This window comes from Lethenteron reissneri, chromosome 21 (genome assembly GCF_015708825.2).
Source record: "Lethenteron reissneri isolate LAM-NWPU_2019-01 chromosome 21, ASM1570882v1, whole genome shotgun sequence".
In the NCBI taxonomy this organism is placed as follows: Eukaryota; Metazoa; Chordata; class Hyperoartia; order Petromyzontiformes; family Petromyzontidae; genus Lethenteron; species Lethenteron reissneri.
Window position 1 is genome coordinate 7,795,787 of NC_083799.1, and position 60,948 is coordinate 7,856,734.

Here is a 60,948-nt window from a genome sequence, read left to right on the forward strand (position 1 = left end):
TCCCCTCGCTCATCCTCGTCTCCGCGGCAACCTGAGGTGAGTCGCAGCACCATATACACACGGCCCCTACCTTCACCTCATACATCACGTTGCGCCGGCTCGCGCGATCGTTGTGCGTCAGGTGTAGGGGGGGCCGGAATGCATTCAATCTGCATGGCCGCTCCGACCGGGTCAATGGTCGGAGCTGGCTCATAGGGTTGTTGCCACGACCGCGGGATCCTCGGACGTTATTGGTTCTATCGAGGGGCTCGCTTTCCAGATGCTGGTCGATACGGGAGCGTCGGCGACCATCATTTCGGAACTAATTTATAACATCCTGCCCAAGAAATGTTGCTCCCTATACCCCGTTGAGGTGCCATGCTTCGCTGCTAACGGAGATTCATTGGGCATTGTTGGCCAATTACTTCCCAATTTTGTATTGGTGATATTAAATTAACGGGCCTGATTCTCGTTTCCTCATCCCTTGCCGTTCCGTGCCTACTGGGGACCGATTTCTTGGGTAAGATGCCTATCAAGATTTTGATCAATCAGGCATGCATTGAATTGCCATCCGGCCGCCGGTTGGCATTCCTGCCCTCCCTCACTCGGTTGCGTACGGCCTGCGCCACCGTGCAGGCACTGACGTCCCGGACGGTGCGCATTCCCCCTGGAGTGCAAATGCTTGTTCCCCTTTGCTTACGCAAACCATTTGATTCCGTAGCGACGGGGGGGGGGGGGGGGTATCCTCTTGGGTCCGTCGAACACGGCTGTCTGGGGGTTGGAGCTGGTCGGGACACAAACCATAGTGTCCAATGACAGGAAGCCCTTCATCCAGGTCTTAAATGCCGGGTTGCGGACTTCCGTCATACCACAGGGCACCGTGCTTGCTCACGCAACACCGGCGCCCCAAGGTGTTTCGGTTGTGGGACATGTTGGGGCCATGCCTCGGCCACAGCTGCACGTGGATCTGGATGAACGATGGTTTAATTCACTTTGCTTAGAGGCTGGCAACCTTTTGGAATCTCAGAAGGAAAAATTTCGGGTGCTCTTGCAGGAATTTACCGACGTTTTTAGAAAGGGTAAATTTGATATTGGCCGCACTAACCTATTAAGCCATCATATTGACATGGGTGACGCCGCTCCAATCCGGCAGAACCCCTATCGGTTGATTCCGGCAGAAAAGGAGCATGTCCGATTGGCTGTCAATGACATGCTGGCTGCGGACATCATTTCGCCATCCCACAGCTCATGGGGGGGCCCCGATCGTCCTAGTAAAAAAGACATGATGGCAACTTGCGATTTTGAGTGGATTTTCGCAAACTGAATCAAATTTCGGTAGTGGACGCTTATCCCCTTCCTCACATGGACGAATCCCTGGATGCCCTGATGGGTGCACGTTATTTTTCCACACTGGACCTTCTATCCGGTGTTTGGAAATTGCCTCTGGACGAGGCCTCCAAGCCCAAAACGGCCTTCCATACACCACAGGGCATTTTTTAATTCAATTGGCTCCTGATTTGTCTCCACTCTGCTCCAGCGACATTTCAGTGTCTGATGGAGCTGGTCCTCACTGGGCTTCAGTGGGACTCATGTCTGATATATTTGGACGACGTCATCATTTTTAATCACATGTTTGAGGAACACCTAGAGCGCTTGAGGGCTGTCTTTCTTAAAATGCGAGCGGCCAATCTCAAATTCAAGCCCCATAAATTCCACCTTTTGCGGGAATCCGTGTGGTACCTCGGCCACGTCAGCCAATCGGGCATTGCCACTGACCCGGAAAAGACGGCCTGCGTCTGGACGTGGCCGACTCCCATGTCGGTGGGAGAGGTGTGGAGCTTTATCGCGTTTGCATCTTATTATCGTCGGTTTGTGGCGGGGTTTGCTTCCATTGCTAAGCCCCTCCACGTGCTGACGGTCAAGGGCCAAACATTTCATTAGGGGAAGGAGGAGGTCGCGTTTGTCGCACTTCGTGAGGCATTGGTTAATGCCCCTCCCCTATGCTACCCCAACTTTGCCGCACCGTTCATCCTCGACACGGATGCCAGCAACACCGGCATTGGTGGGGTTTTGTCACAGGTCGTGGACGGGGTAGAATGCGTCATTGCATATGGCAGCAGAGTACTGTCCCCGGCAGAGCAACGCTACTGCGTTACGCGCCGAGAGCTGTTAGCCATCGTTTTTTTTGTGCAGCAATACCGGCCGTATCTATACGGCAGACGGGTTACGGTGTGGTCTGATCACGCAGCACTGCAACACGCGTTGTGAGTTGACCAACCATCCGGTGAACTTTTTCGCTGGCTCGAAGTCCTACAGGACTATTCGTTCACCGTCACCTACCGGAAGGGCACCCAGCACTTGAACGCCGACGCTTTGTCGCGGTTACCACTGAACGACGCGTGCTTCTTGGGCTCGGGGGGATGTAAGCATCCAGTTGACATCCCGCCCCCACCCCTCGTGGCGTCGGCCGAAATGCCGTCCTCAGGAGTGAGTTCCTCCACGGCACCTGACGCGTCTGTCGCTGATTGGGGACGACTCCAAATGGAGGACGTTTCCCTTCTAAGGTTGCGCCACCACGCTATGCGGCCCGATGGGGATAAGCGCGATGGCCTCTTGATGAAACGAGATGGCAGCATGCATCGATACCAGATCGTCGTGCCTACCGCCCTGCGGGGTAAGGCTGTTTGGGCGGTCCATGAGCGCCTTTTGCACTTGGGGGTACACAAGACCCTTGCCACACTTCAGCTTCACTTCTTTTGGCCGGGCATGGCAAAAGGATGTGGCTGATTTGCTGCAGGGCTGCGTACAGTGTGCACAACGGAAACTACCAGCCAAGCCATCCTGTCCACCCTTGCAATCGATCCAGGAGTCCTGCATTAATGTGCTCGTCGCTCTGGACATCCTGGGTCCTTTTCCCGCCACCCCCCGGGTAATAAGTACTTGCTGGTTGGGGTGGAATATTTCTCATGCTGGCCTATGGCCTGGCCGCTCCCCAACCAGACGGCAACGGCCATCACCGACGCCTTTCTCCACAGATATGTCTTCGACATGGGTGCTCCTGAGGGTCTATTTACCGACTAAGGAAAACATTTTTCTTCTACTTTGCTGCAGGACGTATGCAACCTCTTGGGTACAAAGAAAATCTGTACATCGCCATACCACCCCCAGACGGACGGTATGGTGGAGCATCTGCATAAGACGCTAACCTCTATGCTGTGCCATCAGGTCAGCGTGTCACAATTTGATTGGGATTTGCAAATTCCTGGTGTTCTAGCCGCGTATCGGATGGCCCCTCACATGCATGGCGGAACGTCGACCCCCCCGTTGAAGTGCAGCTGCGGATCGCATCGAGCAAATCCAAATCTAAAATCTCGGACCACGTGCACTTCAAAAGCTGACGGCAGCGCGGAAGGCAGTAAGGGAAAATTCTAAATCGCGGCAATTGGCCAATGAACGGCTGCGGGGCCTACGTGCATCCGGACATGTGTGGACTGCTGGTGACAGGGCCTAGCTCTACTGCCCCCAGATTCCATTGGCCACATCGCCCAAATTGCTAAGACCCTGGAGGGGTCCTGTCAACGTCGTTCGGGTCGTCCGCCCGCAGTGCGTTAAGATTCGGTGGGGTCAGAGGTGCTGGTTCGTTCACCCATCCTGCCTCAAACCCTTCATTGCGCCGCGCGTTTTCACTCCATCTCCACAACGCAGGGGCTGTGTATGTGATGTGTCCAACGTCCCAGGTTGCGTGCCTGCTGAGACTAATCCTCAGCGGAATTCTGTGATTGCACCCTCAGATGCCGCATGAGTGATGCCCCCACAACCGTCCCTGCTGGCTGCTGTTGAATACTTGTGTAGTGCCATAAGAGGGGAGGGGCTGCTGGGGGCTCTGGGACCCTAGACAGATAAGCCTCGGCGCCAGGCGCTAGGATCCCAGGCAACCCAGACGCTTAAGCCCCTTGGCGTCACCAACGGGGGAGGCTGTGTGTACTCTGTGGGATACCTGGGGGCGCACACAACCCCATCCCTGGTTGGGGACGAGGCATAAAAGGGCAGCTCCCTGGCCGATCGAGGCCAGTCGCAGCTCAAGACCCAAGACCCAAGACCAGCCAGCTTAGGGACCCTGGACTCCCTCGTCCCGCTTGTCCTTGTAAGGGCTGGGATGCTGTGAGGGCCAGTGGTGGGACTCTGAGACTCCCGGCTCTACGTCCTTGTAAGGGCGAGTTCCGAGGAAGCCAGAGTCCAGACCCGCACCTTGGCTGGGTCGGGTCAGATTAGCCTCCCCTAGGGTAATTGTAGCCGGAGGACCCCAGAGCGTAGCCAGAGCAGTGTATCTAGACTGTGTACCTAGGCTGTGTACCTAGGCTGTAACAGAGTATCAGGACTGTTGGAGTGTTGTATTGTAATAAAGAAGTTACCTCTACAAGTGTCTCCGGAACCCATTACACTTGAATACCCGAAGCCGCCACCTGAAAACCCGAAGCCGCCACCCTGAAGAGGAGCCGGAAGACAGGACCTGGACCCCAGCCAGGGTCGGGTCGACGTCAGCCTCCCCAGTGCTCGGCGCGCGTTAGCCCGGAGGATATACCTCCTTAGAGTATCGGGTGGAAGGGACCGTTACCCCTTCGTGTTAAGGTTACGTTGTTATAATAAATGTGTTGCCTCTAAAGAAGTCACACTCTCCGATCTACCCACTACACTTGTAAGTTTACGAGTATAATAGTGTGTATGTTCATGCATTATGTACACACTTATCACCTGCACTATAATCAACGGCAGTGTTTTGAGCTATTGTTGGATTTTTGCTGGGTTAATGGAAATAATACGGTCTTCACGCACCTCTTATGCGAACATATGCAATGGTGTAAAGAGGTTTAAGTTTTTGTATGGATGAGGGCAAGCCTCTGGCTTAAAGGCATTACTAATGCATAACAAAAATGACTACACTCATTAATCTACATGTCAACACATATAAGCCACCATATGCAGACGTTCTTAAGGCAGTGTTTTTGTTTGTTTTTCACAGCATATAGCAGAGACCCATATCCATCATCACTGGGTAGTTAAAATACATTTCCATGATACGTGGAAAAATATATATGTTTGCATCCTGCTTGTGCTGTATGTAGTACAGTAGTTGGACATTGGGAATGGAAACTTAAGTACACAGAATATGAAAAAACATCATTGTAGACGTGCCTAAATTTGTTATATATTTCAATGACAATACTGTATGGTGAATTTATATTTTGGCCAATTTGACCGTTTCCGTTTTGTGTTTTTCGAGAACAATGACAATAATTGACATATAACTAGAGATTGGTATAAATTCAGCAAGCAAAAGGGTGAAGAGGTTCCCATAGCAATGAGCCACTCCCCCCAATAGGGAACGGAGGATAAGGCAATAGTGTGGAGTCAAGCACATTAATCAATCTACCAATGTGGCATTGTTGTTGCATTTTTGAATATACGTTCCTAAGTGTAATTATATTTCTACGCCATTGCACACCCACTGAAATGATTACCTTGAGCCCCGGTTGTTTTGCTGAGTTAATTCAGTCGATAGTAAGATCAATATGTACTTTCCTAGTAGAATTATGTCAATCAATCGTAATACAGTACGATACTCTTTTTATACATTTTCCAAAAGCATAGTATCATTCTCACAATGAAGCACACTATAATGTCTCGTAGAATCCTACTTTTTTTTTAACAACAAGCACTGGCACCAATCACACACTGACTCACGTAACACTGCTCGGAGTGGAGGGTGACCGGACAGGTGACGCCAGCACGTGCGCTCAATGCTGTGTGATGAGGACGGCGTCATCGCGTAGGGGATTGCGGTGACCTTACCACCGCCATGCAAGGAAGCCAAGCAACCTGCTTCTCATACAGTGAGGGAAAAAAGTATTTGATCCCCTGCTGATTTTGTACGTTTGCCCACTGACAAAGAAATTATCAGTCTATAATTTTAATGGTAGCTTTATTTGAACAGCGAGAGACAGAATAACAACAACAAATCCATAAAAACGCATGTCAAAAATGTTATAAATTGATTTGCATTTTAATGAGGGAAATAAGTATTTGACCCCCTCTCAATCAGAAATATTTCTGGCTCCCAGGTGTCTTTTATACAGGTAACGAGCTGAGATTAGGAGCACACTCTTAAAGGGAGTGCTCCTAATCTCAGCTTGTTACCTGTATAAAAGACACCTGTTCACAGAAGCAATCAATCAATCAGATTCCAAACTCTCCACCATGGCCAAGACCAAAGAGCTCTCCAAGGATGTCAGGGACAAGATTGTAGACCTACACAAGGCTGGAATGGGCTACAAGACCATCGCCAAGCAGCTTGGTGAGAAGGTGACAACAGTTGGTGCGATTATTCGCAAATGGAAGAAACACAAAAGAACTGTCAATCTCTCTCGGCCTGGGGCTCCATGCAAGATCTCACCTCGTGGAGTTGCAATCATCATGAGAACGGTGAGGAATCAGCCCAGAACTACACGGGAGGATCTTGTCAATGATCTCAAGGCAGCTGGGACCATAGTCACCAAGAAAACAGTTGGTAACACACTACGCCGTGAAGGACTGAAATCCTGCAGCGCCCGCAAGGTCTCCCTGCTCAAGAAAGCACATATACATGCCCGTCTGAAGTTTGCCAATGAACATCTGAATGATTCAGAGGACAACTGGGTGAAAGTGTTGTGGTCAGATGAGACCAAAATGGAGCTCTTTGGCATCAACTCAACTCGCCGTGTTTGGAGGAGGAGGAATGCTGCCTATGACCCCAAGAACACCATCCCCACCGTCAAACATGGAGGTGGAAACATTATGCTTAGGTGGTGTTTTTCTGCTAAAGGGACAGGACAACTTCACCGCATCAAAGGGACGATGGACGGGGCCATGTACCGTCAAATCTTGGGTGAGAACCTCCTTCCCTCAGCCAGGGCATTGAAAATGGGTTGCGGATGGGTATTCCAGCATGACAATGACCCAAAACACACGGCCAAGGCAACAAAGGAGTGGCTCAAGAAGAAGCACGTTAAGGTCCTGGAGTGGCCTCGCCAGTCTCCAGACCTTAATCCCATAGAAAATGTGTGGAGGGAGCTGAAGGTTCGAGTTGCCAAACGTCAGCCTCGAAACCTTAATGACTTGGAGAAGATCTGCAAAGAGTGGGACAAAATCCCTCCTGAAATGTGTGAAAACCTGGTGGCCAACTACAAGAGACGTCTGACCTCTGTGATTGCCAACAAGGGTTTTGCCACCAATTACTAAGTCATTTTTTGCAGAGGGGTCAAATACTTATTTCCCTCATTAAAATGCAAATCAATTTATTAAAAAATTGACATGCGTTTATCTGGATGTTTTTGTTGTTATTCTGTCTCTCACTGTTCAAATAAACCTACCATTAAAATTATAGACTGATCATTTCTTTGTCAGTGGGCAAACGTACAAAATCAGCAGGGAATAAAATACTTTTTTCCCTCACTGTATGGTGTATGATTAATCCATTTGCTTTATTTTATAGTTGGAAAGGCGATAACGTAGATTTGTTTTAACCAGCCGGTCAGATGAAACACACCTGTTTGGTTTGACACCTCTGTTTTTATGAAGAGGATTTTGATAAAGTACATAAAGGTTTATAGATTTCATTCCTTGAACAGTTAACACATTTTAAAGACACTGTGCATCACTAGCAACATTTGGATACATGGTATTTGAACTGCTCGGACTTACAAGTTTGCGTATCTTTCAATTATACAAATAATGCTCAGTACTTTATTTGTACTCTTTGCTTCTTTTGGTAAAATCTTGATTTTAAGCTTTCGTGACTGCAGGAATCCACACTCTTTGGTTATTTCAGTAAAGTCACGTAGGTATAAAATAAAATAAATCACGACGTTTCGGGCGCAACACATGAAGACACACAGACAGACACAGAAGCAGAGAGAGACTCACACAGAGACAAACAGTCTCTATGTCTCTCTGTTTGTCTCTCTGTCTCTGTGTGAGTCTCCCTCTGCTTGCGTGTCTGTCTGTGTGTCTCCGTGTCTATGTTTTGTTTCTCTCTCAAATTTAGCAATCTTTGGAAAAACGTAATCAATCAGGTGGGGTGTTAACTGTTGTGTTGGCCGACTCTCTGTGTTGTATTGCATTATATTTCCAAATTGACTATGTTTGTTTTCTCATTCATTTATACCTGATGATGGTTGCTTGTGTTGCAATCGAAACGTCGTATTCTATTATTATTTAATTTATTTCTACGTGACTTTACCGAAAGAACCAAAGAGTAATTCCTGCAGTCACAAAAGCTTCGAATCTACTTTATTTATAATTTAAAAACAATGCCATAATAAAAAAACAAATTGTATAACTTTTTACATGGAAGTATAAGTATCACATTTTAACAAAGGAAGCCATAAACAATTGTCAATAAGCAATTACACTATCCAGTCATGATTCAAATTGATTGACGATTGCAATTATGAAAACTAGCCAAATGCCTAGTGAATTTTTTTCCAAGATGAAAAACAGCAATACAACTCTACACGTGTATTATATTCATATGAAGTGGAAATCTCACGAATCCAATTAATGTCCAATCGTGCCATTTCAGGAATAGTATGAGCAAAATATATCTCTGGATAGTTCTTCAACTTGAATATTGGAAAGGTCAAGGCCACAAAATGCCCTACACATGTGTCACTCCCACACATATCTCCATATCCTCAGCATCTCTCCAACCATTTCACCAATCTCGATGAATTTATGAAATATGGTCCATGATTGTATTATTTCACCTAAGATTACATTTTAGGTTCAACACTGAAAGGTGAGCCTATGCTTTTGGATGTGGTTAATATAAGGTCATCATCACCACGATCCATGAGATAGCCTGTAGGTGTCCACTGCCACAACTTTCTGGCACCAATCTCTTAGGTAAACACATACCTGATGATTGAAACTCCACGATATTCTAGTACTACAGAAATTACATTTATGAAATAAAATGTGTGTACATTGTCAAGTGATTCTGGTACCTTACTTCGAAAAAATAAATGCCTAGTTGTTGGTTAGTTAGGACCGAGGTTTAAACAAATACTGTACACAAGTTTTGTTACTTTATGAAAACTAGCCAAATGCCTAGTGAAAAAAAATGTGTGTAACACATGTGTAACTAGACTGTATAATTGACAAAGATGGCTATCGCCTGATGAAGCTAGTGGTAATTACTGGCGAAACGTCGTACTCAGATTCTAAATGTTGTGGCTTGGCTCTCCAACACACCGGCGTGCTGTACTAGTGACGAATTGGCACGTTCTGTTTACGTGATAACCATTACGAGTTGGCTGTGTCGGGTGGTGGCGGGTTTAACGACACATATTTACGCGATCTAACCACAAAAAACCTCTAATATATGTGTGTACTTTTTAATATTGTACCTGTATACATGCACTTTGTTGTAACATTCACAATATATTACAACATTTCAACATTATTAGTTTATATTGGCTAAGCGCTATGCAGTAACATATACAATCCAGTTACCATATCTAACAACCATTATGCAGTTACGGGCTGTATACAATCTTTTGACTGTTTATGTAGTGTGTTCTGGTTGTCTAGACGGCAATACACAATTGTTTAACAAGCGTTTATACAACGCTGTTTAATTGAAAGCTAGAGGCATGCTTTAGCTCTGAGCATTAGTATGTTGACTAATTCTTTCTAAACAATATTAGAACAGCAGTCAGCAGCTGTAAATGGATCTTGTGATGAATGCAAGGTACATGCTTGACTAAGATGCATTACAGCTGCTCAGAACACCAACATCCAAGAGTAGACACCAACATCCAAGAGTAGATGGAACGTCTCTGTTTTATTTTCACTGCACAGTATTTGAAAAACAGAGAACAGCTTATACCTGACCAGAGGTTCTCGGACAATTAATTAATTTAGTAAATTAAACAAAAGTTATATACGACTTTTTGTAGCCGATTATTCGAGCCCCTTTAAAAAAAACGGCAGTCATCTCCTGCCTTCTAAAAACAGCAACCCAACCAATGTTTCACTCCATAACAGGAGCTGCCACATTTATCTTTACAACTACCCATCTCCCCTCCCTGCTGTCACGTGGTTAGGGTAAAATGTCAGCCCCATTGCTGGCTCAAATCACTGCTGGCAGACTAGTGGGAGCTTCCAACCGTACGCCAACCTGGTGATAAGACTGTGGTGCCTTTTGCGTGATAGGCAGCTAAAAACCTATTGGCTAGACATACACGCACTTGTATTTTTCTGAGCGTTATAAATAGAACACATTTTATACACAACACGATCAAGTATAGATGCCCCACTGATTTCTGATGCCACACTTCTGAAAAGGTGATTGAATAGTGAAAGCTACAGCCCCAGATGTTACAGAGGACCAAAGACGGTGGTAGCAAGGAGATTCACAGCAACATGTAGACGCTTTGAATTCAAATGTTTTCTCTATAATTTCTTGATTCTTAAATTTCGATTTAAAGCTTTCATGACTGCAGGGATTCATCTTCTTGGTTCTTTCGTTAAAGTTACGTAGAAGGTGGTGTTTATTCAGACGCTGTATTTCCGACAGCCCTGTTCTTCACCTGAGGACGGCTGCTTGCGTTGTGGCCGAAACGTCGTGAGAATTGTATTGTATTATTTCATTATTTTCCTTCTACGTGACTTTACCGAAAGAACCAAGAAGATCTTGTGGGGTGCCTTTACATTAGTCACTAATTGTATGGTAACAAAAAAAGTACTCAAAAGCAAAATAATACTTTAGCCAGCTTATAAATACAACTCTATACATCTGATGCCTATGTTACACCATAATCATCCATGATCAATCTACTGCTGAATGAAGGTATTTCCAAGCTGTTGCCATCTCTCACGGTCCTGCAATGCAACGTTTCATACTGGACTTGCACACGAGATGATCTCGTTGCTCCATCTCCGCGGTGGATGTAGTTTGGACATGTCCTCTCCTTTGGCTGCCACTGCGTTGTTATTCTCGACCACTTGTCATAATCCCTTGTTGTAAATACATTTCCTGCCTCTCCGGGACCTCCTCCCCTTTCACATGGGGATTGGGAGTCGACGTGGGTTATTGGCACAGCAGAGACGATCCATCTCCCCCGAGGTGGATATTCGTCTGGCACCAACTGGACTGCGCCACGTGTTCACATGGGGCAAATGTCGAATTAAACCGGCTGTCCACGTGAATTTGACTTAATGGCCACGGTGTGATACGTGTTGAAGCGCTTTTGGAAAGCTGATCTTAATGCAAAACATGTAAATGTAATATGGAAGTGACGAAGAAAACGGAACGAAAGCTCCAAAATGTAGAACGCGTGGAGAGACACATGCCTGGGATTTTACCGACACAAACACAGGGATGGATGAGAGCAGGGGTCCCCAACCCCCGGGCCACGGACCGGTACCAGTTAGGAACCGGGCTGCACAGCAGGATGTGAGAGTGGTGAATCCACGCGTGGCTGCCCATTATACTATTGAAGTACCGGTGAGGACGCTTGACACCGAGGTTGAGGCACACGTGTCTTTATTTTACAAGTCGTCACGACAGGACAGCACTAGAGGGGGTATCGGCCCCCTCACCCGTATAACTGGGGATACACCGCTAGCTATTCCTGACCTACCCCCGAGTCCTCCACTAACGGGCTAGGGGAGGCTGTCTGGCCCGACACTGGTGAGTCGGGCTACGGTACCCGGAGTCCCAGAGTGCTGACTCTGGTTCACGGGACCACGCCGCTGGCTCGGTCCTGCGCGGCCCTGACAAGGGCGGCGTCTCAGGGGAGTCCAGGGCTCTAGCTACCCGGGTCTTCAATCTTCCCTCCTTCGGTCTAATACTGAGCCCCGAGCTCTCTCTGTCATCCCCTTTTATACCCCCTCCAGGATCACAACCCCGGGCAGCCCCCAGGCTGCCCGATGCGGACGTCGTTGCGGGCACCCCCCCGTTTACTCCCGGAGCTCCGCCCACAGTGTTTGTTCGCCGTTTGATCCTATGTACAAACAGCCCCTCCATAACAGCCCTACATCACCCCCCCCCTGCACAGCTCGCAGCCGTCCCGGCTGCAACAATTTCAATAAAGGTACCTTTACCCCTTGACCCTCGTGTGTGCCTCATTTTTTTTTCAACAGAACGCGAATTGAACAACAACAATAACCATACCCCTGAAGGGAGTATAAACCGACGCGCCCCCCCCCCCCCCCCGAATAAATACGAAATCCGTAAAAGCAAAGTATATACATTCGCTAGGAACCCCCAGCGCACACACAACACACACACAACACACACACAACACACACACAACACACACACACACAACAACGTGCCAGGAGCACCCCCCCAACGCAGCGCACAGTAACCATAACACGTGAAAATTTAAAAAAAAAATTTTTTTTTTTCTTTCTGTGCATTACAAGAGTCTGCGCATTCTTGCGCGCGTCCTTGCCGCAGGCCCGTCACATGGGCCAACCCCAGATGGCGGACCATCCGGTGACAGCTGTCCCTTTCGAGGTGAGTCCGCGATTGAAGTGGCGAGATCCTCGGCATCCCCCGTGTGGGTTGTTGGGCGCGAGCCCGTCATTCCTGATGTACCTGGGGGCGGAACAGCCGGCAAGACGTCAGGCGAGAGCAACAGAGACGGACCCCCCGAGTCGGTCGACCCCCCACATGTTTGGCCCTGCGTGTGTGGAGTGGGGCCTCGCACCGCAACGAAGGGTTTCAGCCTAGAGGGGTGAACGAACCACCGGCGCTTCCCCCACTTGATACGAACGCACTGAGGTCGCAAAACCTCGACCACCTCGACGGGGCCCCGCCACGGCCGCACTAGCTTCGAGGAGGTCGCGAGTGGTACCTGGGGACAGTGCAGCCATGCCCTGTCCCCTGGCTTCCACTGCAGCACGTGCGCGCGTGCCAGTCTGAGGCGCTCATTCGCCTTTTGACGCCTGTCGGAATTTAGCATGGCAGCATCCCGTGCTTCCGTCAGTTTTTCAAGGTTAAATTTAACGTGTTCGTCCAATTTTGTCTTACCCAGCGGCGCGGGGATCTGCAGCTGTGCCCGAACAGGTGGGTCATGTTCGCAGCCATACATGAGAAAGAAGGGTGAAAATCCCGTCGCAGCATGGAGGGCCAATCTATATGCTGCCAGGACCCCTTGAATTTACAAGTCCCAATTGGTCTGTGACTCCGAAACCTGGTGTGACAACATAGACGTGATGGTGCGATGCAGACGCTCGACCATCCCGTCAGTTTGCGGGTGATAAGGAGAGGTACGAATTTTCTTCGTTCCCAGGAGATCACAGACCTGTTTGAGGAGTTTCCCGGAAAATTTTTTACCCTGGTCGGTCAGCAGCCGCTCCGGAGCACCTTTGTCCATGACGTAGCCTTGGACAAAGGCGTCCACGATGGCTGCTGCCGACTGATTGGCCAGGGGCCAGGCCATAGGCCAGCGCGTAAAGTACTCAACCCCTGTTAACAAATATCTATTGCCCCTAGGGGTGGCGGGAAATGGGCCCAGGATATCCAGCGCTACAAGTTCGTTCATCCTGGAGACTGTGATGGACTGCAACGGCGGGTTCGACTCCCGTGCTGGTGGTTTGCGCTGCGCACACCGGGGGCATGCTGCCAACAGATCCGTGACATCCCGTGTCATGCCCGGCCAAAAAAAATCAAGCTGGAGCAAGGCGAGGGTCTTTTGGGTACCCAGGTGGAGGAGGCGCTCATGAGCAGCCCACACCACCTTACCCCGTAACCCAGAAGGGACCACCAGCCGGTGACGGTGGGATTTCCCGTCCCAGTGCATAAGCAACCCCGCGTGCATTTCCCATGCGTCGGCATCACCTGTCCCACGCCCCCTCTCCCCGGCGCGACGACGCAACGCGAGGAGGGAGGTATCCTCCATCTGGAGGCGCCCCCATTCATTAACGGGCAACCCAAGCAGGGAATCTCTTCCCTGTTCCACGATATCATCGGGGAGCAATTATTCATCATCGGCGGCGGCCGCCAGGACTGGAACCGGCATGTCCCCTGCTGGCCTGCAACGCCCCGACCCCAGGAGGCATGCACATTCGGAGGCGGTTGGCATGCGCGACAGAGCGTCCGCGTTGGTGTGGCGAACGCCCTTACGGTAGGTGGTTTCGAAATCGAAATCCTGGAGGACCTCCAACCATCGGGACAATTGTCCCGACGGCTGTTGAACCTTCAGGGCGTACTGCAGTGCCGCATGATCTGTACGGACGGTGAAATGCTGACCGTACAGATATGGGCGATACTGTTGGATGAAATAGACAATTGCCAACAGTTCCCTACGGGTGACACAATATCTTTGCTCCGCTGGAGACAACACCCGACTGCCGTACGCAACCACCCGTTCCACGCCGTCAACCACCTGGGAAAGCACACCTCCAATACCCGTGTTGCTCGCGTCGGTGTCGAGCAAAAACGGCCTCGAAAAATCTGGGTAAATCAAGGGAGGAGCTTTCACCAGGGCGTCCCGAAGGGAGCAGAAAGCAGCTTCCTCATCCCGACCCCAGTGGAACCGAACCCCTTTAGATGTTAAAGCGTGTAGGGGTTTGGCAATCGTCGCAAAATTAGCGACGAAGCGTCGGTAATACGACGCGAAGCCAATAAAACTCCTCACCTCTCCCACCGAGGTGGGAGTCGGCCAGGAGCTGACACACTGCGTTTTGGCGGGATCGGTAGCAATACCCGAGCGCCCCACGATGTGCCCCAAATAAAGCACCGACTCGCGTAACAAATGGCATTTTTGGGGCTTAAATTTCAAATTAGCAGCCCGCATCTTTTGGAAAACCGCCCGCAACCTCTGGAGATGTTCGTCAAAAGTTTTTCCAAAGACAATAACGTCATCCAAATAAATCAGGCACGACTCCCATTGTAATCCAGCCAAAACCAATTCCATCAACCACTGGAAAGTTGCCGGCGCTGAGTGTAAGCCCATCGGCAACCGGTTGAATTGGAACAGGCCGTGCGGTGTACGGAAAGCAGTTTTAGGCTTTGAATCATCGTCCAGAGGAAGCTGCCAGAATCCCGAAAGTAAATCTAGTGTGGAGAAGAATCGCGCTCCCGCCAAGGCGTCCAGCGATTCGTCCATCCGTGGGAGCGGGTATGCATCGGCAACCGAAATTTTATTAAGGCACCGAAAATCCACGCAAAACCGCAACGAGCCGTCCTGCTTTTTAACCAGGACAATCGGCGCTCCCCAAGGGCTGGTGGAGGGAGAAATGATGTCGGCGGCTAACATGTCATCGACAGCCGATTTGACATGGTCCTTTTCGGCGGGACTCAACCGAAACGGATTTTGGCGAATTGGCGCGCTGTCACCCGTGTCAATATGGTGACGCAGCAGGTGAGTACAACCCAAATCGTATTTATTCCGACTGAAAACGTCGGAAAATTCCCGCAGTAGCGATCTAAGCTGTTGGCGCTCTGAATTGGACAGGTCCGTCGATCCCGCACAAAGCGCGTCGAGCCACCCTTCATCGCTGTCCGAATGCGGGTGCGTCTGGGAAGCAGTGCCAACGTGGTTCGCGACAGGTTCCTCGCAGGGCACCGGCGTCGCGTGAGCGAGCACCGTCCCTTGAGGAACCACTACTGTCTGCGACCCCACATTGAGGACTGCGATGAAAGGGTCCCCGTCCCCTCTTACGACGGTCTGGGCCGGAATCAAATGAGGTCCATTAACCCCGGCCCTAGACGGTCCCAGCATAACACCCTGATCCCCAACGCCCTTAGCGAAGGGCCTACGAAGTTTCAGAGACACTAACATTTGAGCTCCCGGCGGCACACGAACTGTTTTAACGACGAACGCCGGTACTGTTGTGAACGCCGTCCGAGCCGCAGCAGGGGAAGGCAGGAACGCCATGCGTCGCCCCGACGGAAGCTCAATGCATCCTTGGTCGATCAAAATTCGAATCGGCATTTTGCCTAAGAAGTCCGTCCCCAGCAGGCACGGAACCGCCAGCGAGGAGGAAACAAAAATCGGCCCCGACAATTTGATGTCCCCGATAGAAATTTGCGCTCGAATCTGTCCCATGATGCCGAGAGAGCCCCCGTTAGCGGCATAGAATGGGACGTTAACCGGCAGTAAAGGACGGCTCCGTACAGGTAGAATATTGTAAATTAGCTCCGAAATGATTGTCGCCGATACCCCTGTATCGACTAGGATGCGTACCTCTACCCCGTCAATGTGTCCGACCACAGCCGACGACCCCGACGACGCGGCCACCACGCGATGGGCTAACACGGACCACTGCCCGGGCTCGATTTGAGTCACCGCAGTGATCCGTGTTGGCCCGTCGCAGCGCAACATCGGCCCCCCGTTCGTTGTGGTGCGAGGGTGTGCGACAGGTGGGTGCTTTGGCCAAACATGTGTGGTGCCGCGACTCGCCGGATCATGTTGCTGGAGCTTGGGAGGAGGAGGGCCGGCGTCCCGTCGGGGCGTCGTCCCGCGCTGTCGAGGAGAGCGGCACCCCGAGGCGACGTGGCCCCGGACGCCGCAGTTGAAACAACGCGGGAGCGCCGGCAGAGATGATGGACGGTCGAAGCGGCTCGACCCGTCCCGGCCCGACCGTGCTCCTGTCGCCTGTTGCCGTCGATGGTCGACGGCGTAGAGCTCTTTCGTCGGAAGGGTGGCTGCAGCCACCGCACGCCCGGCCGATGCCCTGCTGGCTTTCCGCCGCAGTGACAGAAGGTTGGCGTGGAGGAGCCGCGCAGCCTGGAGAGAAGTCATCTCCGCGTCCTCCTGTGCGACGACAGCGATGTCGAGGTCGTCTGCCAGGAGAAGGATCTTTTCCGTGACCATCGCGTCCACGCCGTCGTCGTCCATACGAGGAAAGGCCGTCTTCGCCATCGCCAGGAGACTCGTCCGGTATGCCAGGGGCGACTCCTTTTCGCCCCGCTTGCGATCGTAAAACTGCTGTCGGCATTCAGCTGAAGGTCCATAGACCCCGGCCAGCAGCTGTAGCGCCATCGGTAGCGTAGAACGCTTCTCCCTCGGCGCCGATGTGAGGGCGGCGAGCGCGTCGCCGTCGAGGAGCGCCGGCAGCGCGCAGAGAGCCTCAGCATCCGACCAGTTAGCCATCTCCTGGTGGGCGAGGAAGCGTCGCCGAAAGCCGCCCCAGTCTCCCTCCGCGCCTGACAAATTCTTTAAGCGGGGGCAGTCTCTGGTGTAGCGCAGCAGTTGTTGTAGAACCCCGCAGGTTGTTGTCACCACGACTCGGCTGTGCTTCGGCTTGAACGGCCGATGGCATCGCCTGTCGCAGCCGCGATGACGCACCCTCCGCCGGCGATGACGCGGCAGCCCCAGCGAAGCCGATGTCGGAGCCGATGTTCAAGCTGGCCACGCCCTGAGCAGCCGCCGCGTCGATGGCAGGAAATTCAAAGTTTGAAACTTCGGAAATGGCGGGAAGGCGCTCCGGTCGTCGGCTCCCCTCGCCCCGTGGTGGACCACCAGCCCCCAACCGCGTGATGTTCTCCAGCGTGGCGGCAGCGGCGTACAGCAGCTCCGCCAGCCTTTCGTGAGCCAGCCGTAGCGCGTCTGGCTGCGGCCCCTCTTCATGCCGATGCCACGGTAAGAAGGCGTCAGGCCCCGGCTGCACCATGTCTTGTTGAGCCGTCTCGGGCTCGACGATCTCAACAGTGTCCTCCTCCTGCGGTACTTTGGCGCGAGCTGTCTGGCGCGTTTCCATGTTCGTAGTACTTCTGACACCAGATGAAGTACCGGTGAGGACGCTTGACACCGAGGTTGAGGCACACGTGTCTTTATTTTACAAGTCGTCACGACAGGACAGCACTAGAGGGGGTATCGGCCCCCTCACCCGTATAACTGGGGATACACCGCTAGCTATCCCTGACCTACCCCCGAGTCCTCCACTAACGGGCTAGGGGAGGCTGTCTGGCCCGACACTGATGAGTCGGGCTACGGTACCCGGAGTCCCAGAGTGCTGACTCTGGTTCACGGGACCACGCCGCTGGCTCGGTCCTGCTGCGGCCTTGACAAGGGCGGCGTCTCAGGGGAGTCCAGGGCTCTAGCTACCCGGGTCTTCAATCTTCCCTCCTTCGTTCTAATACTGAGCCCCGAGCTCTCTCTGTCATCCCCTTTTATACCCCCTCCAGGATCACAACCCCGGGCAGCCCCCAGGCTGCCCGATGCGGACGTCGTTGCGGGCACCCCCCCCCCGTTTACTCCCGGAGCTCCGCCCACTGTGTTTGTTCGCCGTTTGATCCTATGTATAAACAGCCCCTCCATAACAGCCCTACACTATTATTGACCACTTCCGTCCGCGCCTCTTTCCCGCACTGCGCACTTGTGTCAGTCAGTCTTGGTAAGCCCACAAGCTAACGCCGAGCCAAAATGAGTAAAAAACACAAACGTCGCTGGAGAGCTTCTTTGAAAAGGGGGAAAGATCCAATGATGACCCCCCCCCCCGTCCGTGAAAAAATTGTCCTCCACGAAACCGGTCCCTGGTGCCAAAAATGTTTAGGGACCGCTGGATTAGAGAACATACACTGCTTAATGACGTCAACTACGAAAAGTGGACTTGGGCAGCGTATATTGCTCGAAAGGATGGATGTTGGGCTGATGGGCGAGAATAACGACGGAGTGGCATCCAAAGGAGGGTGACATCCGCCGCGGAGATCAATTAAACCTTGATGAAATCAGCTCGTGTGCAAGGTGCTGTATGGATGTTTACACCGTCACAGGATTGTAAGAGATGACGACTTGGAACTTTCACGTGGCTGACAGTTGGGGGGGGGCGGCAGTCCGAGGCGGGGGGTGGTTGGAGTGGGGTGTCCAGGGGGGGTGGTTGGAGGGGGGGGTCCGGGGGGAGGTGGGGTCAGGAGGGGGGTCCAAGGGGGGGTGGTTGGAGGGGGGTGTCCGGGGGGGGGGTGGTTGGAGGGGGGGGGGGGCCTGGGGGGTGGTTGGAGGGGGGGGGAATCGGGGGGTTGGTTGGAGGGGGGGTTGGTTGGAGGGGGGTGGTTGGAGAGGGGGGGGTCCGGGGGGGTGGTTGGAGGGGGGGGGGGTCCGGGGGGGTGGTTGGAGAGGGGGGGGGTCCAGGGGGGTGGTTGGAGGGGGGGGGTGGTCGGAGGGGGGGTGGTTGGAGAGGGGGTTGGTTGGAGGGGGGGTGGTTGGAGAGGGGGGGGTCCGGGGGGGTGGTTGGAGGGGGGGTGGTTGGAGAGGGGGGGGTCCGGGGGGGTGGTTGGAGGGGGGGTGGTTGGAGAGGGGGGGGGTCCGGGGGGGTGGTTGGAGGGGGGGTGGTTGGAGGGGGGGTGGTTGGAGAGGGGGGGATCCGGGGGGGTGGTTGGAGGGGGGGTTGGTTGGAGGGGGGGGGTGGTTGGAGGGGGGGTGGTTGGAGAGGGGGGGTCCGGGGGGGGTGGTTGGAGGGGGGGTTGGTTGGAGGGGGGGTGGTTGGAGAGGGGGGGTCCGGGGGGGGTGGTTGGAGGGGGGGTGGTTGGAGGGGGGGGGGGTCCGGGGGGGTGGTTGGAGGGGGGGGGTGGTTGGAGGGGGGGTGGTTGGAGAGGGGGGGTCCGGGGGGGTGGTTGGAGGGGGGGTTGGTTGGAGGGGGGGTGGTTGGAGAGGGGGGGTCCGGGGGGGGTGGTTGGAGGGGGGGTGGTTGGAGGGGAGGTGGTTGGAGAGGGGGGGTCCGGGGGGGTGGTTGGAGGGGGGTGTCCGGGAGGGGGTGTCCGGATGTAGTCGCCATCTTACCAAGGGGCCCACCACGCGCACTCATCCGCACGTCAACACAATTCGCCGACGTAGTCACCCGTCGAATTGAACGGGCGTCGCAGTTACCCTCTAGGCACATGGCCGCTGGCTTTGTCGTGTCGCGGAATCGACGACGTGAAAGTTGGTGGGTGGTTGGGTGGGGGGTGCGGCGCGCAGAGCCTCCACGTGTTGCCGCTGCAGCAGTAACATTGTTTTCGGCTCCGGCGGCGAACCGGGACGCGGTGGGCAACCGGAAACTCAGGGCCCACTCGACAGCCAGCCGGGGGGGTATCGTTGTAATTGTGTGTGTTGTGGTGTGCGGAGGGGAACGGCGGCGATGGCGTCTGGCGGAAAGGCGCAGGCTCGGCGAAGAGGCAGCAGCCGCTCTCAAGCGGCGACCGCGGCAACGTTGACGGCGGCGGCGGCGGCGTCCGAGGAGACGAAGGCCGGGGCCAAGTCGAGTGGTACGGGGTGGGGGGGGTCACCCGTGCGGATCCCGCGGCGGGAATGGGGTAAACATTCAGGTCGGTGGGAACCCTAGGGGGATTTGTAGGTACGGTGTAAAGCAGGGGCCTTGGGGATGGGAGTCCGGGAGAAATACTGCGCGGCAGTGGGGTATGGGGTAAACTGTGGGGGGCCCGTGAGGACTGGAAGAATGGGATAAGTTAGGGGGGCTGTGGGTATGAGGTAAACTGTGGGAGGCCCGTGAGGACTGGGAGAATGTGATACGTTAGGGGGGCTGTGGGTATGAGGTAAACTGTGGGGGGCCCGTGAGGACTGGAAGAATGGGATAAGTTAGGGGGGCTGTGGGTATGAGGTAAACTGTGGGGGGCCCGTGAGGACTGGAAGAATGGGATAAGTTAGGGGGGCTGTGGGTATGAGGTAAACTGTGGGAGGCCCGTGAGGACTGGGAGAATGTGATAAGTTAGGGGGGCTGTGGGTATGAGGTAAACTGTGGGGGGCCCGTGAGGACTGGAAGAATGGGATAAGTTAGGGGGGCTGTGGGTATGAGGTAAACTGTGGGAGGCCCGTGAGGACTGGGAGAATGTGATAAGTTAGGGGGGCTGTGGGTATGAGGTAAACTGTGGGGGGCCCGTGAGGACTGGAAGAATGGGATAAGTTAGGGGGGCTGTGGGTATGAGGTAAACTGTGGGGGGCCCGTGAGGACTGGAAGAATGGGATAAGTTAGGGGGGCTGTGGGTATGAGGTAAACTGTGGGAGGCCCGTGAGGACTGGGAGAATGTGATAAGTTAGGGGGGCTGTGGGTATGAGGTAAACTGTGGGGGGCCCGTGAGGACTGGAAGAATGGGATAAGTTAGGGGGGCTGTGGGTATGAGGTAAACTGTGGGGGGCCCGTGAGGACTGGAAGAATGGGATAAGTTAGGGGGGCTGTGGGTATGAGGTAAACTGTGGGAGGCCCGTGAGGACTGGGAGAATGTGATAAGTTAGGGGGGCTGTGGGTATGAGGTAAACTGTGGGGGGCCCGTGAGGACTGGAAGAATGGGATAAGTTAGGGGGGCTGTGGGTATGAGGTAAACTGTGGGGGGCCCGTGAGGACTGGAAGAATGGGATAAGTTAGGGGGGCTGTGGGTATGAGGTAAACTGTGGGAGGCCCGTGAGGACTGGGAGAATGTGATAAGTTAGGGGGGCTGTGGGTATGAGGTAAACTGTGGGAGGCCCGTGAGGACTGGGAGAATGTGATAAGTTAGGGGGGCTGTGGGTATGGGGTAAACTGTGGGGGGCCCGTGAGGACTGGAAGAATGGGATAAGTTAGGGGGGCTGTGGGTATGGGGTAAACTGTGGAGGGGCCCTTGAGGACTGGGAGAATGGGATAAAAAGTCATGGGGGCTGCGGGTATGAGGTAAACTGTGGGGGGCCCGTGAGGACTGAGAATGGGATAAAAAGTCAGGGGGGCTGCAGGTATGAGGTAAACTGTGGGGGGCCCGTGAGGACTGGGAGAATGGGATAAAAAGTCAGGGGGGCTGTGGGTATGAGGTAAACTGTGGTGGGCCCGTGAGGACTGTGAGAATGGGATAAAAAGTCAGGGGGGCTGCAGGTATGAGGTAAACTGTGGGGGGCCCGTGAGGACTGGGAGAATGGGATAAAAAGTCAGGGGGGCTGCAGGTATGAGGTAAACTGTGGGGGGCCCGTGAGGACTGGGAGAATGGGATAAAAATTCAGGGGGGCTGCGGGTATGAGGTAAACTGGGGGGCCCGTGAGGACTGGGAGAATGGGATAAAAAGTCAGGGGGGCTGCGGGTATGAGGTAAACTGTGGGGATGGGTGTAAACGGTAAAGGGGGGTTGTGGGGACTGGGAGTATGAAATAAACAGTGGGGGGCCGTGGGAGAGTGGGGGGTGTCTGGTGGGTACTGAGAAATAGAGGGTGGACAATAAGGGGAGACTACAAATGTAAGGGGAGGGTTAGTGGAGTAAGTCGGCAGAGGGGAGTTAATTAAAGTTTATTTTGAGGAAAATGACAGACTGGGTCGAACTGGTTATGCTGGGGAGGGTGCGGCGGATATGATAAGCTGGGAGGAATGTGAGAGAGAAGGAGTTGGGGAGGGGAGATAACGGCTCAATAGATGATTAGAGGAGGAAGAAAGATGAGACTGGAGGAACATGGTGGACAAGTACAGCGAGACTCAGGTCGGAGAAAGGGAATGGTGATAATAGAATAGGAGGAGGAGGTGGGAGGGCATACGAGACAAAGGAGAGAATCACACAAATGATTAGTCGCGAGGAGCTGGTTGAGTCAGGATGGAAGAGAGGGCATTGGGTTACGTTAATTAATCACGGGACAACTAATTTTCCTCCCTAAAACTGAAGTGAAGTTCTCATTCTTGTTACCGTATGTATATATGACTATGAAGCACAGTTTTCAATGGAACTTGATCTGATTTGTAAATGTTGAAATAAATTCGTCATGAATTATGTAAACAGTTAGTGTAACTATAGTTTGATCTGCAAGTTAAGTTTCGCGTGATCCTAAAATGCTGACGACTAAAGCTCATACTGCAGATCAGTCCAGTTATACTGTTCAAGTATCATCATTGGCTTGTAAACTTCTCGGCGCTTAAAAATGTTTAAGCTGTTCGAGAAGTACTGTTCTTTTATCTCTGGATTATAAGACGCCCTGGTCGCACACGTACTGCATTATAAGACTCGTCCCCTTTGCATCATGGGACCTCCATTGCCAGTACCAAAATATGATAATAGGTTTTCCCCTTTTTTCTGGCAATAAAACAGGTGTTAAGATGTTAAAACACCAAACTGAAACCTTTTACAAGGAATCATGTCTGCATTAACCACAATGCTTGTGGTCAGAATGCAAACAAAAGACATACTCTGATAATATATACATTGTCCTTGAAACTGATTGGTCCACACGAGAGACACCTTTCTTTTGAGCCTCGTCTCAAACGGACGCCAAAAGACCTTCTGGTGTGGACCAATCAGTTTCAAGGACAATGTATATATTATCAGAGTGTTTTTTTTTGCATTCTGACCACAAGCATTGTGGTTAATGCAGATATGATTCCTTGTAAAAGGTTTCAGTTTGATATTTTAACATCTTAACACCTGTTTTGTTGTCAAAAAAAGGGGAAAACCCTATTATCATCTCTTTTGCTTTAAAATACAGGGGGAAGAGTGCGTCTTATTCTCTGGGACTGCACGGAGCATGGAATGCGCACCAAGCCACTACCTTAAATATATTGTCTCTAAATAATGAGCTCAGAATACAGAAAATTTTGGCAAAGCACCTTTAAAAATAACGTTCATTATTTATTGTTTTTCGTACACCCTGTATGGGCATGCATTTTGTAGGCTGCCCTCCAATAAGTCTAAAAACTAAGCATTGGTGTAATAAGTTCTGAAACATCAATCGTTTTACATGTTTCCCACCGATCTCAATCATCATCAGCCATAATCAAGTCACAAGCTGCGCATTTAATCCAAGCCACCCGAGTTTGATTCCAGGTCACGGCTAATGATCATAACTGAGCGTGTGATGCAGCTTCATATTCACCATCTTGCACACAGACCAGCGTGGTGAAGTATGGTTAAAGAACCCCATGTTCCAAAGGCGTGGGGGAGGTTTTTATTCAACTGTAGATTGATAAAAGACTATACAAATTCCTATTTTATTACCACCCAGTTACTTGGGTGGTGTACACGTTTGTAATGTGGTGCCGTTTTGATAAAAACAAATCTCATGGTTTATCTCGTAAAATAAATGATTTTAAATAACTGCGAAGTTGTAGCTGTGTGACGACCGTTCTAAACTGTACAGAAAAAACACAGTATAATCACACTTGGATTGCATCCTCTAATGTTGATTTGTAAGTGGAAGGTCATGTAACCCCACCCTCTCCCATGTTTCGCTCTCAGCCATTCTTGCAAGTGTTAGGCACCCCGTGTCCTTTACAAGGTAACGAGCTGTTTTGACCAAGGCCATTTTAACTCCAGGATTTAAAAGTGCAATGTGCACTTCCGTATCATCTGTAAACAGTCATTAACATAGAAACTGTACGTGTCTGCATTCTCAAATGGTAGCTATACAGTGACTCAGAATATCCCACTAAATTGATAGGGAGAAATGAGAGAGAATTTTTTTTTAACTCGAAACCTCTACACGTCTCCCACCAATCTCAATTATCAGCAGCAGCCATAATCCGCAGCTGTATTCAGACGTCCAAGAGGTCAACATCTTTTCACGATCCTGCAATCTCATTACTCAACAGTACTTGTATATCTTTTAACACTCACCCGATGCACTTTGGCATACATCGCCAGTCTGATTTGCTTACAGCATTCCGTGGTGCATAAACTGAGGTCCTTGCTATCTCAGTAATGTACTGAATATAAAAAAGGTCATCCTGTACTTTGTGATTTTTTTAGTTTTCATAAGCAGTGTGACAATTTGTTTTGCTACACTTAAACATATGGGTGTTTTTTCCACACTGATCCCATAAAATAATAGTTGCTTTCTCCAACTCTTGTATAACCCGTTTATGACGACGATAAGCTTTGAATATGCTTGACGATTCGACAAGTGTGACTGATGACATGTTCATGGCCGTAAACGTAAAAAAATACCTTGTAAAGATGAAAACATCCTTAAGTGTAATGATGTGAGTTTTTGTATAGTACGGCTACTCTCAGCATGTATTCTGATTTTTTGTTTAGCACACAAATTGGTGATGTGTTCGAAATCTACTGCTATGTACAACGTATATAACTAGCAAAATCCATTGTACTGTGCAGTACTTGTGTTCCCACATGTACACTTCCTGCCTTTGCCTGCTCGTATGTTGGAAGTACAGTATGGTGAAACAGCCTCCACAACACGAATGATGTTTAGAGTCCCTCATTCAGTAGTGGATTGACAAAAGGGCTTTACATGTGCAAAGATATATATATAGAAGGCCTCAGAATGGACACACGTGGCTAGATGGTAACCTTTGGATAGAGCAGTCGCCAAAAGGCTGCGAGTTCAAATTACGGTCAGCGTCTGCCTCTGTAAATCCTATGGCCAGGGTCGATAAATGAATACCACTTTTTGGGAAATGCAACTGGACTTCCGACAGATGATCTAGCCTTTACATGGAAGCTGTTGCCTTATGACTCACTTGAGAAGGGAACCACTTTGATTTGACTTTAAAAGCCAAGGGTGTGGTGTGTTTAATGCAAAAATACTGCCACGTTTTTAGGGGTGTTGACCTTATAAAAGCAATGAATACCCACGCCATATTTCAATGCACGTTTGTATATATCCTGTTATTAAATCATTGTATAATTATATGTATATCATACATTGTAGAAATTGTCTGACATCCAAGTATTTCTTGTTCTGTTGCAGCAGAGAAGAATCACGTTTCTTCTAAGCTTTACAAACCATTGCCAACAAAATTAGAGGTAAAGTAAAAGTTATTGAAACTTTTTATACACTTTCTACCTTGGATCCAAATACAGAATGATGAAAACACAGTTGTGGTAGAGTGATGGAGTGAGTTTGATACATTATGCTCATACTTCAAAACACATTGTTGATCAGTGCTTTGTTGCTTTTGTATATCCTTTAACAAATTCCATAATGCATGTATGTACTCGTGATAAGATATAGTACCCAAACACTATCAACAATAACATTCCATGACAAGCATATCTAATTGTTGAAATGTGAAAGTCCAGTGAGGCTACAAGTGTTTTTTTTAAGTTACTGTGGATTTGCCATAATGATAGTGCCTCATTGCAAGAGAGTTTGTATTTAAAATGTGACTTAACATGACCATTTTTACAGCAACACAAACCTACTTGAGCAGTCTTCTCAACACAACCCAAAATGGTTTCATATTGGTTTTTGGTATTTTGCTTCTCGATATACAGTATAACAATAGATAATCTAGGACAGAATATGGAATGACATAAAAAGATCAGTGTGACAGACAAAGCTAAAACTGCATAACAGGCATGTCATAATTAGAGAATAATTATATTTCGAGGTTGTGATTCAGTTCAAGAATCGATTAAAAAATAAAATGAATGTCATGGTGCATTTGGAACCAAATACAACATATATAAAACAATTGATTAATTCTCACTTGCACGATTCGATGTGCATATCGTGGGAAAAAGAACCAGGTTAATCAATTAATTATTTCACGCTTGCTATATAGTGTTACGCTAGCTTGAACACTCAACCGTTATTCCCCATCACCTTGCAGAAATCAATAAATGAATCGACAACAATGTACTAGTAACATATTTCTTTGTTGGACCACAAACATTGCTTTCATTGATTTGTTGTTGACAAGGGCACGGGTGTGTAGTTACAGCACCTGCAGCTGAGGAAGTTTTTTTTGCAGGCCCTGGGTACAGTGTGGTCTCAATATCATGTAGGACCCCAGACAAAGTCACAGGGAGACGACAACATGAGACCATGAGAAATAATTAATGACATGCAGCTTGCAGAGCGACAACAGAAATATTGAAAATGGTACAGAGAAAGAGAGACAAATGCAGACTTGGAGAGCGATATGGAGATATTCCATCACCATGGTAGTCATGCTGTTGAATGTATATTCCTTTTCCTACGATTCCATCATCAGTCTCGACCATTGGACACCATCTTACCTATAAACGTCACTTTTTGTCTGTCTGTCTCTCTGCGCAAGCCTATCTTTGTAAAGCTTTTAACTGACAAACTGTTGGGTTTATGTTTCTACAAAGTACACAGATACAACACACTGAGCGTGCGTTGTGCACGCATCTGCGCATGCTCGGAAAAACCGACTCGCGTTTGCCCCTAGCAAAGCAAACGAGCTTGCCAAGCGGTGACGGGAAGGAGGTTCTCCTTTGCATTAAAAATCCCAAAAAGAAAAAATCAAGCACAGTTACTGCTGCACAAACACACGCGGAGGTAAATCCTGAACAGTGTGATGTCCTCTTCTCCCCCCACCCCAATGCTTGCAGTTACTACTTAGAGTCAGTGAATACTACTGTAGAGTCTCTAGTTATTACTGAGAGTCAGTAGTTACTACTGTAGAATTGGTAGATGTTACTGTAGAGTCACTGGATGCCACTGTAATGTCGGTAGATACTATTGTAGAGTGGGTAGATACTACTCTTAATGTTCTTTCGGTAAAGTCACGTAGAAAGGAAATAAATTGAATAATAGCGTAGACGTTTCGATTGCAACACAAGCAACCGTCATCAGGGAGAGACACACGCCTCTGTGTGTCTATGTTGTGTCTCTCTCTGTGTGTCTGTGTTGTCTCTCTCTGCTTGTGTGGCTGTCTGTGTGTCTCCGTGTCTGTGTTTTATCTCTCTCTCAAATTTAGTTCTTCCTGATGACGGTTGCTTGTTGCAATCGAAACGTCGTACTCTATTATTTAATTTATTTTCTTTGTACGTGACTTTACCGCAAGAACATTAAGAGTAATTCCTGCAGTCATGAAGCTTCAAGTCAAGTTTGGGTAGATACTACTGCAGAGTTAGTAGATACTACTGTAGAGTCGGTAGATACTACTGTAGAGTCACTAGATAGAACTTACTTATATGGAGGGTGTGTAGGTATATATGCCTACAAAATAAAAATTGGGTGGGGGGTCGACAACTTTTAGAAACCTTTTAAATCAACTATTTGCCCCCAACTTTCTATTACTTTTTGATTCAGGCCTTCTGTAGGGCTCTTATAATACGGTTGATGGACAAACGGAACACCAGGCTTTTATAATAGCTTCGGATTTGTGTATGTATATGTTATGTTTTTAAGAGAAGACAAGTTTTTAAATATTTATTTTCCCCCGGGCAAAGCTGGGTACTTCCTGCTAGTCCCTAATAAATAGCCATGATGCTTCCTTACCAAGACCACTTACATTTCTTAACAATCAAAGAGATGTCTATAACTTATGTATGTTTTCTTATGTCTGAGTATCCTAATATGCTCATGATGCCTTCTTGGTGCTTTCTCCAGTGCTCACAACCACAGCTTACAATGTATCTGAGGACATGACTGTGTCTATTTTCATATACTCTGATATTCTTTTACAATTCTGTCCCTTATAATATTTTGTATTGCTTTAGCAAATTTAACTGTATGTTACCTTTATTCTCGTAAAACGTATCTTTCTTGACTTTTCTAATAGTTTCCTATAATTCCTTAAAAAAGCACATTTTAAATGACTAGGCCATTAGAAAATCACTGGTCTTGAACAAAAACATTGATTTGGAAACTCAGTACTGTAAAGGGGAACAGAAAGATATGCAGAGAAACAGACCCACAGAGTACAAATGTGGCCCCTGGGTACCAAGTTACAGATCTCATACAGCCCTCAGCTTCGTAATTCATAATCATCTGTGAAGGGAATTAAATAAACTGGTCAAACTTAAATAAACACGCTTAATTAGGTCAAAAGTTATCTACAAGTTTGTAACCAACACAGTTTGAAAAAAAAACTGGAAAGATGCAAATCTAATCTTCTTAGTACAGCACTGTATCGCACTTGTATATAGGCCTCGGTAAGGTAAGGTAATTTACCCTTTTTACCGGGTAAAAGGGTAAAGGTAAAGGTGTCGACATGCCAAGGGGTAAGGTAAAGGGTAGGGTAAAGGTAGCTCGGAAGAATTACCCGGTAGGGTAAAGGTAGCGTGAAGTATTACCCGGTAAATACGGTGCCTTGTTTACTGCTAAAAGCTCCGTGGCGCAGTCCGTGGCCTCCATTTAATAAGTAATATAAATTTTTTTTTAAACACACTTTTATGAAATGTACGAGTAATGGCAGAACTCCACGACTCCAGGAAGTGGCCCCGAAGCTTGCCACAACGTAAGGGGCCGTGGTGATTTACAGCCAACGTCAGTTGACCTTGGACAATAAGACCCAAGTCGAAACATAACATAAAAAAAATAATGTTAATAACGTATTTATTTTATGATAGAATATATTGTCATCAGTTTGACATAAGTATACAAAGTTTGCAGTCGATACCACAGGAAGTGGGTAAAAATTGAGTTACAAGATTTGAGGATACAACAACGACGACAACAACGACAACAACAAACGTGTAAAATTGGAATCATCGAGAGTATTCTATATAAATAAAGCGCTCTACCTAGCATTTACCGTTATAAACCTTGTTCATGTGTAGTTCCCTAGTAATTACCCTGTGATCGGGTAATTTGTATGGGGTAAGGGTAAAAGGTAGGGTAAAGGTAAGCTCGTTGCTTTTTACCTTACCTGCTGAAGGGTAAAAGGTAGGGTAGAGTGATTGTATTGTGGTAAGGTAAAAGGTAGGGTAAAGGTAGGCTCGTTGTTTTTACCTTTTAACTTTTACCTTACCTTGCCGAGGCCTACTTATATGCACACACATACTCTTTGGTTCTTTCAGTAAAGTCACGTAGGTAGAAATAAAGTAAAACTGTAGAACATCACGTCCAACTTGAGCTGTTTATGAAGTTTATGTGGACACCATTTTGTGAAAATTCACACATTTGTTGATCTCAGTTGGTCATCTCTCCAGTCACAGAATTGGTATTTGTTTTCCCATGATGGTGAACTTATGGGGCAAAAAAGAGAGCAAAGCTCCACCACAAATGGGAATACCTGATTGGAAAATGTTTATTCTTGCATAGTTTTGGCCTCATGGCTATAAAACATACTGACGCATTAGATATGATTGTAAACACGTTTATTATGTTTTGGCAGGTTAAACGTTTTCATAAATGTAGCCAGAGGTTCCAACTTGGATAGTTTCATCTTACATATCTCAAGTGTTTATTGTTTGCTAATAAACTTGCTGTTGGCCTTGCTGCGTTGGTAAATAATAATAAAAAGTCCACGGGGTGTGGGAGTTCAGTGAGTTCAAAGTACAGTGGAGTAAATTATAGTGTACTCACTACATTGTGAACCTAGCCACCTTTGTTTGATCATTGCCACAGCTAACAAGTAATGAGTTACATTTCAACTGGTTCTGGCCATTCCCTGCCCCCTCACTGCCTTTAACCCACACTGGCCAGCACGATTACAAAAGAAAAACTAAACACATGCGTCAATAACACAGCCTCAAAATATAGACATATATAATAGGCAAACAATGGGGCCCTCGTAGTATGTAGATTGCCAGAGCAATAAGGGTTGGAGATTGTGCTTAACACCATGGGTCCTCGTGAGAAATAAATTAAAACAACGTTTTCTAATGGGCTTAAAAAAAGCAATTATATTTACTTGACCAGCATTGTGAAGTATGATCAAACAGTCTCCATGACAGAAAGGCAAAACGAGAAGTGAATTCACAAAATTATTTTTGTATTAATATACATAGATAGCTATAGATAATTGTGTGGTGTTAAGTAAACGGATGAGACATTGCGAGTTACTTTAAATTGCAGCTATTACTGTACTCCTGTAAAGGATTTTTCAAACCACACATTGGTTATTACTTCAGCTGCAGTCAGCAAGGTATACACCCTGTTACATTATTTTTTGGAAATGCGTATTCATCATTATTGTGCGATGTTAAACACAAAATTAAAAATAATTACGATTTAGGCAAACCCAAAATGTCGAAAGCATTGGCTATCAAAATAGATTCAGTCTACATGAATGCTGCTAAAGTACTTGGTGCATGTTTTGCAGAAATTAAAAGAGGAAATTGTTCATCAGTTTGAGAGCAAGATTTCGGAGTTGATTGACAGTGTTATCGAAGAATCCTCCTCTACCATTGACTTGAAGTCTGCAGCTGTTTTGCAAAATGGAGGTGATGTTGAAAAAGTCAGGTAACAGACAGCATTGCTTTTACTTTGTTCCTTCAAGTATTATTGTTGCCTTTTTTTTCTTTACAAATCAGTTGGTTAACTTAATTTCGAGAAACATAAAATTAAGAGTGCCTGAATAACACGATTTTTCCAATGTGATAATTTGTAAACTTTAAATTACACTTCCGTTTGGTATTTACTTCCCTGTCAAATTGATCAAAGCAGCTCATAAAAATTTAATTTTTGGGTGATTAATATCTCGCTGTGTTAGATGGCAGCGCATTTGGTTCCAAAAAAAATACCTTGTTCTGCACATTTGAACGTGCATATAGTTTTCGTGACACGCAGCAGTCACGTGTGCAAAACTTACTAGTCCGGCTAAACGTTGAAAGGCATTTAATGCCACGTATGCATGTGCATTGTACAGAGTCACAGCTGTGCCACGAAATGAGCATTCTTGCTATTTAAAATAAGGGAACAAGCTTGGTAATGTTCATTTCATTACTGTCTGCTACTATAGCAGGTATTGAAAAGAATAACCAATAAGATTGTATGCATGTGGACTTTTTAAATATTGAAATGTACATTTTACAAATTATGCAAATTAGCATCCAAAAGCACAGAATAATCCTACAATGCACGGCCACAGTTTGAATGCAGTGGCCAAATAAACCCCATTCATTCTGGTTTAAACAAATCAGACCATAATCCTCTGACGACCAGATACTGGCAGTACTTTGGTGTTCATGCAAGTTTTATTTCCTGTGGCTTTTTAAAAGACATCTTTAAGAAATCCCCATTCATTTCTTGTGCAGGAGCCTCCGGCCGTTACCGGAAAAAGGGAAACTTTTTCTGCCCAGGCCCTCTGTTCTTGAGTAAGTGTTCATCTTGTGTCAGCTTAGCGTCAAGCACGTTGGAGGCTTTTAATACTCTTATATAAGCGCACAACTTTATCTGTGATGAACGCTGCACTTTCCGTCGTTTCATGCAGAGGGCGCTGCAAACCTACGCGCCCCCTGCATGAATGACGGAGGCGCAGGGACAGACGTTCGATTACGTTGGAATCGATGTGCAGATGGCGGTCTTCGGCCAGCTCTGTCGCTTTATCTCGATCCCGCAATCCCAAACAGGTGAAAGTCCGCATCGAACCGAACCCCCAGCAAGGCCATCTACTTAGCGACGAGAGAAAATTCACACGAAATGTCGTTGTCAATGAAGTCTTCCAGATGTAAAATGATATAAGCTTTTAATGGAGAAATAAAATTATCTAATTCAAAACATAATACAATTAAAAGATGTTTCGTCGTAAAACTTCAAAACGGACCATCGGGTGCTTGCGTGAATGCGTCGTTCGTGTGCAATTTTTTTCGTGACTTTCCTGGCCGAAGGCCGTAAATGAACAACCCCTAGTTTAGAATACTGCTTAAAAATAGGATGTCAAAGAGAATGTGTTCACCCTCAACTATACAAAGTATGTAGCATCTGACAACAGATACCATGTTTAAAATGTATGTGTGTGGTTGCTACATTTATACTTTATTATATTGAATATAACAATTTTGTTGAAGTGATGAGGTCCCAAAGTATTTTTTAAATTAATACATTTGCCGATGGTCACCTTTTCTTTTTCTCTACCCTTGTTGATATTGGCAGAAACAATTATCATACCCAAGTATGGGAGTTGTTTCATGATTCCAAAATGTGGCAAGAGATGCAATTGTGAAAAAAATATTAATAATGTGCAATCAAGCTTAGGGAAATTTGCAGTTGGGGACCATATTTGAGAATATTTAAGAATTAACTTAAATATTTACTGTTTAAGTTCAAGTAATAAAATAATAATAAAACATAATAAAATTATATAATAAAATAATATAATTCTCACTAATTGTGATATATCACAAAGGTAAACACTAGTTTTGTTATAATCGTGTTTAGGACGATTTTAACTGAAGGCCGCTGTTGTAGAAAAAGCAATGCTTATCTCATCTTTGTGAGACATGTTTTTCAAGTGATAAGTCATCGTCAGGGTCATTCAAGAGGTCATCGTTGCCATTGTCGGTCATTCTACCGCACCTCACTATCTTCCTCAACAATAATTATAACCCTTACTCAGCATGTTTTGAAGCGATAATCAGATGCTAAATTACCAGGATTTTATGGATGACTTTGTTTATTAAGTAGTTTTACAATCAAAAAGTTACATATTGCAAGCCCATTGAACCAAAGGCACTTACACTGCATTTTTGTTACCAAAATTTTCAGCTTATACATTTCATTTAGGAAGGAACATCATGTAATTATTTGCAATGAAATGTCATTCAGAATTGGGTTTATAATTACGTTTTTTTTTCAGTGAGCTGTTTGAGATCAACCACGTAAGAACAATCTACCACATGTTCATAGCGGTGTTGATGCTCTTCGTCATTAGCACTGTCGCAGTGGATTTTATCGATCAAGGAAGGTGGGTTATAGTAGCAGCATGCTTGTTCACATATACACAGTAACTTACTTTTGCATGGTGTTCTTAACATTAAAAAAATTTTATCTGGCTTACCTGGTTTCTTTTGTGTAAATCTACTGCAATGGGCAGGAGTCATTAAATGGCATTTACTTGGAGATAAACACAGACACAATCTTATATAATTGTATCCATTTATGCAGCTTCCATTTTTTTAGAGGACATCACAGTTCTGTTGAAAACACATTCAAAAGTGGTTTACTAAGCTGTGAAAATGTACACAAATGATTTTGACATTTTTCTTCCAACATTTAGGCTGGTGCTAGATTTTGACCTTTTGGTATTTGCCTTTGGGCAGCTACCAACAGCACTCTGGGCTTGGTTGTGCATGTTCCTGGGGACACTGTTGGTGCCCTACTGGCTACTGTGCCGCTGGGGCACTGGGTACCAAGCCGTGCACTGGCATGGCCTTTACACGGCCTACTACGGGCTGCTGTACTTCGCCTTTCAAGTCCTGGGGTTGGGTGTCACGCCTGTCTATGTCGTGGTGCATTATTCACTCCCTCCAGCCTCCCGCTTCATTCTCATTCTTGAGCAGGTATTTATTTTGCCTTTGTGGATTATTTTAAACAACCCCAAGTGACATGCAGTTAACTAAATCCCCAAATATTTAAGCTTTTATTTGTTTCTACGAGACGTTTAATAATTTCCCTTCCACCTCTACCGATTTCATGGATTGTCAAGATTTTAGGGTTTTCGATTAATATTGGCCTTAGGATTTAGCTTATGGTTACTATAGCTGCCTCTAGCTGCATGCATCACATGACCCTAAGATGGAATGCGCATCATAAATTTGAATTATTATTGCTTAGAACGTATACAAATTAAAAAAATTACACGTGATTCGATGCCAGTATTGTAAGCTTAAGAATCAATGCTAATCCTTGAATCGTCAATACATTGTTATAACACGAGTTTCTATACCCACTGATTACAGCGTGTCTTGTATGACGTTGCCATGATTTTCTTTAGGGTTTTTGTTGCCACATCAACACGGTGATTTAATTTTATTTATATAATTGACTACAGTCGGTTGCTTTTAGATTTTTATCTCAATTGGTAGTCTAACCAACTGATTTGATTTGGAAATGTCTGATTAAAAATCAGGAACAGGATGACTTGTTTCTATGTAATCCCACAGGTGCGCCTTGTTATGAAAGCTCATTCATTTGTGCGTGAAAATGTGCCAAGAATCATGCAGAGCCATTGCAAAGGAGGTAAGTTTGTTAAAACAAAGATTTTTTAAATCTGAAACTGGTTCTACAATGTGTTTAAAGCACATTAATCATTACACACTGATCAACTACGCATGTCCCATCAAACAGCTGGGTTGAACAGATGCTCTGTGATCAGGTATGCCTTAATTTTCTCTCCATTTAATTGCAATACCTTGTTTGATATCCATATGGTTTGTTAACCGTTATTTCCCCTTTAGAGAAGACATTGCCATGATGATCAGTGATACAATTTTTGCTATTTTTATATCTGCAAGACAAATGCTTCAATGCATTATTTTCAAACCAAGCAATGCCTCATCCGCACATTTAGTGTGCGTGCTTGGATGCTGACCTTTTCGCTGTTTGACGACATACCATTATTTGTTTTTATGGTGATAATTGAAAAGGTTCACACAAGCTGAAGAAGGCAAAGAAAACATGAAGGGGCAGGAACTCCAGGCCACTCATACCAAACCTATATTTAGGGCTGCAATTAAACGTAGTAGAAAGTATATATGGCAAAAGTCCAGCAGGCAATAAAGAACCTGAAATGACATGGCACATTTCTAGATGTTATATACCGTATTTTCCCGCAAATAACCCACATACGCATATAACCCGCAGACGCATATACCCCGCAAAAGTAGCGTTTTGTGTAAAACAAATTTCAGATAGCCCACACCTCCATATACCCCGCATGCATTCATATCTTTAACGTGGTTACCGCAGCTTAATTCCATCATATTACATTTGTAATACATTCCACTATCAATTGTTAACATTAAAATCATAACTTGCACAAAGAAAACAAACTAACCGGAAACGAATGAACTTAAACAGTAAATAAGTAACAAAAGTAAATATTCAATAATAAGTAACACATAACTGGTAGATAAGTAAGTAAGCGTACTGTTAGGCTTACCAGCATTCGATCTCATATTACAGCTATTGGACCGGTAGTTACCCCTGTACAGTTTTAGCACTGGTAGATTGCGCACTGCGCAGAAAATAGCAGCACTACGGTAACGCCATTGCCTCCTGGCAACAAAGCCATTGGAAGTTTGAAACAAAGCTCATGGTCGCGACTGTATAGTGCTCAGCCAATAGCAGCGGCCTAAGGGACTCGGCAATTATAATTCCGCGTCTAGTAGACTTGTTTAAGGCCCTTCCCATTGTGCAATCCATAGCCTCAGCTGAAACTTTCCGCACCCCCCTACAGCCACTGAAAGTAATACGGTAAACAAAGTGCGCCCACTCCAAACATTGTCGTTTCATTGTACAAACAATTCAAATAATTTAAAACGTGGTAACATGTGCAATTTTAGTGTGATTAGTTTATTCAGCAGTGCTTTAGTCAAAGGTAAGTGTTGCATAGTGGATAGTCCTACCATGAAAAAATGAAACGAGTTATGACATGTCACACGTGTAAAATATTTTTGGGATAGGCCGCACCTCCATATACCCTGCAGGGTCTTGTTTTGTTTGTAAAAAGTGGTATACCCCGCGGGTTATATGCGGGAAAATACGGTAATTGACATGCAAACTTTTTACATTGAATATATTGTTTTTTCAGATTCTCCACCTAAACTGCCAGATTTCAACCATTACCTCTATTTCCTATTCTGTCCAACACTTATTTACAGGGACAGTTACCCAAGGTGAGTTCCCAAGGCATTAAACATTCCTTAGAGTACAGTCTGTTCTCCTATAATGCGGCAGTTGCGTTCCTGAAGAACAACGCATTATGGAAAAATCGCGTTATAATTAAAAATATAGGGTAAAGCACAGTCCTCGATAACGCGTGAGAAGCGTATGCAGGCTGAATAAATACTTAAGGTGTGCATCCCGCCTTGTGTGATGCTTTGCCGAGGCAGCCATACAACCGCTTGTTCCTACTCGCGCGACCATAGTTCTGTTCACTCAATCGCATTATATCCAATTCGCATCCACGTTACAAAAATGTGTTCCCTAATACATTCATCACGTTATATCCAATTCGCGTTATGAAAACTCGCATTATAGGAGAACAGAGAGTACTCGTACTCTTTGGTTCTTTCAGTAAAGTCACATAGGTAGAAAAAAGAATAGATCACGACGTTTCGATCGCCACGCAAGCAATCGTCCTCAGGTGGGATAGAGAAACAGGCTGTTGAAACAAGTCCTTACATATATATAGAGCCAAGAGGGGGGAGGGGGGGTTGCCGCATCGGGCAAGAGGGTGGGGGCTATAGATTGTGCCTAAGCGAGTGGGAAATCATAAGATGGGAACCGAGATGGGGGTAAAGGGGGTGGTTGATGCGGAGAGCTGCGATAGCTGAGGAGGTGGCCATTGTATTGTGAGAGAGGTGGCTGTGTTAGTGAAACATCCAGCTCATTAGGAAAAAAACGACACCACATCGAGGGAAGGAGAGAGAGACACCGAGAGGCACACACAGAGAGATACACACAGAGAGAGACACATACAAAAAGAGACACGAGAGAGACATATAGGGAGACAAACAGAGAGAGAAACGCACAAAGAGACACACAGAGAGAGAGACACACAGAGAGAGAGACACACACAACAACATTACAGCCAGTTATAGTCTGCTAATAAACGAGAGCCACCGCCACATCGAGGGAAAGGGGCAACGTTGGCTTTGTTAGTGAGACATTAAGCTCGTTAATACTGGTAGGAACCTCCTGGTTACACCAGCCCACAGGGGATTATTGTGTCCGTCCGCCGTGCATACAAAAATGGGAGGGGTGGGGCTGGGTGGAGAGGGGAGGGTGGGGAGGGAGGGGCTGGGTGGGGAGGGTGGGGCTGGGTGGGGAGGGTGGGGCTGGGAGGGGTGGGACTGGGTGGGAGGGGTGGGGCTGGGTGGGGAGGGGCTGGTGACCCCGTGGTGCCTTTATAAAACTCAACGTTTAACCTACTCACGCCGGCTTGTGCCCGCCCTCACAGTCGGGCATATTTGCGGAATACACCACGTCGCTGTTGACCCTGGCCATTGACCGAGCAACCCAACGTTCCTACCAGCTCCCTCCACAGGAATGTGTTGTAAAGACATTTAACTTGGTAATGTAAATTGGCAATGTAACTCAGAGAGTCGGAAATAACTGCTGACAATGGCAGGTAGGATGGAAACATCAACAACCAATTAAGGATTTACCTGGTTAATAACGTCCTTCCAATGATTACTCAATTTGTACTCATCTTCTCGGTTAAAGTTATGTCTGTGTTTATATATCTGGATGGCTTCATGAACACATCTTTGATGGTAGCCTGAAGGTTTGCAGAGTACCTTGGTCTCAGAAAAAACAATATCATGTGAGAACGCAGCGTTCAAGCATTTATTAGCTATGGCAGAGGTATCGGTTCTGCCGTGTTTCAATGTAACTGCTACCGCAGACACAACTTAGTTTATTTACACCAGGGTATTGCATGTCAAGAATTACATCTTTCACAGATGGGATTAGGTAACGGATGTTGTGTACTGTGTTGAATCGAACCTGAATCTTGTGTTCAAGATTTTGGAAATCTTTTTGGTAACCCCTGCTATGTATGGCAAGGTGATGGTTTTGATTGGGTCCTCAGATGGTTCTCTACCCATGGTTGGGGATACAGCTTTGCGGATTGTGCGGTCCGAATATTCATTCATCCTGACGGCTTGGCGTACGTGCTCCAGTTCACTGGACAGGCAACGCTGTCGTGAACAGTGCTGTGGGGGGGAGAGCCAATTCCAATTGGCCCTCTCCCCTCATGGCGTCTGTGACCACCACAGTGGCTAAATGGGGGCTCTGGACGGGTGCGAGGGGCAATAAATTACCACTAGACCACGACTGAAATATCTAACTAATAAGCTTGTGCCAGAGGCCCCGGGGGGACGGGCGTCTATGACGTCTCCTGGCCAAACCCCATCTGGCGGAGCCAGGAGATTGAATCTTTACCCTCGGGGCTCCTCCAAAAACAACGAAAAGCCACTACGGATGGCCACATGGAATGTTTGAACGCTCACTGCGGAGCAGAGGCTGCCACTTCTCTGTCAGGAGCTGGACCGGTACCACCTGGATCTCTGTGGCATTCAGGAGGTCCGGTGGACCGGCTCTGGCTCCTGCCACCATGAGGGGTGGACAGTCCTCTACTCGGGGCAGGAGACTGCCAAACAACAGGGTGTGGCTCTTCTGAACAAAACAATGAAGGGGGCGTGGGAGCGTGGCGGTGAGGTGTGGAAGCTGTAAGCCCCAGGCTACTTTGGGCTCGCCTTCCCATCAACCGGAGGCGAGGAGTAGTGGTCGTGGTTACTTATGCCCCCACCGAAGATGAACATCCGTGGAGGGATGCAGGCAAGGCCGATGAGTCAGATGCCTTCTATGACCTCCTGTCACAGGTGCTGGCTAAAGTGGCCCCTCGGGATAGAGTCATCTTGTTGGGTGACTTCAATGCCCGAGTTGGTCATGACGGTGGCACCTGGTCTGGAGTGATTGGAAGGCATGGGCCAGATCAGCTCAATAACAACGGTAGGAGGCTGCTAGATTTTTGTGCAGCCCATTAGCTTATAATTACCAACACGCTGTTCCGGCATCGGCGCATCCACACAACATCATGGATGCTTGCCGGGTCAAAGCAAGAACATCTGCTGGACTACATAGTGACAGACCAGTGGATGCGAGCCCATGTCCTTGACACCAGGACCTACCGTGGAGCTGGTCTGCCCTCTGACCATCGACTAGTCATCTGTAAATTGCACCTGCCATTCTTCCACTCCGGTGGTGGGTGTACACCCAGGACCCCATTCCAACCAAAGGTGGCCTGGTCTCAGTTGATGAAAGTTGCAAGCGAGAATTCATCATCGCTTGCGGCTGGGGTTGGCATCGTCCCCCACTCCTCCTGATGTCGAGGGTAAATGGGCGAAGTTTAGAATAGTGACTCATGCAGCTGCAATGGCTGCTTTGGGTACGCGGTCCAGACCTCCCCAGAGACCCTGGCTGAGGAGGTGTTCAGGATGGTTGATAAAAAGCGACAGGCCCACTCTAATCGTCTACAGCATCCCACGTCAGAGAATGAGGAGGCTTACAGCAGCCTTCGCTCGGAGGTTCGGAGAGCTGTGAGGCACTGCAAGGATGGGTGGTGGTGGCGGGTTGCTGAGGAGATGGAGTCTGCCTCAGTGGCCCGCGATCACAAATCCCTATTTAACTCCATCAAAAAAGTAACCTGCAGCTCCACACCTATTACCATCATTAGGGGAAAAATGGTGATCCAATCTCCGACCCCCAGGAACAGGTTTGCAGATTTGCTGAGCATTTCTGTGAGGTCCTGGGGGAGGGGAAATCCCTCAGCCAGGAAAACATCGTGGCACAAAGTGGGGATGACCCTGCTGAGGCTGCGGTGCCTCAAATAAAATATTGGAAGAAGTCACCCCCTGTGAGTGGCTGGCTGAGGTGCCATCGGTTGAGGAAGTACTGAAGGCGATCCAGAGTCTGAGACCAGGAAAGGCACCGGGCAGAGATGATCTCCCAAGCGAAATGCTGAGGGAGGGTGGCGTTTGTGCAGACTGCCCTACATGACATCATAACAACAGTCTGGACCACTGGGCGGGTTCCGCAGGACTGGAAGGATGCCCTGGTGGTCCCCCTCTTTAAGAAGGGGGACCGCACAGACTAATAACTACAGGGGCATCTCACTCCTCAGTGTACCGGGAAAGGTCCTGGCAGGGATTATTCAACATCGCCTTGCTAGGCACACTGAGGAGAGGCTTGCGGAGCCCCAATGCGGTTTCAGGAAAGGGCGGTCCTACACAGATACCATATTTTCTGTCCGTCTGCTACAGCAGAGGTATAGGAAATTCCAACAAGACCTACATCTCTGCTTTATTGACCTGGTCAAGGCCTATCATACCATCAGTAGGCCTGGGCTCTAGGTTGTCCGTCATGCTTTCGGAGTCCCTGACCCTCTGCTCATGATCATTAAGGACCTTCATGATGGTGAGCAGGCTCGGATAAAACTACGTGGCCGGGAGTCAGAGCCATTCTCTGTACACCTTGAGGTGTGACAGGGATGTCCTCTGGCTCCCACATTATTTAACATCTATTTTGACCACGTAGTTCGTGAAGCCTTCAATAGCTGTACCGGGGGAATTTCCATTTGGTACAGATATAATGGGAGGCTAATCGATGCCCGGGTGCGGTCAAGGGATGGCTCCCTATTGGTCAACCACGTTATGTATGCCGATGAGCAGCAATTACCAAATCATTCAGAGGAGGAGTTGGAGACGCTGCTACAGAAACTGGAGCGTGTCACTAAGAGGGGGGGCCTTACCATCAGCCCTACCAAAACTAAGCACCTGCCTGGGTATTTTGTACCATCGGATACTCCACCCCCACAACTCCCAATCGGTGATGGGGCAGTTGTGGAGAGAGTGGAGAGTTTCCCATACCTGGGCAGTTTGCTCATGACCGGCTCCAGTTTAACAGCAGAGGTCTCAATCCGATTCAGTCGAGCGGCAATTTCTTTTCATCAGTTGCGTAATGCTGTGTGGAAGCTACCTGGTCTGTCGCTCCTCACAAAGCTTCAGGTCTTGTCGGCCATGGTCATTCCCTCCCTTCTCTATGCTTGCGAAACGTGGACCCCCCTAATGGAGCATCTTCGCCGGTTAGAAACATTTAGGCTGGCCTTCCTACGATCCATCATGGGTTTAACCAGGCTGGATTGTGTGAGGAGCTCACAATCCTTGACAGATCTGGGCAAAGTCCTGTCGGTGAGCTCCTCCAGCGGGCAAGGCTGCGTTGGCTTGGTCATGTATCCCGCATGCCCAGCCACCACATGCCTAAACAGCTTTTGTTCGGCCGGATAGAGGGGGCTAAACGGGCGCAGCACGGGCTAGAGAAGAGATGGAGTGATGTGGTACAGGCGGACGTGGAGCTGAGTGGACTTGCCGATGACTGGTACCAGCGGTGTCAAGATCGGCCTCGGTGGAGGAGGCTCGTGAAGGACGCTACTGGGCAGTTGGAGGCAGTCGCCCTCCAACAACAACGGAGGGCGGAGGAGCGACGCTCACAACGAGCGGAGCACCGGGTGGCTAAAGCACGGCAAGTTGGCACAGTAGGGGGCACAGGTGGTGCATCAGCCAGTCATCTCGGTCATCTCAGTCAGTCGACCTGTGGCACCTGGGTCTGCCCCGTGACCTGCCAGTGGGCGTTCGACACTTCACGTGGCCTCAAGGTGCACATGACTTGACCGAAAGAACCAAAGAGTATGGATTCCTGCAGTCATGAAAGCTTCAAATCAAGAGAGTACTCATTTTGCAAGAGTTTTACATTGTTTTGCTCCGGTTCATTATATTTTCTCTCTTTACCTTGAGGAACAGGAGTTCACTTCAGGTTTGATAGTAATGTTTCTATTATTTTTACAGTTGCTAATGTCCATTGTTCACTTTTATACTTTTCAGGACCCCGACAATAAGGTGGAAATTTGTAGCCATGAACTTTGCACAGGTATTACATTTTAACTCGTAAAAATCCTAACCCAAGTGTGCTGCGTTTACATAACACGCATTTACACTGCATGACATGAAAAGTGGATTTCAAATGTAAGTGTTGTCTCAGTTTCACGTTGTATATGTCCACAGGTGCTCGGATGCCTGTTCTACGCTTACTACGTCTTTGTAAGACTGTGCATTCCACTGTTCAGAAACTTTGGCAAGGAGCCTTTGAGCATACGGGTGCTGGTGTTGAACATGTTTAACTGCACCTTGCCTGGTGAGTTCAGTTGCTGTGGATGCAGAACAAACTGCCTATCGAGTGGATGACACGGTATTGGTGATTTAGTAGTGCCAGAGCAATGCATGGAGTAATAACAATTCTTAGGACCACGATACACGCATAAAATCGCGCATGTGAGAATTTACGTTTTTTGTTTTCATTTGAGTGGCCAGTGGGGATCGGAGGGAGGCGGTAAATCATTCCACCCTGAGTGATTAGTCTGGTCATAAGATTCCCTTACTCAAATTTTGTAACGAAAAAATATATTTGGAAATTGATGGTAAATGGCTGTAATATTGTGATTTCTGGTCATCTATACAAGTTTCAATAATGTAATGCAACTGTCTATTTTTTTCAGGTGTTCTTATTTTGCTTTTAGCCTTCTTTGCCTTCCTGCACTGCTGGCTCAATGCCTTTGCGGAGATGCTACGGTTTGCGGACCGTATGTTTTATCAGGTCAGGGATACAATAAAATACTCATCTATGTCATTGCTTTTCTGTTCTTTTATTCTAATGCTTCATTTACACGTTTTATAATTCCTGTTAGTTTAGAGTGAGGCATAGTGCTATCAAGGCACTTCAGCAAGACCCATTAAATTATTGAATAGCCACAATTTGTGAAAACATTTTCCCAGAGTGGCTTATCCATTTCAGTGATTTAAAAAGCGAAATTATATCAGAACTTTATAAACTGTTGTCACCTCATATTATTGGTTCTTTCGGTAAACTCATGTAGAAGGGAAATAATAGAATAATAAAAATAAGACAATAAAATTCTCACAACGTTTCGATTGCAACACAAGCAATCATCATCAGGTGTGAAAACCACAGCAATACAATTGTACACACTAAACTAGCAGGAAATATAAAAAAGTGTAAAATTTTCTTGCTCTGGTTTTCATACCTGATGATGATTGCTTGTCTTGCAATCGAAACGTCGTGAGAATTTCATAGTTTTATTTTTATTATTTTATTATTTCCCTTCTACACGAGTTTACCGAAAGAACCAATAATATGAATCCCTGCAGTCGCGAAAGCTTTGAATCAAAATTTGTTGTCACCTCAATCAAATTTTTGCTCCTCAGACTGGGAAAGATGCATGTGGGAATTATTTGCCCTACTCATTGTTGCGTACATGCATGAGGTACAATTGATGTGAAATATCTTCTCGCAGAAGTTCAGGACTCCTATTATTATGTTACTAAACATAAATGTGACAAACGAGGATGGCTAGGTTGGTAACAATTACTGCACCAGTCTCGACACAAAGCTAATACTTTCATTGTGGAATTGCAGGGGCTGACTTTGGGGGGAAAGATACAGTTCATTAACCATGGGTTGTGAAAACATGTTCTGCTGCAGGACTGGTGGAATTCCACTTCATTCGCCAACTATTACCGCACGTGGAATGTGGTGGTTCATGACTGGCTGTATTATTACACCTACCGGGATTTCCGCTGGGTGAGCCAAAAAAAATATTCAATAACTAGTATTCTCCCTCTATATTTGACACTCAGTATTACATTTCAATGTGGTATTGAAAAAAATATAGCATTCGTTTGAAATAAAGAGCAATGCAATTGCAATAAAAAATTTTTGCTGTGGCTGTTACCGATATCTGTGTGTACTGCAGGCTTTCAGCGGGCGATTTAAGGCGGCGGCCATGTTTTCAGTGTTTTCACTCTCGGCCGTTGTCCACGAGTACGTGCTCACGGTCTGCCTCGGCTTCTTTTACCCCGTCATGTTCGTACTCTTCTTTGGATTTGGCAGTAAGTTTTTTCTGCTCATTTCATTTGCACATACATCAAAGTACATCACCGGCGTGTCCGTAAAATTGACGAGGGCTGATGGCGCGCTTTAGTTGCTTTCCTTGGTCGTAGGTTTATTTAAGGGAACCAATAGGCTCATTTTATTTCTACAGCTTGGGAGACGATCAGCCCCCGTATTGTCCATCTGCCTCAATACGCTTCACGTGTTGTTTTCATAATAACTGAAAAATTAAAACTAATTGTTATGAAACTTGAACACATTGCCTACTAATATAAATGCCCATATTTATAGTTTTTTGGGGAGAAAGAATTATGTCATGCTTTGTACCAGCGCATACGGCGTAATACTGTACACCTGGGTGTAAGCGTGCATGCCTAATGTGAGCGTAAATATGCACGTTGTATAATCATTCGTATATTATTAATACTGTTGAATATTCTAAGAAAATTAATGCTTCTTTTTGAGACTAGTTAAATGATGCTTCTATCAATAAATCAGTTCTATCATAGTTTCAATTTGGCTAGCGTCTCCTGCCATTTCTTGGTAGACAAAGCAAGCTATATGCTTGCGTTTCCTGGCATTGTATTTGGCTTCTTCTGCATGAACCCTCACCCATATTGCTTTTTTTCACTGTCAGACTTAGCACCCTTGCCACACCTCAACCGCAATGGTTTATATTGTAAGCTCACATAATGAAAACGTGTAATAATTACCCATTAAATTTCGATTTAAAGCTTTCGTGACTGCAGGGATTCATCTTCTTGGTTCTTTCGGTAAAGTCATGTAGAAGGGAAATAATAATAAAAATTAAACATTTAATAATTCTCACGACGATTCGGCCACAACGAAAGCAGCCGTCCTCAGGTGAAGAACAGGTCTGTCGGGAAGACAGCATCTGAATGGGCACCACCAGGCTTGGCAGCGTATATTTAAGCTGGGTTGGAGGGGGGAAGGGGTGCCTTGACAAAGGAATTTGCATATCAAGAGGAATTTAGCATATTTATGGGAAATGCAGATATGGGATTAGTCAAAGGGAGGGAGTAGGGTTAGCAGTAATAGAGGGAAGGAATTTTAATAATAAGGAGCTGCAGCAGCTAAACCACCACGTAAAAAACTAAAATATAAACTACATCAGTATCATCAATATACTAAATATACTCTCCAATAAGCTGAGCTACTAACAGTAAGTCATACATTACAATTCTATGTCGCAAAAAATATAATATGCCTCCAGCTAAACTTTGTTCTCTTACATCACACGGGTCTACCCCGTACTATATACTGCCGACAAACCCAACATTAGATTATATACTGAATCTGATGGCTGTGTGTATGGAATTGATGTGGTCGAGGAATTGGTCTAGAGCAGGCCGGCCATGTGGCCAGATGACAAAAGAGTCATCTACGTACCTCTTCCATAAGGTCGGGCGTAGAGTGGCAGTCTGGATGACATCAGTCTCAAATTTCTCCATGAAAACGTTGGCTACAACCGGAGATAGGGGGGAGCCCATTGGGGTGCACTCAGTTTGTTTGTAGAAAGTTCCATTACAGGTGAAGTATGTATTGGTTAAGCATAATAAATAGTATAAAAGTGTAATGTTTAATAGAATGTATAAGGTAATATATAGTATCGTAATTGTATAGTGAATATACAGCAGTGTGGTATACAGTAGGGTGGGTAGAATAATAAATAGTGTAATATTACAATGTATAGTCTAAGGTGGTGTATATTAATGCAGTATAGAATGTAATGTTGGGTTTGTCGGCAGTATATAGTACGGGGTAGTAGACCCGTGTGATGTAAGAGAAAAAAGTTTAGCTGGAGGCATATTATATTTTTTGCGACATAGAATTGTAATGTATGACTTACTGTTAGTAGCTCAGCTTATTGGAGAGTATATTTAGTATATTGATGATACTGATGTAGTTTATATTTTCGTTTTTTACGTGGTGGTTTAGCTGCTGCAGCTCCTTACTATTAAAATTCCTTCCCTCTATTACTGCTAACCCTACTCCCTCCCTTTGATGCTGCTAATCCTGCATACTGCATTATGCACTGGCATAATATGACTTTGAAACCCCCCCCCCACCTCCTACGCATTCCACAAGTAGTGACTAATCCCATATCTGCATTTCCCATAAATATGCTAAATTCATCTTGATATGCAAATTCCTTTGTCAAGGCGCCCCTTCCCCCCTCCAACCCAGCTTAAATATACGCTGCCAAGCCTGGTGGTGCCCATTCAGACGCTGTCTTCCCGACAGACCTGTTCTTCACCTGAGGGACGGCTGCTTGCGTTGTGGCCGAAACATCGTGAGAATTATTTTATTATGTTTTATTTTTATTATTTTATTATTTCCCTTCTACGTGACTTTACCGAAAGAACCAAGAAGATAATTACCCATTGTTGAAATTTGTCACGGGAATGTTTTCTTGTATTCAAACAATATCCTCTGATTGGTGTATTCTTGTAATCCACTGGAAGTTGTTGCCCACATTGTATTTTGTGTTGTGAGTCGTGGATTTACTGTTCAAACAATTGGTCTCATCAGCTTTCATCTTAAAGAGTGCAGGCAAACAGATTGACATAATTGTCATTTACACTTGAATTGCACTTAAAATAGAGATACATTACAATTGTACTGTATACAGAATATCAAGCCCTGAAGGGAAATTTTCAGCTTTAGAAATAATTGGGTGGCAAGTGTCAAGTTAATTAGAAGAGAGTGGGTTATTATGTGGCTACTACAGATTATCCCTGGAGCGCTTAGGCTGAGACGCAGGTGACTGTGCTTCCCCCATGAGACTAGTTATGATGCTACATTGTGTTGATACATGCGGGCATCTGTAGCGTAAATAGCACCGTAACATGTACGTACCTTGTGTCCATTCTCACTCAAAGCGATCCAAAAATAGACACTTGATTTAACGATGTGTAGATTCGTTAGTTGACTACCCCATGTTTTTTACATTTTGTCCCAACTATTTTTTTCAGTAAGGTAATCAAGTCTATGTTTGATGTTGTTCACTTAGTAGTCTTTATAATGAATCACAGTAGGCTTTTAAACGACCAGAAATCAGAAATTCAGTGATCGTAACTTGAGTGTTTTAGAGGGTTATAGATGGGCATGCTATTCTTTTAATGTTAAAAGGGGATGCCATTCGGTTATTTTCTGGGTCTTTGCATATCATAGATGGCTTACCCTGACAGCTGGTCACTGGCCTTGGTATTGCTATTTTGGGACAAACCATTTAGAAGAATTGAAAAGATTATGTGATGGAGATATTGGGATTAATTTGACACGAGGGATTACAGTGCTTGAAAGTGGAAGGCCCCTATTACAAGCACAGAATTATTGCATTAGGATGGTCTGGTCTTTGGAGAGTCAGGGCATACAAAGACAGATTAAATCGTTTTAATTGTTTACTGCATATTCATATTACTGTATTTGATTCCATGAATTTATGGCAATGTAAACCATACCTGGGAGTAATTTTTTTTTTAACAAAGTGTAGCTTTAAAAAAAAATAGCAACGTCATATAGACGTGATTTTGATACTTTGGCGTCACAGCCCAAGATCATTACAATGAGTCGAGCTATACCTGTGACATGTCTGTCACAATCTGACAAATTGCATTAACTATGGCTTCCACCTTTCATACTCCCTTAATCCCAGCATAATAACAGTTGATGTTACAAAAAACTAGGGCACCATTTGCACTGTTTCTGTAAGATTAAATGAATAACGATGGTTAAGTGTAATATTAACTACACAAAGTTGTGGTTCTATATTTATTTCTTTCCTATAAAAGGCATTTTTTGTGTCTGTCTGTGGCCGACACTTGCGAGGGATTTGGCTCGCGAACGGTGGGGTTTATGTTTTAAAAAAGTACCCAGATAGCAGACCATAAGCCCCGTGGTGAGCCAGCGCTATTCCGATTTCGCGCCCGTCACCTTTAAAGTATTTTTAGTGCTGTTTTTGGTTATTCATTTAGTATGTCGCGCCTCCGAAGTGTGCGCCAAAGCACGCATCTGCGCATGCTCGTCCCTACCAAGTCACACACGTTCGGTGGGTGGGACAGTGGGCAATTCTCAGTTGTGTGGACACTGCAAGGTAACACATACCTTTACAGCTCTCTTAAAACATTACCATGACTGTTTACTCATTACTATTCCTGTTTAAAGACAGGGATTAACCAATGTTTGATGATAGTTACCCTAAGTAACACGATTTTTCTCCCTGAGTACCAAGTGCTACTCGAAAATTGTTATATACAAAATGGCCATTATTCCCCACAAACTTTGCTTTAGCGACCATGTCTTTATGTGAGGGCATGACACTTATGCACACGTTTTCTCTTTTAAAATAGGTACATTTCTAAATATCACTGTCCTGCTCACAAAAAACAAGTTTGAGGGGAAGAATAGCGTTTTTCTGTACTCTTGAGGTATAAGCAGCCACGTCATATCACTTACTGCACAGGGACAAAACAATAAATATACTGATAGCTATTATGTCTTCATTATCACATATTTACACTTGCCTCCTCAGTACGGGGGTTGAACAGTGACGTTATGTCAATTACGCTTGATTGGCGCGCATCTGCTCATAGTTACAGGTATGATCGGGTGATACAGGTAGGAACAACAGTTCCACACTGCCCACCAGGGATTATTTGTCTGTCTGTCGTGCATGGCCCCGCCCCACCAGAGCCCTCCCATTGGCTCGGGGGCGCCGACCAATGGGAGCGGTGGGTTGAGGTTGGTAGAGGGGGGGGTTAGTGGTGGGGGGGGGGGGCACCGCCGTGACTCGGGCCAATGAGACGGGCGATGTTTAATTCACAAAATGGAACTGGGGGGGAGGGTGGCTCCATTCATAAAATGGAAGCGGATCTTTTTGCCTCGTGTTTCTTTCAACATTCCTAGCCTTAAGGTAATTCAGTTGGGGGTGGGAGGGGTGGGGTTGGGGGTGGGAGGGGTGGGCGGGGAGGGGAGGGTGGGGCTGGGTGGGGGTTGGGGCTGGTCACCCCGTGGTACCCTTATAAAACTCAACTTTAACCTATACACTACACTATACACGACACTATACACTACACTTATACAGGTAGGAACAACAGCTTCCACACTGCCTACCAAGGATTATTTGTCTGTCGTGCACGAATGCGCTGTCCAACCAAGTTCCTACCTGCCCACTCCGAAGAAACGTGTTTTATTATTCGTTGACTGTCATTTATTTGCTTCTTTTGCTCGTGGGAAATGTTTGCACTAAATGGCGGAACACTCTCGTCGTCGCCATTAATTAATTCCTTATTATATACGCGTGCATTTCCCCTCTCCCTTGCTTCTTTCGCTAAAGTCACGTAGATAGAAAACTATTATTTAAAAACTTAGTAAATGTAAACGTAATAGTGTGCGTGTGTACGTTGATGTGTGAGTCCATATGTGTGTGCGTTGTGTTTGTGAGTCTGTGTGTGACAGTCACTGTGTGTGTGTAAGTGCATGTGTGTGTCAGGCGCTATGTGTGTGCGTGTGTAAGTCGATGTGTGTGTAAGTCCATGTATGTGTGTGTGAGTCGATTGTGTGTCTTCGAACCCGACAACCCGAGTTCGATTCCCACTCACGGCCAACACCAGTGACGATTATTTGAACCGGTCCTGGGCCTCCCCTAGGTCGACTCAGCCTCAAATGAGTACCTGGTGTGGTGTGTAAACATCGCCACTGGGGAGACAGGTGGCTGGGCGTGATGTTGGCCACCCACCCACTCATGTACCGTTCCGGCCTTCATAGGTGCTCGCTAACAGCACTTGCCCCAACATTCTGTTAAGACTATACTGAGGATCTTTGACTTTGTAAGTCGATGTGTGTGTGTCTTTTTCGCCCAGGCTACGCCGGGTACTTCCAGCTAGTGCAGCTATACCAGGAGTGTTACGTTTATATTTATTTGTATATGGAAATGACGAATACAAAAGTAAAAAGTGTTTTGTGATACTGCGTTGGCAGTGGTGCACGAGCACAATTAACAACAAAAAACCTCATATTTGTCAATGAAACTGCCTTAAAAGGAAAATAAATATGTAACAGCATGTTTTTGGGCAATGGCCTTACATTGCACACATGCAAAGGACATGTTTTTGTTTTTTCATAGTCACTCTAAGTGTTCTAATTTTAACTCAAATGTTGTGGCAAACATACCATGTGTATATGGATATACTGGTTAATAACATTGATAGCGATGACAGGGGCATGTTAAATGTGTATTCACGTAGACCATTTTGAAAGCAAACGTACTTGTAATAGGTGTCCAACCTATTTATCACGAAGTGCATTACAGTGTTAAAAGGCAGTACTATTTTAGCTTTATTTACAGATACACAGCAGCTCATTGTAGGACAGGGCCTGAGCAAACAGCCACATTGATTTTAGGGAACTTAGATTTGTATGAAATTAAACATGTGTTCATATCTTCAAGTAAAAAAAATAAACATGCCGAATGTGTATTTTGACAAGGATCAAATGATGTAGTTTAAAACAAAGTTTGAACTTCACCTTTGTAAATTGAACATTTCACCATAAAAGTTGGAAAATATGGGTCTTGTTTGACCATACTTAATATTGATCAGTGCTGGTTCGTGAAGGCAGCATCCCAGGACCGGTTCTAATATCACTCGCCACGGATGTTAGCCATGGCTGGGTATTAAACGCGCACCTCCCTCTTCATAGTGCACAAACCACTGTGCCACTGCTCCACTTGCCATTTTAGGTAAACCGTTGTAAACAGCATATCACTCACATCCAAATGCAAAATAGAGTTAAGGCTAGGGGTTCAAGGTCTTCGGTATGCCTTGATTTTATTGTACCTATTAAGCCCTGGGTGAAGCAGAATGATAAAGCCTTTTATATGTAATGTAAAACAAATCTCATTGTGATTGCTTTTTTTATTATAAACAGGCAACCCTGACGTCCTTTGGGTGTGAGCAGCCATCCATCCCTCCCTTCACTAAGCCAGCAAAACGTGTTTATATGACAGTGAAAGTACCCATCATTGATCAACCACAACATTCCCACCTCTCCATCCCTGGGTGCCCCTCTCTTGTGGCACAACCCCCAGGGCCCCCCCACCAACCCGCATATCCCCCAAGTCGCACCCCCCTCCTTCTGAACTCCTTCTCACGTGCGTGCACCCCCCACCCCGCCATGCTTCCCTCCCCCACCCGCGTGCTGGCAACCTGCACGGCTCCTCCCCTCTGCACGCTGGGCGGTGCATGGCTACCAACCACTGAACACGTGCTGGGCAGCGCGTAACCATCCAGCAAAACTTGTTTATAATATAGTATATGATAGCACTGCCCATGCATTTGTGTGGGATCCATGGCCAGGGTGGAGGGTGGGTGGGGGGAGGCATATGTAAGCATGTATGGACACAGCGCTGCTAGATGTGGGTGACAACATCATGAGTGTCACTTTTCCCTGCCAATGCGCTAGCTATTCAGATTTTTATAATATAGTACTAGCGGGAAGTACCCGACGTTGCCCAGGCGAAAAATATATTTAAAAACTTATCTTAAAAACCCTACATATGCATACACAGATACTAAGCTATTGTGAAAGCCCGGTGGACCGTTTGTCCATTTCTCCACAAACAAAATTATAAGAGTCTTGCAGAAGTCCAAAAAGTTATAGAAAGTGGGAGGTAAATAGTTGATATTAAAGGTTTCTGAAAATTGTCGACCCCCCTTAAAAAATATTTTTACCTCAGCGGAGGTATTTATACGTACACACACTACATACAACAGAGTAAGTAGTATTTATTAGCTCTGTAGTTGTATTTATTGACTGTACAGTAGTATCTACTGGGCCAGTAGTAGCTACTGACTGTATAGTAGTATTTACTGACTGTAGTAGTAACTACTGACCGTAGTATCTACTGGCCCTACATTAGTATCTACCGACTTGGTAGTAGTAACTACTAACTCTATAGAAGTATCTGCTGACTCTATAGTAGTATCCACTGACTATAGTAGTAACTACTAACGCTATAGCAGTATCTACTGACCAGAATGAAGTAGCTACTGACCGTAGTTGTATCTACTGCCTGTATAGTATCTACTGACTGTAGCAGTATTTGCTGACCGTAGTGGTGGTACCTGCTATCACTACAGCAGTGCATACCGACTGTGGTGGTACCTGCTATCACCATGGCAGTGCATACCAACTGTGGTGGAATCTGCTATGATTACAGCAGTGCATACTGTGGTGGTACCTATGATTACAGCAGTACATACTGACTGTGGTGGTACCTGTTATCACTACAGTAGTACATGCTGACTCTATAGCAGTATATATCGACTCTATAGCACAAAATACTAACCTGACAGTGCCGTGGTGAGGCCTAGTCACGTCGTTAGCCCCCGGCCTCGCCTATTTTGCCCAGCCGGCCGAGGTGGCACCTTGGCAGGCTGGGGGCTGGGCCGCTACCCCCGCCCCCCCACCATCCCCCCTCCCACGCAACAATAACAGTATCTAAGCACTATAATATTAGTATCTACCGACCCTATAGTAGTAAGTGCACACATTGGGGTGGGGGGGGAGAAGAGGACATGAAACTTTGATAAATTTACCTCAGCGTTGTGTGTATTTTTTTTGCATTTTGAACGCGAATGAGAAATCCCCTCCACCGATGACGCGTGTGCGTTGCAAAACGGAATAGCGCTGGCTCACCACGGGGCTTACGGCGTGGTACCTGGCTACTGTTTTTTAAACGTAACCCCACGGTTTGCGAGCCAAATCCTTAGCAATTTCATGTACACAGACGGACGGACAAAGACACAAAAAATTAAGTTTATTAGTAAGATGATATGACAAGGATTACCATAAGGCCACCTGCATACTTTGGTAACATGGCATTTTATAAATTAGAAGTGAATGCTAAAGGTATAGTCGTATAGCTAGACAAGCCTTAAACTGAGCATTTTAGTGTTTTCTTTTAGACCATGCCTGAATGTTATTTCTATTTGGCATGCAACCGTTGTACTGTAAAAAATGCCATCAAAATAGCCATGAAGGAAAATTATGTAATTCTTTAATTAACCCTACTTATGATAAATACTATTAAACCGTTTACTTGCTGAAGCACGTTTAATTCAATGTAAAAAAATATGACTTTGCTATTTATACTTCGAAGGCAATGAGCCCAACGACAATTATTTGCAATGAACCTAGGCTGACTTCATAGATGGGTGAGCGACTTCAAAGGCATCGTGTATTTCAATACGGCTCAACATACTATTTAGTTTTATATTTTTAACACATTTATCATGTATTGTATTACATCACAGCTTACCGTTTGGTGCAAATATGAAAATATTGTTGCTCTTGGTAAATTACATTTTAAAGTAATGTGCAATTGGCCCTTCCATGCTGTTGGGACAGGATTCATGGTAGGCAGGCATGTTAAAAGTGGCAGAGTATGCAATGGTAGGGGAATGCAGAGAGGGGTTGGGGTAAATTTCAGAGCAAGGGGCAGGGGATGGCTAAGAATAGCAACACTGTCAATGCATGGTGCGGAAAATCACGACAGACAGCTCTGGGTACATGGCTTTCCCACTGTGGAAGCCACTGTAAGTATTCTCTGCCCAGCAGCCAGTTTCCAGAGGAAGGGGTAATTTGGCAAATAGGTTAGACTGAGTGTAATATGAAAGGGCACGTACAGTGAGGGAAAAAAGTATTTGATCCCCTGCTGATTTTGTACGTTTGCCCACTGACAAAGTAATTATCAGTCTATAATTTTAATGGTAGGTTTATTTGAACAGTTAGAGACAGAATAACAACAACAAAATCCAGAAAAAAGCATGTCGAAAATGTTATAAATTGATTTGCATTTTAATGAGGGAAATAAGTATTTGACCCCCTCTCAATCAGAAATATTTCTGGCTCCCAGGTGTCTTTTATACAGGTAACGAGCTGAGATTAGGATCACACTCTTAAAGGGAGTGCTCCTAATCTCAGCTTGTTACCTGTATAAAAGACACCTGTTCACCATGGCCAAGACCAAAGAGCTCTCCAAGGATGTCAGGGACAAGATTGTAGACCTACACAAGGCTGGAATGGGCTACAAGACCATCGCCAAGCAGCTTGGCGATAAGGTGACAACAGTTGGTGCGATTATTCGCAAATGGAAGAAACACAAAAGAACTGTCAATCTCTCTCGGCCTGGGGCTCCATGCAAGATCTCACCTCGTGGAGTTGCAATGATCATGAGAACGGTGAGGAATCAGCCCAGAACTACACGTGAGGATCTTGTCAATGATCTCAAGGCAGCTGGGACCATAGTCACCAAGAAAACAGTTGGTAACACACTACGCCGTGAAGGACTGAAATCCTGCAGCTCCCGCAAGGTCCCCCTGCTCAAGAAAGCACATATACATGCCCGTCTGAAGTTTGCCAATGAACATCTGAATGATTCAGAGGACAACTGGGTGAAAGTGTTGTGGTCAGATGAGACCAAAATGGAGCTCTTTGGCATCAACTCAACTCGCCGTGTTTGGAGGAGGAGGAATGCTGCCGATGACCCCAAGAACACCATCCCCACCATCAAACATGGAGGTGGAAACATTATGCTTTGGGGGTGTTTTTCTGCTAAAGGGACAGGACAACTTCACCGCATCAAAGGGACGATGGACGGGGCTATGTACCGTCAACTCTTGGGTGAGAACCTCCTTCCCTCAGCCAGGGCATTGAAAATGGGTTGTGGATGGGTATTCCAGCATGACAATGACCCAAAACACATGGCCAAGGCAACAAAGGAGTGGCTCAAGAAGAAGCACATTAAGGTCCTGGAGTGGCCTCGCCAGTCTCCAGACCTTAATCCCATAGAAAATGTGTGGAGGGAGCTGAAGGTTCGAGTTGCCAAACGTCAGCCTCGAAACCTTAATGACTTGGAGAAGATCTGCAAAGAGGAGTGGGACAAAATCCCTCCTGAGATGTGTGCAAACCTGGTGGCCAATTACAAGAAACGTCTGACCTCTGTGATTGCCAACAAGGGTTTTGCCACCAAGTACTAAGTCATGTTTTGCAGAGGGGTCAAATACTTATTTCCCTCATTAAAATGCAAATCAATTAATAACATTTTTGACATGCGTTTTTCTGGATTTTGTTGTTGTTATTCTGTCTCTCACTGTTCAAATAAACCTACCATTAAAATTATAGACTGATCATTTTTTTGTCAGTGGGCAAACGTACAAAATCAGCAGGGGATAAAATACTTTTTTCCTCACTGTATGAGGGCCGAAAGTTACCGCCTTTCATCTTTCGCTTTATCTGGTGTGACATTTTAAAGAAGATGTACTTAGTGGGATGCATCAAGTTAGCCATCCAATATGAAATTTATTTTTTCCTTTTTCTGGAAATGTACACTATTGGATCTTTAGTAGCTGCTCTCTGAACATTTAATCTGAATTTGCAGACATATTCTAAGGCCAGTGTGAGTCCCAGAATATTTATGCAGCCTACAGAAAATGGAGATGTACATTAACATCTGCATACATGTTAGTTATTAAAAAAATTGCTTTGATATAATATTTTTAAGCAAAACCTGTTGAATATGTATGCTGTGATGTGTTGAGTCAAACAAATGTGCATATTGACGCCAATGTGTAAAATTTGTGCTAATATTTGATAGTGTAGTATTGTACTCATTTCATTCTGTAGGATGCAATTGACATAATCTTGCGTTTTAAAGCCGAATATTATGCACTGATATGAAGCAGTGAAATTATTGTTCGTAATTTTTCTATGCCCTGCATTTGTTTCTGGCAGTGTTGTTTAATTTCGTGGTGCACGATAAAAGAAAAAGCCCAATTTGGAACGTGGTGATGTGGACCTTCCTCTTCATCGGGCAGGGCATCATGGTGTGCCTCTATTCACTTGAGTGGTATGCCCAACAACACTGCCCAGCTAAAGGGGTAAGACTTATCTCACCAACCATGACACGTGTTGTTTTGTATGGACTGCATTCACTTTTAAACACGTTCAAATGTATCACATTATTTGCCGATACTGTGTAGGCATTGGTGCACAAATAGCCTAAATATTTATCAATAACCACTACCCTAATATAAATGGCATATTCATACATTTACTGACCTTTTATGGCAGTGTTATTGACAAATGTGTTGCGTTTCTAAACATCTCTCTGTGTTCGGGTTGTACTTCACGTTCTGCATGATGCCCTACGTTTTGCTCCTTGTGCTGGGAGCTTTTACACGAACTGAATTGAGCAGCTCACTTTCTCCCTCAATTATGTAGTGTTGCTTGCTGCTGTTGGTGTTTTCGGTTCCAGCTGTCAAGTGCTAGATTATCCGAGGGAGAACGAGAGCTGCTCTGTTCAGTTCCCGAAGAAACTTTCAACGCGTGGAACAAAATGTCAGCCATCATGGCAATTACGTTGGTACAGCCCAAAAAAGTATCGGCGAGTTAGTTGCACAGCACAACCGCTAAAACATATGCAATATGACCTTAACAATGGGCAGCCACAAAAAGCCATGCGCATAGCTTTTAAAGTATCCACCGTGCGAAAAGGAATGGATTCCATGACGTGGCTTAGGATCCATTACTTATTTTATAAGATAAATACTTAGGCTTAAAAGTTTCCACTTATGTTTGTGTATTGATTTCTATATGTTTAATTTTTTTCCTCCATTAGGAAACCTTTTTTGATCTCATCACCCCGCTATCGTGGAGCTGCCAGCCCTTTGTGTGACCCCTTCCAATGGAAACATACTTGGCACACTGCTGGCTGGTGTGACTGCTTGGTGTCTCATCACACACTGGATACAACTGGGATACAAAGGGAGATAATTACCAGGAATAAAAACATTGATAATTATGACAGGGACTAATACAAAATTACACATTAACCTTTTATTTGCAAAATAATGTCTCAAAAGTTTAGCAATTTTGGAGAGAGAAGGAACTTGTTTTTTTATCTTTTCAAATTTGAGTGTGAAAGATTGTCTTTACCTTGAAAATGTCTGAACCAAAGACTGTCTTAAAATAATATACTTAACATTTTCTATAAAATTCCACTTGGAAATATTTGAATATTGTTTTTGTTAAATATCAGCTCATCAAGGAGAAGGCCTGTGGTTAAAAATATATGATTTTTTTTACATTTCTGTCATTAATGAACAATATGTTCAAGATCTTCATTCAAGTCACAATTTCACTTCGATGTTTATATCTGGAAATCTCTTAAGGTAATAATGTAGTTAATTGTTATTGTTAATGCTTTGTGTTTGGCCTTCACGTTGCACTGGTTAAGTGGCTGAACAACTTACCATTTCATTTACACTTTTAATTTTTATGTTCCCGTCCATTAAACATGTTATTCTTGATCTGAATATTACAGACCTGTTATGTTTACATTTATATAGAGAATTGGAGCAGAAATCTTTGCAATTGCTACTGTCGTTGAAATGGGGATGCTCGTTTCTTCAGCAGTGCTGCCATCCAATATTTAGTTGTATTTAGGTACACATTTGTTGTATTTGCACACAATTGGATATCAAGGCACATTTAATGTGATGTTCCACATATGCTATTTTATAACAGATATAGATGTTTTTCTTACAATGGTATATCGGTTAATATACCATTTCTCAGTTTGTATGGTGTTGGGCTTGTTAACATGCTTGTGCAGCACTGTTTAATAATACTGCCACAGCCCTTTTCTCAAGCCACTGCTCGATGAGTGCCTCCCCACACCTTGCAGGTCGTGGGGGAGAGGGGGGATATGTGATATGATTTCACCACACTGGTCAGTGCAGGTTGAAGGAAGAGCTCTGATGTGGAAGCATAGCAATTCAATAGAAAGGATTTTACTGAACTGCCATCTATTGACCATCGCATAGCACAGCTACACAACCGCCGATGACGACTTGTTTTTATGCATGGTGGTCCGTCCAAACAGTCCAAGTAAAAACCTGCATGGCTTATGAGATCTGTTTAATGCTATATTGGACCTCAATGCAGAAAATTTATTTCAGTGCACACATTCCCAAATACAATAGTTGTTTAATTGCCTTGTTAATGTCATTAATACCATTCTCACAATTCATGCAGTATACTCAGGTTGTCCTACCATTGTGGTTTTCAGCTGAAGATGTTTATTGTAAACAATGTTATCTCAATTTAGCTGATGAGATAATTGTAAAGTGTACTGGTTCAACATCCCTGGCATTTCTTTGACTTTTTTTCCTGAAATCAGGCAGTGGCTGAGTAAGTATGTTATGTGTGATCTCATATTTCCCACTGGGGCCTTGCCAACCCAGCCTGCTGCAGCTCAGAAATTGCCAGGTTTTTTCACTGCAGAACCCAAGTCGTGCAGCTGAAGCCACAACGAATTATTAGCCCCGGCTCTGCTTGGCCCAAAGCCAGATTGGTATGTTCTTGCGAGGCCAGTGTATGACGGTTTGGTTCTGGATGGGCAAGGCAAATAGCCAGTGGAAAACAACCCATGCCATAATGGCCCCGTGTTTGCTCAGCTCGATGTGTTGCAGTGGAAAATGTGTCGAGGACAATGCAGTATGGGGAAGGGAAATTCGCTGTGAAATTCCCAAAGATATTTTGGTGAGTTACGCCATTAAGGATTTATTGCAGTTAAGTGAAAAATGGAGATTGGTTTTGCTATGCCATTGCTGATTGCACCCTTGTTTTGTAATTAAAATATTCGTGGTAATATTTTTATAATTAAACCACAGAACTTTGAGTATTTAACCTCGGTATTTGTGTAAAAGTAGTGACGATACATTGAACTGGTAATTGTTTTGATTGGGAATGGATACTTTTTTCTGTTTACCATGTGGAAATTAATAAAATTGTCAAATAATCTAACCTTGTATCGGTAATAATTTGTACTGAACTACAGACATGGACTCGCCTACATATACACAAGGGTACTGTCATGAATTCAGTTGTAGTTTTAGGCGTTCTAGTAATACACAGTTGGGTTGAAAATTTAAACTGAATACTGTACTGTAGTGTTCACTCGGGAAAGGAAAGGCTTAACATTTTGGAGTGTTAGCCTTAGAATCGCCTAAGCAAATATTCCTCTGTTTCATCTTACTATGCATGTAAAGACCGTGCAACATGTTTGCTACACAATTGATGCATATATTTTGCAGCGACAACTGGATAACAGCATATTTATACATTGGGCAGATATTTAGGCAGACTGGGATCACGATGGAATAAAAAGGCAGACGAGAGCAAGTTGGAGTCATTTTTGACAGCTCAACTAAATCGTGAAAAGGAACTTGCAAATGTGACTACAAGACAACGTTTTGAATCCGTGTTCATCAACTGCTTAAACAGATTAGCCACGTGCAAGTTAAGACACCAAACCCACTTGTATTTTAATTAAGGTATGTGGGCTTGGTCAGGATACATCACTGGAAGGGATGATGACCAGCAGTTGAGACGAATTATGAAGTGTTAACCAAAGGTGGAAACACAAGAAGACAATCATCTAGTGTGCTGCGCTCGCTGGATAGACTCATTGCAGGACTGGGATGGCGACGGTTTAGGGCAGGGGTGTCCAAACTTTTTGCAAAGAGGGCCAAATTTGATAAAGTGAAGATGCACGGGGGCCAATAGTTCTGACATTTTTTAACCACAAAAGTTACTTGAAAATACACACTTATAAAAAAAATTCATTGTCACAATTACCTTTATTTTTCAAATGACAATGTAACCAAATATAAGCCACTCAGGCAGACGTGAACAACTCTAAAAACACAATTCTGCCTTTCATTCAGTCAGGTAACATTGAACAAACTGTATAGAATACCTTACATTTCCATGAGTTAAATATCTGTGCCTCATGAACATTTTAAACAGGAGTTATAAGTAATGCAAAGTGGTCTGTTCTCATTAAACTTTATAACAAGTGAATTTTGCCCTTGTCTTTTACAAGATCTTTCAGAAAGCAATAGTTTGTGTCACATCTACAGGTACATAACATCAACAGTTATAACCAAATCATATTCAAGAGTTTAATCAAACAAGTGCCATAAGTCCAAGTGCATTAGTGTGCTTTAGGCTTTTCACTGTTAATATTTAAAGATGTTACCGTTCAAAACACTCAATTTCAGATTGATCAAGGAACAGATAACTTGCTGACACTAATGAGAAGGGTGATACTGAGATCTAGATTCTCGCATCCTTGACCTAAATCGGTTCTTGTTTAAGCTCATGACTGAGAATTTTTGCTCACACAAATATGTGGAGCCGAATAAGCTCAGCATTTTCTTAGCGAACTGACCGCATTTCTGGAAACCTGCTTTTGTCCAGCTGCCATTAAAGCGGCGGCCCTCACTTTCAACTTTTTTTTTGCAGTCGCCATGGCAGAAATGATTCGAAAAGGGTTCGCGGCACAGATGCAGAGCCAGAGAGCACTAGAATGGTGCTGCCACCGTGTGGCGAAAGGAGGAATGATGTATTTATTCTGACAGAGCTAGCGAGCCATAAATAACACATTATAAGACCGAAGCTGCGGGCCGTATGAAATCTGACCGCGGGCCGGACTTTGGACATGCCTGGTTTAGGGGAATGCCTTCAACAGTTTTACCTGTCATGGCTGATGACGTTTGTACAATATACTAGCGGGAAGTACCCGGCGTTGCCCGGTGGGAAAA

At 45.8% G+C, this 60,948-nt stretch overlaps 1 protein-coding gene across 3 annotated transcripts; it reads left to right on the plus strand.

Moving 5' to 3' along the window:
• The first annotated feature begins 19,843 nt into the window (after positions 1-19,843).
• On the plus strand, positions 19,844-59,146 carry SOAT1 (sterol O-acyltransferase 1). Of its 3 annotated transcripts, none has more exons than XM_061555671.1 (15): positions 19,844-20,215; positions 25,616-25,668; positions 30,888-31,027; positions 31,822-31,881; positions 33,363-33,470; positions 33,783-34,065; positions 34,669-34,744; positions 36,318-36,402; positions 42,172-42,217; positions 42,352-42,481; positions 42,843-42,940; positions 43,847-43,945; positions 44,118-44,253; positions 56,072-56,217; positions 56,958-59,146. In XM_061555671.1, the coding sequence occupies exons 1-15, from the start codon at positions 20,089-20,091 to the stop codon at positions 57,012-57,014; spliced, it is 1,644 nt and encodes a 547-aa protein (XP_061411655.1). In that variant the 5' UTR covers positions 19,844-20,088; the 3' UTR covers positions 57,015-59,146. The 3 variants fall into 3 exon arrangements, with proteins under 3 accessions (XP_061411655.1, XP_061411654.1, XP_061411653.1); XM_061555670.1 differs by having other exon boundaries at positions 19,851-20,215; positions 25,613-25,668; XM_061555669.1 differs by lacking the exons at positions 19,844-20,215; positions 25,616-25,668 and adding an exon at positions 25,730-27,172.
• The last annotated feature ends 1,802 nt before the right edge of the window (positions 59,147-60,948 follow it).

What these genes read in the sequence shown, in the direction of transcription:
- SOAT1 (XM_061555669.1), top strand. Translation starts at nt 26,969, where the DNA reads ATGTTTCTACAAAGTACACAGATACAACACACTGAGCGTGCGTTGTGC. An exon ending in GGTGATGTTGAAAAAGTCAG is followed by an intron (nt 31,028 to 31,821) that starts GTAACAGACAGC and finishes TTTCTTGTGCAG; the next exon opens with GAGCCTCCGGCCGTTACCGG. An exon ending in ACTCTTCTTTGGATTTGGCA is followed by an intron (nt 44,254 to 56,071) that starts GTAAGTTTTTTC and finishes TGTTTCTGGCAG; the next exon opens with TGTTGTTTAATTTCGTGGTG.